At 49.0% G+C, this 70,211-nt stretch overlaps 2 protein-coding genes and 1 pseudogene across 7 annotated transcripts in view; 2 read left to right on the forward strand and 1 right to left on the reverse strand.

Moving 5' to 3' along the window:
- Positions 1-1,768, forward strand: part of HDAC4 (histone deacetylase 4) — a 194,080-nt gene extending 192,312 nt beyond the window's left edge. For all 5 annotated transcript variants that reach the window (XM_027667821.1, XM_027667822.1, XM_027667819.1 and 2 more), the window contains one exon: positions 1-1,768. This exon is cut by the window's left edge and continues 2,881 nt beyond it. The gene's annotated coding sequence lies outside the window, so the exon portion shown is untranslated.
- Positions 1-2,429, forward strand: part of LOC113959077 — a 2,868-nt pseudogene extending 439 nt beyond the window's left edge.
- A 19,824-nt stretch (positions 2,430-22,253) lies between these two features.
- Positions 22,254-53,193, reverse strand: TWIST2 (twist family bHLH transcription factor 2). 2 transcript variants are annotated; one of them, XM_027667838.1, is made up of 2 exons: positions 52,514-53,193; positions 22,254-22,967 (listed from the first exon to the last, which is right to left on the reverse strand). In XM_027667838.1, exon 1 carries the CDS (start codon positions 53,012-53,014, stop codon positions 52,532-52,534), a length of 483 nt encoding a protein of 160 aa, XP_027523639.1. In that variant the 5' UTR covers positions 53,015-53,193; the 3' UTR covers positions 22,254-22,967; positions 52,514-52,531. The 2 variants fall into 2 exon arrangements, with proteins under 2 accessions (XP_027523639.1, XP_027523640.1); XM_027667839.1 differs by lacking the exon at positions 22,254-22,967 and adding an exon at positions 36,887-36,972.
- Between the last annotated feature and the right edge of the window lie 17,018 nt (positions 53,194-70,211).

Here is a 70,211-nt window from a genome sequence, read left to right on the forward strand (position 1 = left end):
CCCTGGAAGGTTTTTTTCCCATTTCTCCTCTCGGTCGTGGAAAAGCTTTTTCCTTCCTTTTGGGCCTTCCCAGGAGCCGCCGGCTGACCGTGCTGAGCCGGTTCCTTTAGGAAAACTGGAGGAGCTCGTCGGGATCCCACCTTCTTTCCTTTCCACCATTTCACTCAGCTTTTTGCCAGGGATGGAAAGACTTTTTTCCCGAGACGTCAGAGCTCGTCTCCTCTGAACTCCGGGCGACGTGGATTTGTTTGAGCGTCACCCACTCCCCTGGGGATGCTCTTCCCCGAGGATGCTCTCTGGGGCCGGTGCAGGCACGGAGAGAGGGGAAGGAGCCCCCGTTTTGAGGCTCCACGGGGTTTTTTCACCTTTTTGAGCCATTTGCTTCTTCATTTCCGATGACTTTGCCATAGGGCAGGAGCCCGGGGTGCTCCCACATCCCATCGTGGTGCTGCCCAGGGCATCTTTGTACCTGCTTGGGAAGAAAAGGAGCATCTTTAAATCCTCTTGACAGTGAAGTGAGGCCCAGTTTGCAGTACACAACCACCAGGGTTTTTTTTTTTGGGGGGGGGGCGTTGTTGTTTTGGGTTTTTTTTCTTCTTACTTTCAATACAAAACATTCCTTTTTTTATTCGTCACGGTCACGTCTTCATTCCATTCTTCCTTTTGTAAACTTTTTTGGGCCCACGTTCTTTTGACGGGCATTGATATATATAAATATATATATAAATATATATGAATATATTTTTTTAAGTTTCCTACACCTTGAGGTTGCATGGTCTGTAAGGTTGGCATGTCTTTATATTGTATACAGATTTTGCACGCCACACTTGGCAGCTTTGAAAACAATAACAAAAAAAAAAACAACAAACAAAACAAAACAAAAAAAATGGTGGTTTGGGGTTGGGTTTTTGATTTTTTGGGGGTTTTTTTAAATTTTTTTGGGTTGGTTTTTTGTTTCGTTTCATTTTGGTTTGAGATTTTCTTTTTTCCTCTCGTGGCATTTGCGGAGACTAAAGGTTGGGATGTTGTTGTCACACACACACACACACACACACAAAAAAAAGGAAGGAGAGTGGAAATTTTTGTTTGTCTCACTGAACTGAATAAGAAATTGTGCTTTTTGTTGTTCAAAAGAGTAACTACAAAGAAAGCAGACAAAGGACTACTTACACATTTCTCACTTTAAGAAGAAAAGAAAAAAAAAAAAACTAAGACGTTTCTCTAGCACTTGTGACTTACCAATAATAGAGTTTATTGTATTTATGCGGAACCAGTGTTTTTAGGGGGGACTACGCCGAACACACCAAGTAAACTGCCTGTGTCCTGGTTACTCTCGTTATTCTTCTCATTTCCTTTCGTTTGGGTTGGTGTTTCGCTTTGGTTTCTCGCCGGGGTGGGGAGGTTGGATGCGACGGACGCGACCCTCGCGTCGGAGCCGCCGATCCCGAGGAGAGCTGCGTGGCTGAGGAGGACTTGAAAGAGTTAACTCTCCAGCACAGCCGAACTTTTGTAAGGAATTACTTTTCCAGGATGTATTAGTGCTCGGTTTCACTTTAAGCAGTCTTGTACTGTGCAACACTGTGGTTTAAAAAAACGAGACTTTGCAGCGAAAGGCAAAACGTGTTTCTTCATTGTCGTGAGGTCGGGCTCGTTCTCAGCTCGGCTTCGCTTTGTCTTTGATATTGATGAAAAAAATTTAAAAAAAAAAACCACACACACACACACACACACAAAAAAAAAAAAAAAAAGAGAAAAAAAAAGTATCCTATTGAAAGAAAATAAATTAACACTTTTCTGTGCTCCATAGTGGAGGCGCTATTTTCCAATTTATGAGGATGACAAACTTATATATATAATATATATATAAAAAGTGGGGGCGGGGAGGGGGGGAAGGGGTTGAAACATTATTCACCCGAGAGCTTATTACAGATATGTAGTATCAAAAAGTTGTAACTATATTATATTCTACTTTATACCTATACATGCTCAGTATGATGTCACCATTGGTAGCAGCTACCGGTTTACGCTGTAATTTAGACAAATTTCACTCTTTATTGTATGGACCCTCCTTTCAGTGATTCTTTGTGCTCATCTTTTAACTTGGTGGAGTTGGAATATTTTTATCGTTCTTTTCTTTTTCTTGTTTTGGTTTGTTTTGGTTTTGGGTTTTGGTTTGTTTTTTGTTTTTTTTTTTGGTTGGTTTTATTTTATTTTTCTCTTTTCTCTTTGTTTTTATTTTTCTGGTTTGGTTTTGTTTCGGTTTTGTTTTTGTTTTTGTTTTTTTTTTACTGGCCAATGGTGTCTTTCTCTGACAGTACCGACTTCGATTTCAACTTTATTAGGAGTCCAGTATTTTGTACCACATTATGACAACTTGTTATTCTTGTGGTGTAAATAAAAAGAAAAAAGTTAATTATAGTACCACCCTGGTTTCTCTTGCTGATCTTCTTTTCATCCGGTGCTTTTGGTGGGATGGGATGGGTCAGGTCTCAGACAGGTGTCCTTTATCTCATTTATAATGGGCCTTTTTCATCTGTTCTTTTAATGAATTCATTCCCCTGTCCCACAGGGGGAAGGTTTGGGATCATACAATGGTTTGGGTTGGAAGGGACCTTAAAGATGATCTTGTTCCAGCTCCTCTGCCATGGGCAGGGGCACTGAATTCTTCAAACTCAATGCAGTTAAATTTAGAAAAAAAAGGGGGTTTTGCTGTGTTTAGAAGGGTGAGGATGCAGACACGGTGCATTTGCGCTCTGTCAAGGCACAATTACCCACTGGTCACCAGCTTCAGATGCCTGCAGGGACAAGAAACCTGCTTCCCATTAAATCAGGAAGGGAATGGGGAGCAATTCCTGAGCTTTAAAGATGATTAAACCCCAGAGTCCTGGAGCAAAGCTTTCAGAATTTCACTCTTCGATTACATGAAGGGAAAAAAAATGATGAAAAAAATCCCTCCTTCCCCACTGCATGGAGCAATTCCTGAAATCTTCCCCAATCCCCGTGGATAATGGAGCCAGGGTGAGCTCAGCTACCGCCTTCCAGGCCGGGTTCACTCCATGGTGAGAGACAGGAATTCCTGGAGCCTGTTTATCCAGGAGGGGGGTCCTGGAGCTGCTGAGGGTCCTTGGCCCCCCCAGGCCAAGCCCAGCCTTTGGTGGGATGGGATCTTTCATCCACTGTGAACAAAGTGGTTCCTTGCTGTCGTGGAAGGGGAGTCTTGGGGCCAAAGTGGGGGGTTTGGAGAAAATATCCCCATGTGGACGTTGGGATGTCCGTGGAGAAGTTCCTGGATCTTCCCAATTCCCCTGTGACTCTGAGATGTGTGTTGGCAGTGGCTTCAAAAACGAAAAATCCCACTAAAATTGAGTTTCCAGCAAGAATGGCTGAATTTCCCCCAAAAGCCACCAACCAGTGAGGGAAAACAGGGAAAACCCACGGAGGGACAAGCTGGCATTGTGTGTCTGGCTCTGTCCCACCCCAAATCCCAGAGATCCTTGGTGCTGTTGCACATGGTGCTGTACCCCAGGGCCCTGGGGTGTCCCTTCTCCAGCAGACATCCCTCTCCTCCAGGATGAGTCCCCTTCCCATGCCCAACTCTCCGGCTGGGATGTGTTGGCTGCCTTGGGTCTGCTCCCAAATTTTCTGCTACGCTCCCAGAGGAGGAAGGTTGGGACCAAAAGGGGTAAAATATGTCTTTGGGAAAGATGGGGAGAACTTTGTCTGAGAAAGAGAGGGAAATTGAAGCAGAGATGGTGGAAAACTCCGCTGGGAGCATCCCAAGCCCTTCACCAACCCTGCCAAGGCTGGGGAATGCTGCTCCAGCCAAGAGAAGAGGGGCTGCAACCTCTCCTGGCTCTTTTGAGCCCATGGGAACGTCTGCAGGCTGGGCCAGCCAGGTCTCCAACCCCACCTCCAAGGGATGTGGAGTCTGGGAGGAGAGGGAGGAGGAGGAGAAGGAGAAGATGGAGGAGGAGGAATATCTGCAAATCCAAACCACAGAGTGGCTTCCCACAGCTCTGACTGGAACCTGGGGCTGCCTGGTTTCCTCAGGGCTGATTGATGGTGGCCCCAAACACGTTGATAGACTTCTCCCCTGTTTTAGGGGCATTTTAGGAGGATTCTTAGCATGTGGTCGGTGACACAACTCCCATGTGCAGCAGGATAACAAATTGCCTTGGCCAGGTTTGTCTGTTGGGCTCCATTAGGGAACCTCTCAGATTCTGGGGGTGCTGAAAATGAGCCTGGAATTGAGTTATTCCGGGAGAGTTCCAGGGTAATTCTTCTTTCATCTAAAGCCTTTTCATATTTGACCTCTCTCCCCCTTATCTGCCACGGGAAATTCGATTTGCACTGTTATTCCAAAACAATTCCTTTTGGTTCCCTTGGAGAAAGGCAGGACTTAGGATTTAAGTACCACAGGCTTCTCCCCAGCTCTGTTTTGCAGGGACTTGGAGGGGGAGGAAAGGAAGAGGAATCCAAGCAGAGCAGTGAAGTATCTGCAGATTTCATTAGGGCTCCTCGGATTCGCTCTGGGAGAGATGGATCGCTCCGTGGGCTGTGGGAGCCCTTGTTCCCAAGGATCCCGGCTCAACACGCCGGTGCTGCTGGGCCGTTCAGCAATTTATTCCTGGGGCAGCTCCAGACATCTCCCTGAGTTAAGCCCTGCTGGCATTTGCTTCTGGAGGGAGGGAATTAACACAAACATGGAACTTGGCAGCTCCTGACTTTCTAAGCCCTCTGAGATCATCGAGTCCAACCACCCCCCAGCCCTGCCAAGGCCACCACTGACCCACGGCCCCAGGTGCCACATCCACACTGCTTTTCAGTCCCTCCAGGAATGGGGACTCCACCCCTGCCCTGGGCAGCTGTGCCAGGGCTGGACAGCCCTTTCCATGAAGAAATTTTTCCTGATATCCAACCTAAACCTCCCCTGGGCAGCTGAAGGCAGGAGAGGTGGAGTTCGGTGTTATTCCTGCTCTATTGAGCCTCATCCTTCTTCCCTGTGATGGGGTGAGGCCCTGGCACAGGTTTCCCAGAGAAGCTGTGGCTGCCCCATCCCTGGAAGTGCCCAAGGCCAGGTTGAAGCAACCTGGGCTAGTGGAAGGTGTCCCTGCCAGTGGCAGGGGGTGGGATAGGATTGTCTTGACGCTCCCTTCCCACCAAACCATTCTGTGGTCCTCAGATCCTCCTGAGCAGAGATGGACCATGTGGGCAACCCGGTGTTGAAGGCAGTGAGGGACCTCTGGGCATGTCCAGGTGAGTTTTTGCTCTTCCCCCTTGTCCTACCGTAGGACCGATTTCTTCTTCTCCCTTGCCCTGTCTGAAGGAGGTTTTACCTGTCTCATCCTCAGCTTTGGGACTCTGGGGAGTCGGAGATTCCCAGCAGAGCAGCTCAAACAGAGGAAATTAAAAGTCACAGCAGAAATGCTGGGAAAGCTCTCCCTGGGCTGACAGTGCTCAGTGGCAGCTCCCAAAGCAACACCTTCCTTAAGAAATTTCAAAATCACCTCCCAGGTTTTTTTGGGGTTGTTTTTTTTTTTGGGTTTTTTTTTGTCCTTTTGGGAACAATTAAAGCTTTTTGGTCAAACAGACACTGGATTTTTGCTGGATGCTGGAAAAGTAAAGTGGAATGGGAAAAGACACCCAAATACCTCAGCTGGCTGAGCAGCCTCACACTTGCCCTGCTGGGTGGTTGGAGAGGACCCGAGTGTGGTTCATGTGCTTTCCCAGCTTTTAATTGGATTTTCTTCTTTTCCAGACAACTTGGATTTCCCTTGGAAGCTGTCTGGCAGCATTTGGCTTCCTGCCTGCTTGGAGCCAGAGCCTGTGGGGATTAATGACATGGAAAAGGAGGAACACTGAAAACTCTGAAACTGTGGGAAAAAGGCAGCATGGAGGCAGCTCCTGGTGGGAAGGTGTGTGGCTGGTTCAGGGGTGGGATTTGGGGAGGGAAAGGCTCCAGCAGCTCTTCTGGGGCCTTGTGCATAACAGGAACATCTTCCCCATCCCTGGAAGTGTCCAAGGCCAGGCTGAATGAGCTTGGAGCAACCACGGAAGGTGTCCTTGCCCATGGCAGGGTGAGGAATGGAATGGGCTTTAAGGTCCTTCCAACCCAAACCAGTCTGGAATTCTGTGGTCTTAGAAAAGAGTCATCTCCTGAAGGAGCTGGAGTGCCTTGAGTGGAGCAAGTTCTTTCCTTCCCCTCCTCATGGGAATGATCCAGGTTTCTGTGGTAGAGAACTTGTTTGGGATATCTCAAGGAACAGGATGGAGATGTGGCCTGAGGAACAGGGATGCTGGCAGTGGCTGTTCCTCCTGCGTGAGGGAATCCCTCCAGACTGGCTCCAGACTGGCTCCCAGCTGCCAGCAAGGAAAGGGATTCACCCCCCTGGCACAGGAACCAGCACAAAGGCCCAGCTCCAACTCACCTCACAGGGAAGAGTCAGCAGGAAGGGCTGGAAAACACCAGCAAGGGTTCCTCTAACACCAGTGGTGGGAAAACAGTGCCTTGGGAAGCCACTGACACGTGGCAGTGATGCCAGTATTGCTTTTCTGTGAGGAAAACTGCTGGAATTCACCTTCAAAAGCCCAGTTGTGTCCAGGCAAACCTGCTCTGCAGTGGGAAAATCCCCTGGGGAAAGGGTGCATCCCTCCTGCACAAATCTGTGTGGTTAATTCGGAGCAGGGGAGAGGAAATCCAGGAGTGTTGGAGCTGAGATTTTCCAGGAGCTACCTGGGGCCCACCAGGACCCCCCTGCACCCTGAGTGGGGTGGGAGCTCCCCTGGACACCTGCCCTCCTGGGCACATGGGCTCCACCTTCTCCTAGATTTTGGCTGTGTTCCATGCAGAACAGGAATTCTGGGTTATAAACCGGAGTGACCTATGGAAAGGATCCAGGAAACCCTTCATCAGTGGGGTTTCCTTGAGAGTCTGTGCCCAGAATGAGCATCCCAAAGCCTCCAGGCAGCAGGAACACCCCCAGACTCCTGCCAGACCTCTGGTTAAACAGGAGGAGGCAGCCCTTCACGAGCTTTTATTAGAAGAGTCACCTAAAAACACATCGGAGGGTTTGTTGTCCCAAAAGAAGGAGTTTGGCTCTTGGATTATTTCCTTTAACCCAACCCAGGTCAACAGGAAAAGCCTGGTGGGAAGGGAAGATGAGGATGAATGAGTCTTTAGATGGGAAAAGGTGGAAATCACCTGGAAAGAAGAAAAAAAAAATGTATTTTTATATATATATATATATTTTATAGATAAACACATATAAAAGTCTGACCCAGCCCTGAACTTTTCTGGCAGAGAAGTGAAATTCATGAGGAATTTCCTCAATTCCAGCCTGCAATTCCACATTATATCAGCGGGAGCCACGTTGCTGGGGCCAGTCAAAGTGCCAGATGGCAACAGGGGGGTGAGAAGGGAAGTTGGGACTCACAGGAGGGTGTGGTGTCTCCCCTGCCCCACCTTCTTCCCTAAGGAATGTTAATCATCCCGGCTCCCAGAGAGATCTGGGAGGTCTGTCTATAATAAAATCTTTATGGTGCTTGGAAGTTTGGGGGGTTTGTCCTTTCCCTGTGGCGTGGAAAGTTTGGGAGAGCTGGCAGCTCCAGAGAAGTTGTGGATGTCCCACCCCTGGAAGAGCTCAAGGTTGGGCAGGGCTTGGAACCTGGGCTGGTGGAAGGTGTCCCTGCCCTTGGCTTTAGGATGAGCTTTAAGGTGCCTTAGAGTCCAAACCATGGCATGAAAAATGGGGTGAGATGGGGGTCCCCAGAAGGCACAGGCTGTGGGGGAGGTGGTGGAGCATCCTCTCAGCCTGACACCTCTCCCATAAAAACCCCATTCCTGGAAGTGTCCAAGGCCAGGCTGGACAGGGCTTGGAGCCACCAGAGCCAGTGGAAGGTGTCCCTGCCCCTTTGCAAGAAACATTCCGGGATTTAATGTTTCCCAGACCACTGCCATCGCTGAGATTAGTCTGGGAACAAGGAATGGACTTGGAATTTCTCCAGAGTGCAGGGAAAAGGAAAGGAGCAGACAGATCCATCCCCTTAATCCCCAAAGCCTCATTTGCTTGAGCAACCAGCCCAAGCTGCCAGGTTTGGGTCGGGCCCAGCTGGGTGTTGCTCTACAAAACCTGTGATACATCAAGGAAAAGCCTTTTCAACGAGCAGAGCAAAAGAAAAGATTCCAAAAAAAAAAAAAAATATTAAAAATCAAGTGACTGGCAGAGACTCCAGCTGGCTCCTCCATCCACGGGTTTGTTTGTTTTCCATAGTTATCCGGGTCATCCTCGTTGCTCCAACGTGCCAGGAAAAACCCAACCTTCCTCCTGCTTTCCCTTCAGCCTCCGTTTCCTCCTCTCCTTCCCTGAACTGGGAAATATGAGCGATGGAGGATGGAGGATGAGGGATGAGGGATGAAGGAAGAGGGATTGAAGGATGGGCTGTTTCTCTGGAGGGGAGGAGGCAAAAAGAAGTGTTTTCCCCCAGGCTCTGCTGCAATTCCTTGGGAGGTTTACAGGATCCATCCTGGCAGGAAGCAAACAGGCAGGGGCTGTGCCAAGGGATGATATCACGGGAATGATGGACTCCAGAGCCACTTGGACAGATCAGGGAGAGATAAAAGGGGGAACTGTCTGATTAGAGCAGAGCCCCAGCCCATCACCTTGAGAAGATATGCAGGGGCATTTTTTGGGGAGGGGGAGGAGATAACAAATGAAATGTTGCAGTGACCCGAGGGCATCACAGAACCCAGGATGGCTGGGAATGGAAGGGAACTTAAAGCTCATCTCATTCCACCCCCTGCCATGGGCAGGGACACCTTCCACCAGCCCAGGTTGCTCCAAGCCCTGTCCAACCTGGCCTTGGACACTTCCAGGGATGGGGCAGTCACAGCTTCTCAGGGAATTCCCTCCCAGCCCCTCCCCACCCTCCCAGCCAAGAATTCCTTCCCAATAGCCCATCTAAACCTTCTTTCCTGACCTTGAGTCAAGTAGTTTCATCCCCTGCTCCCTTTGGAGCCTCCAGTGATGCCATTTTTGGGTACCAGAGATGCCCCCTCAGGCCCTGGGGCAGCTGCACCCCCCACTTCCAACCTGGGCTGACTCTTTCCAAAGTTTATCCCGCTTTTCTCACCCAGGTGAGCTCAGCCATAGAAATACTGCCCCTAAAGAGGTCACAAGATTTTTAGCCAGAACCAGAAGGGCTTATTTCTATCACTGAATAATTTCTATCCATGGATCAATCAACAGTGAGCAGCAAATGTGTCCATCCCTTGAGGCCACAGCCAGAAATATCCTATTTCCTTCATTCAGCTGGATTTTTATCATGATTTTTATAATTTTTTACTCAAAAAGTAAAAAAACTGGGCTGGGGATTCAGGGTAGTAAAATGTAGTTTTTCCCAACAGTAAACCCAGGAATATTCCTTGTGTCCCAGGCCTGGCACTAAATTCCCTGTCTATAATATCCATCTCCACCATCCCCAGCATTTCCTGCTGATTGTGCTCCAAGAGGAATGCTTGGACACATGGACACACACTAAATTATTTGGAGAGGGAAAATAAAAAGCACCTCAGGTACTTGAAGACTCAAAAATATAAAATGTTCAACCCTTTCTCCCTGTTTTCTCCACATGGAAATTTACTCCAATCATCAGCAGGTGAGGATTGTTCGAGCTCTCTTACTCCTTCATTTTTGTGATGCCCACAGGACAAGGAGAAGCCCTGATGCCCAACTCTGCCTGTGGGAATACTGCAGGGAAGATTCCACTCCAAGGGGTGCTTGGATGAGCTTTATGTCACCTCTGAGGAGGGACCACAGAGAGCTGGGAGCATGGTGAGGCCAAGGTGAACCCCAGTGAACTGATCCAAACATCCATTATTTCCCGTGCATCCCTTGGGGAATTTCAGGAATTACTGAACAAGGTTAAGTCCAGTCCGGATTTCTCATCCAGGTTGCCCAGAGAAGCTGTGGCTGCCCCATCCCTGGAAGTGTCCAGGGCAGGATGGACTTGGAGCAAAGGAAGGAAGGAAGGAAAGGAAAGGAAAGGGAAGGAAAAGGAAGGAAAATGAACCCCAAAAGGCTGCATTCCCCATCCAACATCTCTACGGTTCTCTCTGGACCTGGTCTTGCCATCCCACGTGTCTCCTCCATGCCAAAGGTTTCCTCAGCATCCTGCTGGTGCTGGGGGCGATGGGAAAACCTTCCCACGTGGCTGCTGTGACCCTGGAGTGTGAGGGACATCCATCCCCTGCCTGGAGCTGCAGAGCCCCCCAACCCCATGCTGGCTGTGCTGGCCAGGAGGACACAACCATCCCCTCAGCTCGTGACCTTCCACTCCCCTCTAGTGGCTGTGGAGGCCGAGAGGAGCACAGAAAGGACTTGGTAGCGCCTCTTTTCCCCAGGGATGCCATCTGAAGGGACAAAGATGGGGCTCTTCGGGTCCAGAGAGACCTCGTGTGCCCACGTGCCACATCCCTGCAGGCTGGGCCGGGGTGGTGGAGGTGTGGGTCACAACCTGCAGCTTCCTCACCTTCAAAAACATACAAAAATAAATTTTAAAAAAAAAAAAAGTAATTATTTTTTTCTCCCTATAGAGACAAGCTGAAAAAAATGTGACTACGACTGGCTGCAAGGCATGAAATCTGTCATCTCCTTCTCCCCCACCCTTATCTGGAGCCTGTAAGATTCCGGGCTTTCCGTTTTATTCGTGAGCTGAACTAATCCAAACGTGGCCCAAAGCCTGGAGAAGAAAGATGATGTTAATCTGATGCTCTGGCTGCAGTTCCCGGTGCTGTCAGCTCCTCACAGAGTTAAAAACGAGTGGATGAGAAGGGGGCTGGGTTGGGATAACAAACATCAGGACCCCCCTTGGTTTCTCCGCTGTCATCCCAAGAGGTCCTTTGGAGCTGGCGGGGATCCTTGCTGAGCAAACATCTCTGGGTGGACATCTTTCCCAAGCAGAGGGGTGGGAACAGGGCACCTGAGGCTTCCCAGGGGCTCTGGGGCCGGGTTATTCCCTATGTGATCCCTTGGGACTGGTGGGGTGCCTGGGTGAGGCCGTGCTCCCGGCCCTGGAGCTGCTCCAGGCGCTGGTGGAGGGACAAGGAGCGACCCCCAAGCTCCTGCCCTCCTGTGTTCCACCTCCTGGCAGCAGGGTCTTTGCCAGATGTCCTCCCTGATGGCCTCCCAAGGGCACCTCTGCTGGGATGGCAGCATTCCTGCCTCCAGGTGGGGGGGAGCAGCTGTCCTGCCTGCACAGGGAAATGTTGGGACAAACCCAGCCCTGGAGGGGCACCTCCAGCTCTCCCCATGCCCCCCATCCTCCTCTGCCTTGGAAACAGGCAGAGGATCCAAGATCCATTCTCCTTGGGAACATCCCATCCCAGGCTCCTTGCCCAGCACCCTGACCTCTCCCCCAGTGCAGATCCGGGGACCTTCGTGTGTTTGTCAGAGCACTGAGATTCCTCTTTTTTTTTTTTTTCCTTCTTTTCCCCCTCTGGAAGTTGGGAAGTTTCCAAGATGAGTCAGTGTCCGCCTCTTCTCTGTAATTAGCACTCTGGGATTTGGGAGTAGGACTTCGGTGTAGTCCACCAGAATTAATCAAAGTGTATCTTACATTAAATGAATATTAAATGCAGCAAAACCTTCATCCGGCCAAATCCCTCCTGACTGGCACATCCTTATCCCAAGTCTTTTCTCCCTCTGCTCTTTCCTCCTCCTTTTTTTCCCTTGTTTTTGGTCTCTTTTATCCTTCCCTTTTATCAGCATTTCCCACAGATCTCACAACCTCTTTTCCTCTTAAAGTTGGCCCTTCTGAGGAAGGCTCATTTTTCTTCCACATTTTTTTATTCCCAGCCCTTTTCCTTGTGTCCATGAATCCATGGATGTGTCCTGTGGTATTGGGAAGCTTTGGGCTTTGTTTGTTTGCTGCTTCACAGGCTTTTGACATCTGAAATCAGAGAATTATTTTCCCATTTGTCAACAGGAATAAAACCCCAGTGACCCACCCTAGTGCTGCTTTCCAGTTCCCAGGAAAACCTCCTCAGTTTTAAGGGATTTCAGGAGCAAACAAACCCTTGTAATGATGAAATGTTTCTTCCCTGGAAGCAGATTCCCTGTCTTTGGATACCTGTGGTGTCTTGGATCCCTCCTGGATGACTGGCAAGTTCTTAAAGACCGACTTTAGAGCTGGAATTTCACATTCCCTCTTCACTTCAGCTCTGTTTTCAGCTCCCAGGATATATGAGCACTGACTTTTCTAAAGCAGCAAAGCTTCAGAAACACTGATTTGGGATGAAAAATGAAATCATGGAAATGTCTGATGAGCCAAAACTAATTTTAAAAAAAATTACATTCTTTGTAAAGATATATTTGTCAGCCTGAAATTAAATATTTACTTGAACACTGAAATATTATAAAACTTAAAAAAAAAAAAAAGAATTTTAGAATCAGAATAATTCCAAAGTTTTCATTTAGAAACACTTGAAATGGGCCTTCCTGATTTTTTTTTTTGTCAGATTTTGTTGTTTTTAAAACCAACCTCCTCCTCCACGAAAATTCTTCGAATTATTGTATTGTTAAAAATGTAAAAATATTTAAAATTTTTATCTAATATTAAATAAAGAAAAAAAACCAACACCCACCCACCTCTACTTACTCAGGCTTTTTCCATCTTCCCAAGGCCACAGGAATGAGCTGCTCCCTGCAATCCGGGAGCTGTGCAAGACAAATGTCACCTGGAGGTGAAGAAATCGAGGACAGAATCTGAGAGCTGAGGAGTTAATGACGAGGAAGATGTTTTTTGGCATCAGTTTGGGAAACAACTCAGTCCAGCCCAGGCCTGTAACATGTGCTGGGATACAAGTGTGAGCCTGAGTCCCACTTGGCACGTGCTGGAAGTGCTTTCCTGAGTCGAGGCCTGGAGTTTTAACCTCCTAAAAAGTTCTGGCAAAGCATAAAATGTGTTTAAAGCCCAGAAATGAAAACACGTCGTCGTTGGCAATAACCTTCCAGTTTTGAGGGATGTTCCTTTTATAGGCCAGAGACATATGGGAAAAATTCCTGCGTTTCCCAAATAACAACACACAGGGTTGGGAACGGTTTAATCCGAACCAGCACCGTGGGGTTGGGTCCTTAATGAGGCTTGGATGGAGTCGTGCACATGCTGCTAACCCTGGTTGGGACAAGGAGAGCCCTGGATGTGCCCTGATGGACCATGGAATGACATCCCACCTGCACCTACAAATGTTCAGCCTGCAACAACCAGCCCAGGGCTGTCTAGGGGCTTGTGGTTGAGTGTTGACCTCGTGCCTCATCCAGGGAGGTCCTCAGTGTCCACCTCTTCCAGAGCCAAGACCCAGAGCCATCCTGGCAGAAAGAGTGGGATTCCGAAGGGGAAGTCTCTCTGCTCCAAGGCTACAGATGCTCTGCAAAGGCCTTGGCAGAGTGAGCTCGGGGGCAGCCAAAGGCACGATGGGGGGACAGGCAGTGTGGGAGCTGTGAGGACACAGCTGAGCAGGGCCTGGACAGGATCCTCAAGGAATGCCTCCCCTCCTTGTGGGAACCAAGCTCATCCTCCCCTCCACATCTCAGAATGCTGAGCGGGGCAGCTTGGGATGGGGCTTGGGAAGGAGCCCACTGGAGTCGGGAAGATAACGGGAACGCCCCGGCCAGCAGGACTTGGCTTGGGATTTTGAGTCTCCAGAGGAAAGCCCGGGCTCATGGTTCCTTATCCCCCTGCTCATCCCTTGACTGCATTCCCGCTCCAGGCTGTAACAGGCAGTGGAGCAGTGCCTTGGAGGAGCTCCATTGCACACCCTCTGCAAGGGCTGAGCCTGGAGTGACAGGGCCCCCCAGAGCCTGTGCTGCCATCCTGGGCTGGGACTGCTCTGTCACATGGGGGGGTGACTGGGAGGTTGGGCACTGTGTGACTTCCAGGACAGGATGCAAGCCCAGAGTGAAGAACTCGCCCTCTGCCAGCGGCCAAAATCCACAGCCTGCTCTTCCTTCAGGCTCCAGAGTGTTGGTAGACCAGCCAGTCTCGGAGATCAGGCAGGGTATGATCCATGCAAGGCTTGTGTTCCAGCCCCATTTCAGGTGTGAAAGCCACAGTAAAGGTCGAGTGGTTTCAACTGCTGAGCCTTTGGAGCAGGGCAGAGCTCTGAACCCCAACCAATCCTGCTTTCCTAAGGCATCACTTGGGAAAACTTCCCCTGAAGATCTGCTGTGGCACCAGGAGGTGTCCTGGGGCAGGAAAGGGGCAGTTGCTCTGTCCTTTTGTGTCCTTTTGCTGTTGTTATATTTATCCAACGTGCTGGATTGATAACCAAGTGCTGGGTGGATAAACCCCCTTAAGCTCTCACTAAGGAGGGAACTAGGCTTCAACCCTGACTTGGACAATGCCTTGTCCTTTTCCCAGAACTCTGCCTCCCACCTCTCCTCCTCCTCCTCCTCCTTGCAGTTGTATCCACACGATGGCACCAGTCCCCAGGCACTGTCCTTCGTGCTGAGCTGGGCTGGGGAGGTGAGGTTGATCTTGTGGGGAGGAAATTTTCCTTGACAGTAACCCAAGTGGGCTGCAGAAGCACTTTGGTTCCTGGCCGGGTGGATGCAGGAAGATCATGGAATGGTTTGGTTTGGAAAGGACCTTAAAACCTATCCCACCCCCTGCCATGGGCAGAGACACCTTCCACTAGACCAGACTGCTCCAAGCCCTGTCCAACCTGGCCTTAGATATGAATCCCAGAGCTCAGAAATCACCCACTTGCAGGACTGGAGCAGCCAAATCTCTTCACCTATTTTGGGCTGATCTAAATCACCTCTCCTTTGCTTGGCAGAAGCCAAATTCTTTCCCCACAGTAGCTGAGCTCTGAAACTTCCCTGGAAACAGGAGGGTGAGCAGTGAGCACTACCACTGGCTAAGTTCCTTAAGAGATTGCAGGGTTGGTAAAGGAATACTGGGGCTCAGAGGCAATTTCCCAAGGAGAAATGCAGATGATGCTGAGCACTTCGGTTTGCTCTCTGATCCCGAGCTTTAGCCCACCTGAAACCAGCTGTGTTTCCTGCTTTTTCCCTTGTTTTCTCTCCGAAGCCAAGTAAACACATGTGTTTTGGACAGCAGGGTTTGGTTTTGCACTTCCCAGCCCCTGGCATGTCAAACAGGGCCCTGCTGCTGTGGGAACACAGGTGGCAGAGCCATTAAAACCAGGTAGTGGCACTGAGGGACAACCCAGAGGTTTCCCATCTCTGTCACGTTTATTTTTCCAGCACTGGGAAATCGGAGCACGGGGAAGGATCCCGGTCAAAGCTTCCCAAACACCTTGGGGTAATCAGGAGTTGGTTCTGGGGAGATGAACTATCCCCCTTGTTAAAGGGAATGTAAAGGTGTGTGTGTGGGGGGGAAAGTCATCCTGTTGGTACTAAATGGGAATTTATGAGCCGAGTTCCTTGAGGAGGAAGGGAGAGGGAGGCGGTGGCATCGTTTGGAAGTGAAATCATGGGCTTCAAGCCTGACCTTTGGCTCCTCCTGACCCCAACAGTAATGAAGGGGAAAGGGTCTGGCCATATAAACACATCCCAGCATGAGGCTGGGTGGGGTAAGATCTGATTCCAGCCCAGCAGAGCTGGACCAGAGGTAGCTGCTCCCAGTCTAAGTGTTGCTGGGGCTGGACTTCCCCGTCCTGTCCCTCCCAGGGCTGGGAGGTGTGTCCTGCAGCCACCTCTCAGAATGGGGCTTTTGCCTTCCTGTGTCTTTCTCACCTCGTTCCCTCGTGTCATCCCTTGGGAGGGATGGGATGGACACAGAGGAGCACCCAGGGCATTGTGCAGGATGGGAGCAGGGACACATCCACCCGGGGCTTCGCTCCCATCATCCCGGTTGGTTGTGGGGTGTGTGGAGTGAGAGCTCTGCAGATCTGATGGACGTTTGGAGGAATGGAAAGGGGAGGCACTGGAAAATGTTTGTGTTCAAGGCCAGCTTGGACGGGGCTTGGAGCACCCTGGGATAGGGAAGGTGTCCCTGCCCATGGCAGGGGGTGGCACTGGATGAGCTTTAAGGTGCCTCCCAACCCAACCCATGCTGTGATTTTCTGAGAAGGGCTGTGGCCATGGAGCTCCCTGCCCAGGATTTTGGGTCCACACCCCCTTCTCCCCAACGAGCTGCCCTTCCTGTCCCTTGGATGGAGATTCCTGCTCCCACGGCTCTGCAGCAGCTGCCTCGTGTCTCACCCGGGCAGTGCCAGCTGCTCCCTCGCCCAGCTCCTGCGGGGCTTCCACCAGATCCCGGATTTGGGAAAACAAGCCGCTGTCTGGCAGGGCCCTTCCTGCAGGAGGCTTTCCGAAAGCAGGGATGTGAGGAAATTCCATACTGGATCTCCCGGCCATGTGCGAGGCAGGAATGTTTTCTTTCAAACGACCGCCCGGGGCAGCTCCAAAGCGGCGATGAGCCGCAAACGACCCGCCGAGCGCACTGTCTGCGGGAGCTGGGGACACAGCCACGGCCCCAGGCAGGGGTGTCACACCTCAGGCAGGGATGTCACCAGGCAGGGATGTCACCAAGCAGGGATTTCTCACCCTGGTTGGAAACAATGAGCCTTGGAATGGGGCGACAGTCCCCTCCCACAGCCTGGAGCGGGGAGAACAGTGTCCCCAGAGGGGTCCCTGACGGTGTCCCCATATCCCCAAGGATGTCCCTATGGCCACCTCTGTGTCCTCACCCCCCACCCCGTGTCCCCCAGGTTGTCCCCATGCCCCCCCTCCGTGTCCTCAATCAACCCAGACGGGTGAGGGACTTCATTGGGTTTATTGGTATCCACGATGTCCTTGGGGTTGTCCCCAAGGGTGTCCCCAGGGATGTCCCCCAGGTTGTCCCCCAGCTTGTCCCCAGTCAGCCCAGGCAGCTGAGAGACCATCTCATGTTTACTGAGGGGTTCCCACGATGTCCCCAAGATTGCCTCCAAGGGTGTCCCCATGTCCCTCCCAGTGTCCCCAGTCAGCCCAGGCAGCTGAGGGTCACTCTCAGGTTTATTGAGGGGATGCCAAGATGTCCCCAAGGTTGTCCCCAGGGGTGTCCCCCTGTCCCTCACAGTGTCCTCATGACCATATCCAGGTTGCCCCCATGTCCCCCAGGTTGTCCCCAGTGAGCCCTAACAGGTGAGGGACCGTCTCATGTTTACTGGGGGGTACCCACGGTGTCCCCAGGATTGTCCCCAGGGGTGTCCCCATGGGTCCCCATGTCTCCATGGGAGTGCTTTCTCCCTGTAGAATATAATGGGGACAGCAGTGACAATTAGGAAAAGCCAGAGTGATCCATGCAAGTCCCCACCCCAAACCCCCTTCACACGAGAGCAAATCCCTGCTGATTTTCCACTGGAAGCACGTGCTCCAAGTGTATCCATGATCCAGGCTGGAGCAGGGATGAGGGAGGGATCCCTTTTGTAAGTGTTGGCCAGAGGAAATGGGACTTATCTCCCAGAAATGAATCATATTTCAGCAAAAACTTCCTGCTGAAAGATTGTCCTCCCAGCCTTTGTTCGGGGCTTGGCAGCTCGGGAGTTGCTGGAGTTTGCAAAATCAGCCCTTCCCACCCTCTGATCCTGGGGCTGGAATGGGAAATAGGGAATAAAGGCAGAGGGAATGTGTAAGGTTAAATCCGTCAGCTCTTCTGCTGTGAGCTGCTGCAGGATGTGGAGCTTAAGGAGGAATTTCAAAGGGAAGCCACAGATAAAGTCCAGGAGAACTTGTGTGTGCTTGGTGAACATACCTGTGCCACCTTGGAATTCTGGCATTGCCAGCTTAAAATTCTGGCATTGCCAGCTTGGAATTCCAGCATTGCCAGCTTGGAATTCTGGCATTAGCAGCTCGGAATTCTGATATGGCCAGCTCAGAATTCTGACATTGCCAGTTTGAGATTCTGGCATTGCCAGCTTGGAATTCCAGCTTTGCCAGCTTGGAATTCTAGCATTATCAGCTTGGAATTCTGGCATTACCAGCTTGGAATTCTGACATTGCCAAGCTGGAATTCTGGCATTGCCTCAGACAAACCCCTGCCAGGTGCTCACGTTTCTTGGAAATCAGCCTCTAGTTCCTTTTTCTTTCCTGGAAAACCAGCCTTTTGGGATGGGGAAAGGACAATATCTCCTGTTCATGTTGCAGGAAATGTGGGGTGAATCCAGAAAACAAAAATAATTAAAGCAAAATCCACAGATTGACTGGAAAATCAATCCTTAGTTTCCTTCTTCAAAAGCTATGACAAGGCTCCTTTGACAAGGTCTTTGCACCATTCCCATCTTTCTGTTCCCACACTTCAGGAGGGGAGGGAAGAGAAAGGTCCCCTTGCTTCTGGAGAATTTAAAATTCTTTTCTTCCCAACGGCAGGGAATTTTTCCTGGGAAGGCAATTCCATTCCTGGCCTGGTGGACTCCTTGCTCATTCCCGAACAGAGCCCTGAGGGGACGAAGGCCTCGGGAAGCTCCACTGGCCCCCAGCAACCCAAGCTGAGGTGAAAGAGCTTTGTTGGAATACGAATTAAGCTCCAGCCTGACCCTTTCTGGGGATATTTTCATTTGCAAAAGCTTTAGGAGGCAACTAAAGTCTTTCAGTGAGGGGACAGGACATCAAAAAAGGGCTGAGTGTACCTTACCATGCCCCAAACAAATCCTGGGACTGCAGAGGAGGGGGGAATGGCATCAAACCCACAAAACTCATGGAGATACAGCTCAGAAACCTCCACGGCCCTGAATTGTTCTGTTAAAATTGGTTTAAATGCTGGTAACAATGGAATCATGGAATCACAGGATGGTTTGAGTTGGAAGGGACCTTAAAGACCATCTGGTTTCACATTTCCCACTAGCCCAGGTTGCTCCACCTGGCCTTGGACACTTCCAGGGAGGGGGCAGCCTGTGCCAGGGCCTCTATTCTAATTGGGGTTTAAGGGAGCAGCTTAAGCCCAGCTTTGGTCCTAGAAGTGGGAGAAAGGGTTAAAGATGAGACCAAAAACTTGGGATTTTTAAGTCCTTGAGAAGAGAGCTCGTTGGAGTGTGAAGGGATGGGCTGTGGAAGAGGGTCTTCTGCGGGGATTGACCTCTCCTCCTGCTTTCCTTTGCTTCCAGCCATCCCTCTGCTGCTGAAGCAGCTGCTGGAAGAGGTTTTATCTGCCTGAAGAATCACAGAGTCATTAAGGTTGGATAAGCCCTCTAAGATCATCCAGTCCAACCATCCCTCAGCACTGCCAAGGCCACCACTCACCCATTTTCCCAGATGCCACATCCACAGGGCTTGGAAATTCCTCCAGGAGTCGTGAGGTGATTTCACATCACTTGGGATTTCTGGGTGTGGTTTTTCTCTGGATGTCCAACCCTGATTCAGGTCCCTTTGTCACTGCACTCAGAATGGCAGTAAAGAGATTTATCCTTGTCCTGACTCCATAAGTTACTCCTGACAGCTCCCAGCTCCCTCCTGTCCCAGGTTTCTGTGGGTTTTAGGTTTCCCTCACCAAGATCTCAGTGCTGAGGTGACCCCGACCTCTCACCCTTCCAGGGGGGTTGAATTTGCCACCCCAGAACTGCTGCCCAGGTGGTCCCAGATAATCCAGCATTCCATATCTCCAAGTATCCCTGGGAAAAACTGTCAGCACTCCCCCTTTTCCTGATCCCTCCTTGCTGTCAGTGTGTGAAAATAGGGTGGCCTCAGAGGAAAAGAGATCCCAAGGGATGACACTTGGGATTTGGATTTGTTTGGGGTTTCTTTTAATTATTGTTATTATTATTTCATATGATCTGTATCAAGGACTGGCTGAAAATCCAAAAAGCTGAAGATTTCCCCCCCACCCTTTTGAAAATGAGGGAGTTGTCTGTGCTAAACTGAGATGGGGTTGAGTAAAAACTGACTCAAAACCCCCCAAATCAGTGCATTTTACACCCCCACCTCAGTGCCTGGCTACTTTCCAGTGAATATTTTGCATGTTATGGGTGTTTTCTGTCACCTTTCAAGGGCACAGAGACCAAGTGATCCAGGACTGATGTTTATCCAGGCTCCACATGTGTGTAGGTGCTTCCATGGAGGAGCGTTCCCAGTTTTGGGATCTATCTGAGCCTGCTGCATCAAGGGATTTCTTGATTTCATCCTCTTTTGCATAGAAGTTTGTCCCTACTCTTGGTCCCATCCCTTAATCTCTCCCAGGGTGGTGCAGGGGTGGGATTGGGAAGGACCAATTCAATCCCCTTGGAAATTAGGGGTGATAAATGCTGTTGAAAAAGACTCCTCTGTAAGAAAAGTAAAATAAATATATCCCTGCCCTGCCCAAGCCAGCACTTTGAGCCTGGGTTTCCTGACTGCCCCACAGGCCAGATGAGCTCCTGTAGGATGAAAATCCCTTTCAACAGCCGATGGAAATGTCTGTGTCCCAATCCATCAACTCCAACAGGTTTTCTCTTAAAAATCTGGAGACTTTACAGCTCTCAAATTGTCAGGGCTTCCTGGAGTGTTTTCTGGCCTGGGCTCTCCCTTCAGGAACTGGTTCCTCACTGACCTCACCACTTCTGCCTTCTCTGCCTGAAAAACCTGTTGGATCTCCTCTCCAGGCTCCAAATCGACCTCTCCAAGGCCACTCACCCCCAGGAGCCCCACAGTTCATGGAAGAACTTCCAATGAGCCTTGATTTTCACCAGTAGTTGCAGAGGGAGGTCAGATGATTTGCTCTATACTTAAATCCGTGATATTGGAGCACGGGGGGAGCAGCCCTGACTTTTGTAGGATCAGGGAAGGCACGTGGCAACTGTGATGGCACAGGATCCACCGTGCCTCGGGCAGGTCCAACCATCTCCTGCTGCTCCAGGCCTGGCAGAGCAGAGCAGCACCAGATTAAAGGTGAATGGATTTGGGTGCCTGTGCTGGGAGAAATCTCCCTTTTTGTGGTGAAATCACTTCAGAGCATTGTTAAAGGTGTGTGTGGGGGAAATCATTCCTTCCTTCTGAGGGCTGTTAAATTCCCCTTCTGCAGTGGTAGTTTGGCTCTGCTGGTCCTAAGCCCGGCCTAAGCTGTTGTTTACTGTTAAGGAGGAGAGTTGAAGGGACAGGATGGATTTGTGCTGGCGTTAAAATAACATTGGACATTGGGGCTCCAAAACCTGGCAGGGAATTAATGCATGGGAGCCACACGTGTCCAGTGGGGATTTGGCATCTTAAAATGTTTTTCTCTGGAGCTCATTGGGATGGAATGATAGGATTTGTGTTTTAATGGCTCAGGACACCACAGCATTTTTTGAATTGCCAGAGTTGATGGAAGAAAAGGGATAATTTCAGTGTTTCCAGATCCACCATGACTGGAACAACCTGGTCTAGTGGGAGGTGTCCATGGCAGGGCTTGGAAGGAGATGGGTTTTAAGGTCAATCCCAACCCAACCCATCGTTTGGTTCTATCTCCAGGTACACAAGTGGTGCTCATTCCCTCTGCATCCCATCACCCTGGGAAAGAGTTTTTAGCCAAACTGCTGCGTCACAACTTTGAGGGGTGCAAGGAAACCTCTCAAAATAAATATAAATTAAATAAAAATTAACATATATAAAATATATAAAATAAAAGTAAAATATTGATGTTATATATGATAGAATTATAGTTATAATTTAAATATAAATATAAACATAAATGTAAATAAATATAAATAATTTTAAATAATATATTATAGAATATAAATAAAATATAAAAATAAATATAAATAAATATAAATAAATTAAAAATAAAAAATAAAACTATTTAAAATAAATAAAATATATAAAATAAAAATAAAATATAGATATTATATATGATATAATTATGGTTAAAATTTAAATATAAATATAAACATAAACTTAAATAAATATAAATAATTATAATAATATATAATAGAATATAAATAAAATATAAAAATAAATATAAATAAATATAAATAAATTAAAAATAGAACAAAAATAAAACTATTTAAAATAAATAAAATATATAAAATAAAAAGTAGATATTATATATTATATAAATAAAATAAATATAAATATAAATATAAATATAAATATAAATATAAATATAAATATAAATATAAATGTAAATGTAAATGTAAATATAGAATCAAATGTAAATATACTACATATATTAAAAATAGAAATGTCAGACCCCTGGTAGCTGCATGACATCTTTATTTTTATTGGCAAGAGAAGCAGTATACACAGCAACATTGCAGTCTCTTAGCTCGTTAAAAATATCTCAATAAATAAAACAAATAAGCCACATATACACTGGAACAGAAAAAAAAAGAAAAATAATAAAAATAAAAACAAACAAAAAAAAAAGGGGAACAGGATGAGCTGTAGCAAATCATGGAGCAATAAGGGAGAGGTGGCAGAGTGTGGAGGGCAGTCTGTGATCCAGGCTTTATTGTCACAAATCATGCAGGGAGCTGGGCACACCGTGGGCTTTTGTCCTTCTTTTCCTATTTTTTTCTGAGAGCCTTGGTCCGGTTTTGCCACGACTGTACAAGAAATCAGGGTTTGACTTTCAAAAAATACCTCAAAAAAAAAAGAAAAAAAAAACAAAACAACCCAAACCCGCTACAGTTCAGGGGGAGTAAAACCAAACCCAAAGATGTCTCATCAATGCGTTCCTGAATTAAGATTTCTCTTGTGTTTTTTTTCAGAAAAAAAAAAATAGAAATTGGCACTAAAACCCCAAAGCCAGGGACAGAGAGACAAGAAACCCAACGGCAACGGGCAGCCAGGAATGTCACTTCTCCTCTTCTCGCTGGTCAGCGGCTTTGGGGGGAGAGGTTGCAAACTTCCAGCCCGTTTGGTGCTGTTTTCTGCTCAGTCCAAGTGCTCCACCGAGAGTTCAGAGCCAGGGAGGTCAAGAGGGGTCTTTTGGACCAGTTGACTTGAGGTTTTTAAGGTTTCAGAAGCTACAAACTTGGATAAATCCCAATTCCACTTCAGTTGCAGACGCTGGACACTCTGGAGAGAAGGGAAAAAAGAAGAGAAGAAAAATAAACACACTGAACATCTTTCTGAGATGTGTTGTCTGGGAAGTTCTTTTACCCTAGAAATCCAGCTGTGGTTCATATCCACCTGTTCAGCCCTGCCCCTCATCCTAGAACGTGGTGAATCCGTGCTGGGAGAGATCCAGTTCACCAGGAGCATCCCCTAAGCCTGGGGATGGGAAATGCCTTAAGGAATGGGGAGATGGGATGCTCAGCCTCCTGAGAAGGGCTTTAGAAAGCCCATCCACAGCTCTTCCCACACAATCAGGCAAATCCTGCTGTAAAGGAGTGTTTTCTTTCCATGCAATATCCAAACTCAAAAGCAACAGCGAAAGAACAGCATAAACTTCCCAATTCCTTTGACTTTGGGATGTGCAGCCCAAGTTTAGAGTCAAAAACCAGATATAATAATTTCCACCTGCTAAGGAAAGCTTCCATTTAGCTGATTTCCATTTCCCTTTGTATTTCCCTTCCTTTCTTCTTTCCAAACCTTCCCAAACCCCCCCTTCCATTTCCAAGTCATTAATTATCTAATTACAACACATTCTGCAGACGAGCTCAGGGACCTGACAGGCTGCCCAGGACCACTTAGAGCTGAGCTCAACTGCTGAGCTCAGCTGCTTGGGGTGGTGGGTTGGGGATGCCCAGTCTGTCAGATGACTGCTGTCCCTCTCCTAAGGCTGGCCAGGGAGGGATTCAGGGCAGGAAAATAAAATCCAGGGAGGAGGAAGATACCACAGAGCAATTTTCTGATGTTTTTTTTTGTTTTTGCGATGATTTTCTCCAGCAGGCAGAGGGAGGGTGGAAGGGTGGGCCCTGCCAGCTACAGGAGGCTTTGCTGTGGCCTGCTCTTCTCTGAGCTGTGAAAACGAGGTAAAATCTGGCAAAAAGCAATCCTGGGCTGCTCTATTCCCATGGATTTTTTCAATCCCACCCAGGACTGCAGAGGTGAGCACAAAGCTGCCCTCGGAGCAGAGCTGTGATGTGGGAGCTGATGATTTGAAACCCAGGACAAACACCTTGCTCTGCTGCTGCTGCCCTGAGGCATCTCGTTTCCAATGGTTCTTTCTGGTTCCCAGCAGCTCTCTTGGCTCTGGACAGCTGGAGAACTGGGAATTTCCCAGCAGTTCAGAGCTAGGAGGTGTTGTGGCTTCCCTGTTCTCCTGTGGTGATGCTCCACCCTGTGGGCAGTGGCCCCCGAGCTCTGGAATGGCTCTGCCATGTCCCCTCTCCTGCTCCCAGGGGGTTCTCTTGGAGGTCCTTTCCAACCCAAACCACTCTGTGGTTCTGTGACATTATCCTCTGACTCTGGCTTGAGATCCTCACATCAGGAATCTGCTCCTTGAGTCCCGTCAGGGGGAACCTCCTGGCTGAGGAAGAGGGAAAATGCCCCCAAACCATCTGTGGGCTGCTCCTTCCTCCTTTTGTCCCCACCACACTGCAGCCAAAGGCTTCGTGGAGCCAAAGGCTCCTGCCCCTTGGTCCTGGAGAGCCCAGCTGGAAGTGTCCCAGTAAACCCAGTGCCTTCTGCTGGCCCTGATCCCCCACTCCTCACACACCAGGAGGGGAAGCACGACCCCAGCTGCCTTCTGGAGCTGGAAAACGAGGCAACAGGACCTTCCTGGGCTCCTTCCCCTGTTTAATTACAGAGATCAATGGAAATGTGGCACCTGGGGACATGGGGTGGGACCTGGCAGTGCTGGGTTAACCGCTGGACTCGAAGATCTTTCCAACCCAAAATATTTCATGGGGCTTACTCTGGAAAGAAGCAGCTATGGATTTTCCAAGGAGGGGGTAGAGTTTTTTCCCAGCACTGAGCTGGTGTGGTAGCACAGCTTTCCAGAGCTTGGTTTTAATCCCAGCTCATGCACAGCTGGGATTGCCCTCCCTGCGTGTGCCTCAGTTTCTCTGGTTGGGAAACCCCAGTCCACCCCTTCCTGTCTCCCGGTGCCTGCGGGATCTGAGCCGGTGGTGCCTGTAAGGCACCTTGGGATCCTCCAAGGCATAGCTGGATGCCATAATTCCATATTATAATAATGTAGGATTGCAGTGTCTGGACTGAGAGGTGATGTACAGTGACAGTCTCTGCTGAAAACACATCTCACAGAATTCCAGGATGAATTGGAAGGGACATTAAAGCCCATCTCATTGCCATGGGCAGGGACACCTTCCACTAGCCCAGGTTGCTCTGAGCCCTGTCCAACTCGGCCTGGAACACTTCCAGGGATGGGAACTACTTTCTCCTGGGATTTCCAAGCATTTCCTTGGGTTTTCCAAGCATTTCTTCGGGTTTTCCAAGCATTTCTCCCACCCTGTAGCTCGCTCAGACCCAATGCAGCTCCCTCGAATGGAGGGCTTCCTGCTCTAGTTTTCCCTGCTTTAGGAGAACTTCCCAGCCACATAAGGAGCATTCCACAGCCTGGAAATCCCAAGGGCTTCTGGCTTGATGGAAGGTGGCAGCAAAACACAGCCCTAGTTGCAGGAAATTTCACAACAAGTCCCCAAGGCCTTTGCTTATATAGGATTGGGGTGGTTTGGGTTACAAAAGGAGTGAAATCATTTCCATGACGTGGCCAAGAGCGCAAATGAAATGGGAAATGCAGGGAAACTGTTGGAGTTTGTTTGTTAGTTGGTTTTGTTGGGATTTGGTGTGGTTTTGTTGTTGTTGTGTTTTGTTTTGTTTTGTTTTGTTTTTAAGGTTTGTCAGCTTCTTTGAAAGTCGAGAATGTAAAACAAAGGTTCTGCCCTCAGGGCTCAGCCTCTCTCCTTCCATGGGGGTTTCTTCCAGCCCAAATCCCTCCCAGGAAGCTGCTGGTCCACCTTCCTGCCCTGTTTTTGGGGGGTGGGGAGGGGCTCAGGGGGTGAGGGGGGGTGAGGGGTGTGAGCACAGCAGCGGGGAGGATTTCAGCAGTCACTGAGAAGTTTATAAACCGTTTCCTCCTCCCTTTCCCTTCACCTTGGGGAAGGAAAAACCAGTGTGGTTTAGCCCAGCCCTGCTCAGTGGGACAGCACAGGGCACTTCCCATGGGAGCTGCCTTTGGGAACCTCTGGAAGGAGCTGGAGTTGCCATAAGCATTGAGGTTGCTGGTCCTCATCCGTGCTCTTAATTCAGAAGGATTTAGTGCTCCAGGTGCTGCATAAAAACTGGTAAGATATTCCAAACCTGTTATAGGGTGAATGGGGACAGAGAAGTCCGTGTTGAGTTATTTCTGCTTGGAAATAATGCCTGGACAGGGCAGAGCAAGTGCCTCAGGCAGTGACCTCTCTGGGTGTCACCCAGGGCTGGAGAGAACCTACTTAGTCATCAAGATGAGGAAAATGGGATAGAGAGGAGCTCATGGAACTGCAGATTGGAAAGACCTTAAAGCTCATCCAGGGACACCTTCCACTAGCCCACATTGCTCCATGTGGCCTTGGACACTTCAGGGATGGGGCAGCCACAGCTTCTCTGGGAATTCCATCCCAGCCCTTCCCCACCCTCACAGCCAAGACTTTCTTCCTAATATCCCATCCAAATCTCTCCTCCTTTAGTTTAAAAATTTATTCTGGAATAGCCCGAGCAGTGCTGGGTTAGGACACAAAAGGGGACTCTCCTGCTGTAGAAAATCAGCCCAATCTTTCATTCTGTGCTAAGCAGCAGCTGCCTTTAATATTATTTTTCAAAATAAATGAATAAATAGGAGCAGTTCAGTTATTGCATGATGTCACCCCCCTGGTGCCTCCTTCCCTGTGGGCACAGGGACAGGCTAAAACCACAGGGAACAATGTGGAGCGTGACTTGGGGGACACATGTGGGCCTTCCCAGGGAAAAGGGCTGACATGGAACTCTGAAATGCCAAAGCAAGCGGCTCCAGGAAGAGGATTGTGCTTTTTAAAGCTTGGAAATGCCGAGCTGGAGAGGAGGATGGATTTCTGTGTCTTGTCTCCCAGGCTGGAAGTCTGAGTTTGGATCATTGTGGGCGGGAGAGCCCTGTGTCACCTGGGAGAGTGGGATGGATGGAACCACTGTAGGTTCCTGGCTCCTACAGCCATCCCATCCTCCTCTGTCCCCACAGCCATCCCATCCTTCTCTCTCTCTTCATAACCATCCCATCCTCCTCTGTCCCCACAACCATCCCATCCTCCTCTCTCCCCACAACCATCCCACCTTCCTCTCTCCCCACAACCATCCCATCCTCCTCTCTCCCCCCCTCAGTGATCCAACCCATCCCCAGGTTTGCCAGCCAAAGGATGGACATTCAGACCTTTGTGGCAGCTTGAAGTGCAGTGGTCTGGGATCCCCAGGAGGGTCTTGCTGGGGACACAGAAATCCCCTAATTCCCAGGTTTTCCTCACCTACAGGAGGTGCTCCCTGCCAAACCCCCCTAATTCAGCCCTTCATCCCATGCCCATGAAGCAGAGACCAGCATTCCCAGCTGTTTTGGGAACACACAGCATGGACCAGTGGGAATATCCCCGCTCAGGTTTGTCCACTTTCCCTTCCAGCATCCCGGGGTGTTCTGATACGCTCCAAAACCTCCTGAAACTCGTGCTGCTCCAGCTGAAAATCTTCCATGCCTGACAGTGATTCCTCTTTTTTTGCCATTGTTTTTGTTTTCTGGAGCTGGGTAAAAAAAAATGTTCCAGCTGTTTTGGTGTATGGGAAGAGTGGAAAAGAGCCGTGCTCCAAAAACGCCGATGGCATCCCCGGGACTGGGTGTTGGAGGCTGGAAAGCTGGAAGGCAGCATTCCCTGTTTGCAAAGCAGAATCCCACCTCGACCTGGAGGGAATTAAGGTCATTTTGACCTAATTGTGAGCCTCCCAAAATCTCCTTTCCAGCTCTGCACGGGGCTGAGTGCTCCTGGGAGCTGGACGATCCAAACTGAAGGAAGGAGTCACAGGGAGTTGCTTTGGCTTGGCTTTTATCTCTGGGAAGCAGCAGGGATGTGTTAGGATGGAGGAGAGGTGGTGGCTGGCAGGAGCCGGAATCACAGGATCATGGAATCATGGAGTGGTTTGGGTTGGAAGGGACCTTAGGGATCACCTAATTCCCACTCCCCCCCCCGCCAAAAAGGGCTCCAACCTGACCTAAACCACATGGAGTACTTCAGCTGAATCCCCCATGGATTCCATGGGGATGGAATTCCAGGGCTGTGTTGTGTTTAAGGCTGGGAAAACCCCATCTGCAGGTGTTGTATTCCTGTTTAATGTTTCGATGTACTCCCAGAGATTTTTATAGCCAAGTTGAAGGAAGAAGGGATGTGCTGGTCTATGGATTGCTGCGGGATCACCAAAGGGATATTCCCAATCTTATGGAACTGTCAAATGGAGCCAAAATGGATGGCAGCACATATTTCATAGAATACCAGAATTCCAGACTGGTTTAGTTGGAAAGGATCTTAAAGCCTATCTCATTCCATGGGCAGAGACACCTTCCTCTAGACCAGGTCCTGGTCTAGGACCAAGCCCTGTTTAAATTTAAATTGATCAAATTTGTTTAAATTGGAGCTTGTTTAATTGAAATATATATTTGTTTGAATTTAAGACTGGCCTTTTTTAAATTTAAAATATTTCTGTGAGTTGGATGGTGCAAAAAATGCCACTTTTTAGGAAAAATACCACCTTGCTCAGCAGCAGGACCTTGACTTTTGGGGGCTATCCCACCACAAAGGGCTATACCCAGCATAAATCCCTGAATTTTTGGGGTGTTTCCCCTCATAAAACACTAAACTCAGTAGAAATCCCAGGATTTTTGGGGGGTTTCCCCTCCCAAAAGGCTAAAGCCAGAAGAAATCCTTTCATTTTTTGGGGTGTTTCCCCCACAAAAGGCTAAACCCAGCAGAAATTCCTGGATTTTTGGGGTCTTGCCCCTTATAAAACACTAAACCCAGGAGAAATCCCTGGATTTTTGGGGGGTTTCCCCTTATAAAACACTAAACCCAGGAGAAATCTCTGGATTTTTGGGGGGTTTCCCCTCATGAAAGATTAAACCCAAAAGAAATCTCAGGATTTTTGGGGTATTTCTCCCACAAAAGGCTAAACCCAGCAGAAATCCCTGGATTTTTGGGGTTTTCCCCTTTATAAAACACTAAACCCAGGAGAAATCCCAGGATTTTTGGGGGGTTTCCCTTCATGAAAGGCTAAACCCAACAGAAATCCCTGGATTTTTGGGGGGCTTCCCTCCACACTGGATTTCTGGGGTGTTTCCCCCACAGAAGGCTAAACCCAGCAGAAATCCCTGGATTTTTGGGGTGTTTCCCACCATGAAAGGCTAAACCCAACAGAAATCCCTGGATTTTTGGGAGGCTTCCCCCCACACTGGATTTCTGGGGTGTTTCCCCCACAGAAGGCTAAATCCAGCAGACATCCCTGGATTTTTGGGGTGTTTCTCACCTAAATCCAGGCTTTTAAGAACTTGGTGGATGGCTGCAGGTAAAACATCCTCCCTGCATCCAGCAGCTCCTCAGTTTTCATTGGGATTCCACCTCTCTGGGGATGTGGAATAAGGAACTGGAGATTGAAGCCTTTTCCTCTTGCCCTGAGACTATTTCTCCCTCTCCAGAACATCTTGTGCATCCTTGAGGAAGGTCAGACCTCACAGTCTGGGGAAAATTGAGGCAGTGAAGGATCCTGGTGCCTCCTGGCCATGTGTGACCCCAGCCTTTGGAGCAGGACGGAGCCCAGGCTGGTGGAGCACAGCCACGAGGTTGGGACTGACCAAAAAGTGCCTCACCCACCCTGAGAGAAATCCAGGGCACGTGGGAGCGCTCTTCTCCTAAATAACACCCAGAGCAGGGAGAAGTATAGTGATTATAGGTTGGACTCCAACTCAGAGGTCTTTTCCAACCTAATTGATCCTGTGATTCTTTTTTTTTCCCCCCAAATAAGTCCAATATCAGGAAGCAACCAATGTTGACTGAAATGACTCAATAATATTGCTTTAAATCTTTTTTTTTTCTTTCCTTCTACTGCTGCAGAAAAAGTTACTGGTGCCCACAGCCAGCCAGAGAATTCCAGGATGGTTTGGGTTGGGAGAGACCTTACAGCTCATCATCTCATTCCACTCCCTGCCATGGGCAGGGACACCTTCCACTAGCCCAGGTTTCTCCAACCTGGCCTGGAATGAATGGATGGATGGATGGATGGATGGATGGATGGATGGAACGAACCCTTGAGAAGAAGACATCAAGAGGAGAAAGCCAAGGTGGCCTCCATCATGCCCAGGGACCTGCCAAACACTTCCCACGGAAAAAACTTACATTTTGGACCCAAAACACCTAGAAAAGGCCAGTTCTTCACCACTCCAGCTCAAATCAGTCACCTGGAGCTGGAGAGGAGAAGGGAATGCTGAGCAAGGAAGCATTTTACTGCTGGGATGCTCTGAGTTCCTGTGTTGTGTCCTTCCCCTCTGCACAACCTCTGGACAGTCAGGAATGTTTGCTCCAAGGTGTCCCTCCCTCGCCAGAGAATTCAAACAAATATAAAATCAGGTCTAAACTGGGAGGGGGGGCAGGGGGGAAGCTTTAGACAGGAAGGACCCTCCTCCAAAGGCAAACTTCCCTCATCCCAACACTCCTCCACAGCCTGAAGGGGGCTGGGGGCAGCTGGGAGGGGAGGAGGCAGGTTGGTGGGAGCCCCCTGTTAAAACCTTGGCAGCACATCACTGGAAAAGCAAGGAATTGCCAAGAGGAGGAAGCTGCTAACGAGAAGTTGCAAAAAGGCAGGAAAAAGCAGTTTGGAAGGACCGTGGAAGCTCTGGCTGCCTCACGGGAGCAACCACCAGCATCTCCTGAGCCACGGGAGGGTGAGGGGACAGGGAGAGCCACCACCAGCCCTCCTGGCTAAAAGAGCTCATAATGTCTCCCCTTGGCTCATCCCCACCCCCTGAGCCAAACAAACACCAGGCACAGAAGGTGTGGAATAAGCAGCAGGGAGTGGGAAAAAAGGCAGGGAACGGGATGTTCTTGGGAAGTACACGGGGTTGAGGTGGAGAACCTGCCCTGACACAGAGGTGGCCCTAAAGGGAGGCTCTGAGGCTGAGGAGGTTCAGACCAAGGATGAGGGCACTCAAATCAAGGTTCTGGGTGGGCCTGACACTTCCTAAGAAAAGCCTCCTTCAGATCTCATCCTGCACAAACACAGCTTGGAAGCTGAGGGGGGTTTAGTTTAGGATGTGAAATGTGCCCGAGGTCCCAGCCTGTCCTTTCAGGGATAAACACAACCAGGATAAGAAGTGGACTCTAAAAACACCCCTTTGGGAAGAGCAGGGAGTTTTCCAAAGGCAAACCTCCTCCCCCTCTGCCTTCCTGCCAAAATAACACAAATTTGGGGACAAACACCTTCCCTAAAAATAAATCTATCCATCTGGGGCTTTATTCTTTTTCCAAAGGAACTCTTTGTCTCTGGCCTGCTCAGCCAGAAGCTTCCCTGCTCTCCCAGTTTTCCTGGGTGCAGCAAACCTCAGGAGCATCAGAATCCCTGTGGGATGATCCAGGACTGGACCTGCACCATGGATGAGATTTGGATTTCCCCATTTTACCAATCCCTGGATAGATTAAATTCTTTAGGAGCAAGTCTTGCTCTGTCCAGACATAGAAGGAGCACAAGGAAGAACAATTTTCATCTCCAGCTAATTTTCAATTATCCAAAATTCCAAATCTGCCTAATTTTCATCTGGGCAGCACAAAGACTCTGTAGTAACATCTGCTCCTGGGAGTAAATCAGGGAGAGGATGATACCAGTGACTCAGTGGATTAACGCCAGTGGAATTAATAACAAGGAAAAATCCTGGTTTTAACAGAATTTATGGTTTAAACCCCTCAATTTAAATAAAATAATGATTTAAAGAAACTGAACAAAAAACCTTGGGGCCACCCACTAACAAGCAGAGCCATAAAATCCATGGAATGTTGAGGGCTTCTGGGAACAATCCCTGGGACAGGTAGGATTGCCTCCCGAACTTGGGGGGCTTTTTCATGTTCCACACAGTCCCTGACAAAGAGCAGCTGGAACACCTGGAGGCCAGATGTGCACAGCTGGACGTGGGCTGCTGCTGCCCATCAAGCCTCAGATTACATCACATTCCAGGTGCTGCACTTCAGGAACGCTTGGAAGGCCAGGCTGGAGCCAGGGAAGTGCAAGCCCAGGGGTTTCTTCCCCATGGAAATGTCGTGTCCCCTCTGCTTGCAACACCAGCCCTCACAGTCCCCTTGACCTGTTTGATGCCAAAATTTGGGAGAGACACCCCCAGAGCAAATCTGGGGAGAGATACTGGCATCCTGGAGCCAGGGAAGTGCAAATCCAGGGATTTCTTCCCCGTGTCTCCTCTGCATGCAATACCCAGCCATCATAGTCCCCTTGGCCCATGCGGTGCCAAATTTGGGGAGAGAGACCCCCCTGAGCAAATTTGGAGAGAGAGACTCCCAGAGCAAATCTAGGGAGAGAGAATCCCAGAATAAATCTGAGGAGTGAGACCTCCAGAGCAAATTTGGGAAGAGAGACCCCCAGAGCAAATCTGGGGAGAGACATTCCCATAGCCAGGAATAATTCCTCTGCATGATTGATGTGATGGGAAGATGAGGTAGGTCCCCTCCACTCTGTGTTTGTACCACCTGAGACCCCAAAAACCCACCAGCACCCGCCTTGGAATTGGTTTATTTTGGGATTTCTCCTCATGGTGCAGCTTCACTGTCTCTCTCCGTGTAAAGGAGCTCAAGGGATTTTAGTTTTCAGTGGATTCATTCCCTGCAAAACATGTGGTCCTTGAGGATAGGACTCTGGGAAGCAAAATGCTGAGTGAGCCTTGGAGATGACTGCTGAAAAAAAAGACCCTTTTTGTGGGCATTTGGAGTAGGAAGGAAAGTTTTCCCTTTGTTGCTGTGGCAAAGAGCCTCCGGGGCAGCTTCCCTGAGGCACAGATGGATTTAATCCTGCTTTTACAGGTATGGAGCTTCACAGAGCATCACAAAAAGCCCCCAGTGGGAAGAATTCCCTGGATTCCCCATCTCCTTGTCCAGTGTCACCATGCCCAGGTTTTGGACTCCCATCCCAGGTGACATTCCCAGGTGTTTGCAGAGGAAAGGATGTTACTCCATCATCATCCCAGCAGTCTTTGAAAAACATGCTCCTGAAGTTCCTTGAAGTCCTTAATCCCAATCCATCCTCCTTTCCTATGACAGCAGGTGATGGTTTTTTAGGATACCTCCCTGGCTCTGAGTAAGGGTGGTGTTTAATCTCCCAGGACTTTGGGAAGAGATTGGACCAGGCCATGTGTCCATCTGGGATTAATCACCACAGCGTCATTAAAGTCAAGGGGCCAAATTCCCACTTGGAATAACCCACCTTCACTCTGCTACAGTCAATAAAGCTGCTCTGATCCTGTTTTATGACAAGAGGAGCCCAACTCTTTAAAATATGTGGGATTGCCCTCGTGCACAGGGATTTATATTTTTATAGGACAAACAATCCTGCTGGGATAAGGAGCACTAGGCACGGAGTGAGGCTCTCTGGGATGTGTGGGGCTGGGGAGAGCATCTCAGGTCATCTCCACTGGCACTTTGGGCACCCTGGATGGGATTGATGCCAGACCTTGTCTCTGGGAATGCTGCTGGTGACTTGGAATTTGAATAGGTTTGCATTGGTTGTCTGCTAGTGCCCTGGGGCTCTTTCCCTCTGTTTTCCATGCTCTGGCAGCCACATCAGCAGGACACAAGCCGGGCAAAAGCCATCCTGGGTCCTGCATCCCTCCTGTGCCATTTCTTCCAGCCTTTACTCCAAGTACCACATACCCTTCTCAGGAAACTTAGAGAACTCCCCATCCACGCAGATGGAATGGCCGTGCTTAGAATCACAGGCTATCCTGAGCTGGAAGGGACTCCCAAGGATCATCCAGTCCAGCTCCTGGCCCTGCCCAGGACACCCCAACAATCCCACCCTGTCCATCAGAGCATTGTCCAAACACTCCCTGAGCTCTGGTACCGGTGCCCTGGAGAGCCTGGTCAGTGCCCGACCACCCTCTGGGGGGAAGAACCTTTCACTGAGATCCAGCCTGAGCCTTAAACCAGGTTTCAAAACCTTAAACCAAGCTCCTTAAAGCCAGGCCTTTAGATTTCATTCTCAGCCCTTTTAGTTGTCGTTCAGGGTAATGAGCCCCTTCCTGCCCCGCCTTGGTGTTTGTGAGCAGCTCTCCCTCCTCTTTCCTTCCTCTCCTCCTTTCCTCACCAGCCTTTTCCAGAGGCTGCCTCTGTTTCCTGGGGGTGTCCAAGCACCTCCTGTGCCAGGCCAGGGGTTGGACTGGATGATCCTTCCAGCTCTGGCTGTTCTCTGCAGCTTTGCCTCAGGAGCCCTCGGGAGCCCTCGGCAGGACGAGGCAAGGCTGGCAGAGGTTTTGGAGTATGCAGAGAAGGGAACTTAGGCTTGACCTTCCAGAAGGGTCACCCGGCTGGCTCTGGGTTTGGCATTTCCATGTGCAGGTGGGGCAGTTCATTCCCTGCTCCAATCTTTTGAGAGTTGGCTTTTTCTTGAGCAAAACTGATGGAGGGGAGCCAGCGTTGGGAAAAAATGTGCTTCTGGCCAAGCTCTGGTGTGTGTTATGACATCCAGGACAAGAGGACGTGGCCTCAAGCTGCACCAGGGGAGGTTTAGGCTGGACATCAGGAGGAATTTCATCATGGAAAGGGTTGTCAGGCTTTGGAATGGGCTGCCAAGGGGCCGTGGGGGTGGAGTCCCCATCCCTGGAGGTGTTCAGGAAACAACTGGAAGTGCCCTCAGTGCTCTGATCTAGTGACTAGCCAAAGGCTGGACTTGATGATCTCAGAGGTCTTTTCCATCCCAAAGGATCCTGTGATTGTGGGAAATTCCTCGGCAGGCTCTGACTGAACAAGTGCTGGATGTTTGTGTTGGTTTGCAGCTCTGCTTGGGCACCTTGGGCTGTGGTGGCTCCTGGGGGTGGGGGGAGAGGAAGGCAACAGAAGAGGGGCTGAGCTGGCCATGGCTGAGACATTTGGTCTGGATTTTTGTGGGTTTGGATGTTGCCATCAGGATCCTGGTCTCCTGAGGAGATGGGAATATCCCACAGGTCCCTGTGCAGGCTCTGAGCAACCCTGAATCACTCCTTTTTCCAAGACTCATCAGCCCATCAGCGTGAGCTTGGCCAGCTGCTTTATGGGCTTTCCTGAAAGTATTCCGGGGCTGATGCCGGGCAGGGGAGCGGGAGAGGGATCCAGCCCTTACTCACAACCTTTTCAGCAACACATTTCCAGCCGGGATGGTGCTCTGAGCTCCCCAGGATGAGTTTCCCAACCCACTGCTCTGCTCCAAGAGCCTCCACTTCCGTAAACCACCCCCCTGCAGCTTTTAATTCCCAATGCAGTGACTATCTAATCAGTTTGAAAATCTTATTTTATTCTGCTTTTATTCTCCCCCAGCTTTCTGTGATGCTTTCCCATAAATAAATGACCCCCTTCACACTTTCCCATCCCACTGCTGGATTTTATGGCTTCACAAGGGGTAAAATGAAGCTGACCACACCCTCGCTGCTGCTTTTCAAAGGGGACAAACAGTCTCACTCCAAGTCCAAACTCTTGGAGGAAGAAACAGGCAGAGATGGAATCCCTCTGCTCGAGGAGCAGATAAGTCATTGTGTCCTTTGCTCCTCTGTGTTTAGTGGGGTATTTAATCACATGCCTCATGTCCAAACGTGGCTTTGGTGGGATTTAGCACATGCTCTGCTGAATCCCTAAAGCCCAGCAAGTGGCTCCCAGGAAGATGATTTGTGTGCAGCACTCGCACAGCAGCCCAGAAATAAAGCTCTGGAAAATTGCCGCGCACTGGCCTTCGGAGCCTCGCCATCCTGCCACAGGCAGACGTGTGCCTTCAGGTTTTTGGGGCCTCAGGGATGAAAGGAGCGGGTTAAGTGGAGATTTTCAAGCCAGTGACTCAGCTCAGCACCAGCTGGCTGGTCTTGTTTAGGTTTGCCAGCTGCAGGCTGGACTCGTTTGAACCTCTGAGCCTGAACTCCGGGAGGTTCCCACTGAGATAATAACCTGAGTTACTGCGGGACTGATGCAATCCCTGCTCTGGGGGGAGGAAGAGGAGCTCTCTTTGCAGCATCTGCTCCAAACAAAGGCTTTGTGCTTTGCCTTTGGCAGTGCTGCTCCTCTGGGAATGTCACGAGCTGTCTGGGATGGGCAGATCTGAGCTGAGCTGGTGCTCCTGGGAATCAGGGGCTTGCTCGGAGGTTGTTGCTGGGTTTCTCTGCTTGGGTTTGCAATAAATCCCACAATGGTTTGGGTTGGAAGGGACCTTTAAACAGCATCTAATCCACACCCCCCTGCCATGGGCAGGGACACATCCCACTAAACCAGCTGAAAACCCAGTCCAACCTGGCCTGGAATGTTTCCAGGGGCAATGGAAACATCTGATTGATGCCAACCTCCTCCTCTGCTCTGTCCAACCGAGCGTTACACGTGGGCTTGTGTTTGCAGCACAGCAAAGTGTTTCTCTACCTGTGATGTTCCCCAGGTTAAATCTGGGTGTGATGTTTGGGGGCTGGGTGATTGAAAAGGAAGGTTTAAAGGCTAATTACGGAATCAGATGGAATGCAGGGAAGGAAAAGGGGAGTTTTGGTCTGTCCTGTCTAGAGAAGTGTGTGGATTAAAATCCCAGAATGGTTTGGGCTGGAAGAGACTTTTAAAGGGGATCTAATCCACGCCCCTGCCATGGGCAGGGACACCTCCCATAAGCCCAGGTTGCTCCAAGTCCTGTTCAGCCTGGCCTTGGACACTTCCAGGGATGAGGAAGTTCTCTATCCATGTACACCCGTCATGCAGCAGTAAATCACTAAATATAGGCGTGCGTGTATAGACATACATGGAACGTTGTAAAGCTGGTGCTCATCCATTAGGGATGATCCAGAGAGATTTGGAGAGAGGCTCCTCTTCCCCCTGACCCTCAGTTCTTAGGAAATGCTCCAGTAGATGTGTTTTTACCACATCCTCACCTGAAAGGTAAGTGGGTTCCTTGAATTAAAGGCTCCCTAAAACCAGCAGTTACTTAAATCAACATCAGTAAATGAGGGAATGAAATGCAGCTTTAGCAAAAGGACTCCAGGAGAGGGGCTGGTTCTTGTGGCTCAATTTTCAATCTTGTGGGACAATTTCCCTTAAGCTGGAAGGCGAAATGGGAATGCTGGGCCACCCTCCTCTCCTGGAAGTGCAGGGATGCGCCCAACAGGAAGCTTAACCTGACATCCCACACGCTTTGGCTGAACAAAGTGATCTCTGCCCTTTCTGTACTTATTTATATTTTCAGTTGCCTGCATAATCTGGCCCTCTAGAAAGTCCCTTCAGGAGGTCACACAGCTGAAATAATAGCTAATGGATTTTTCAGGAATGGTTTGGGACTCATTAAAGACTTTCTGCCTTCCCTTCCAAGTGTTTGCAAGCTGCTCCCCAGCTGGGTAGGGCTGGAATAAGGAAGCTGGCACAAGTGTGCCACGTCCCAGCAGCTCCAGAGACTAAGGAGAACTGCTGGCATTGCTTCTCCATCCAGGGATATCCTTATTCTGCTCCCATCACCTCACTTGGCTGTTTCATCTGTGTTTTGGGCCCTAAGTCCAGTGGAGGAGGCTCTCTGACTTCTCCAGTGTTGAACATCCAAACCATTTCCATCTATGCCCCATTAATCATGAAATGGTTTGGCTTGGAAGGGACCTGAAAGATCTTTGAGCTCCATAAAAAGAACTGAGTTTATTCCTTTCACAGGAGCTGTTCCAGGCTCTGACTTCAGGAATTGGTGGTTCCCCAACTGCTCTGGGGGAATCTGGTCCCCTTTTCCATGTCTGTATGGGCTAGGATGGGATACTTAGTTTTTGGGGACTCCCTGCCTGGCCAGGGCTTCACCTCTGATGAGACCCAGCCAAGTCATCTTGAGGTTGAGGATGGATGCCCCAGGCACAGGAGAGCCAAGGGAATGCCTGTGGTCTAGTCCAAGGATCAGACAAGCCTCTGGAGATGGCCCAGGCCATGCAGGGACAGCTCTGCCCCAACTCATGCCCTCACTTGGACTCCCAGTTGTGCATTTCAAACCTGAAAATGTTGCTTTATCCCTACTTATGTTGGTCTGGTATATTATGGATTTAAGTTTTTCCAAGAGATTCAAAGAGGAACTAAATGCTGAAGGCTCTTGGAGATGAGTGTAGGCTGGAATTCTCAAAAGGATGAAGAAAACTTGGTGACTTTCAGAAAAATCTCAGCTCTGGAGGGGCCCTAAATGTCTTGGGCTTCACCCCTCAGCTCCAGTCTGTCCCTTCCCTAAAAACAGGTCAGAGGAAGGTGGTCCTGGCTGTTGGATGCCGAGTCAAGTGTCACGCTGTGGTGGGAAGTGGGCACTGGACACAGTGAGGGTTCAATAGTTTTATGATGCTTTGGCTCAGTGGGGTCAGACTGTGTCAGTCAGGATCAGACAAAGCCCTGGAAGAGGAGCTGGGAAACCATCTGGGGCAATTCTGACCTCCCTGGAGTTTGGTGGCAGCTGAGAGCTAGGGACATCCCGTGGGAGACCTTGGGCTGCTTCAGCTCAGCTTTGGGTTAAGGTTGGGACCAGGGAAAGTGGGGAAACCTTCCCAGGGTCCCGAAGCCTTTCCTCCTTCCCTCTCTTTTGGGATGTGTTGTGTGAAAAGGGTGTTCCTGGCCCTTTGCTGGGAGGCTTTCTGCTTCCAGCCTGGCTCTGTCTTGACCCTGGTGCTCCCCTTCACCCCATCATCATTCCCACAGCCTCTGGAGGATGCAGTGCTCTGTGATCTGCCCAGCAAAAAATTCCCCCTGTGAACAGGCTCCTCATGTTATCCTGGGGCCTGGGCAGGCTTTGGGATAAATCCCAGCCCGAGCTGCTCATTTCCCAGTCTCCAAGGCCTTTTACTTCCTCTGCTGTTGGTCTCCTGGGCTCCTTCTCCTGCTTCCTCCCCCTCAGCTCCCTTTGTTCTCTCTGGTGCTGTCCTCCGTTGCTTGTCTCTGCTGGGATGATGATCCCAGCTCTTGGATCAGATTCCCTCAGCTTTGAGCTGTGCCTTCTCCCTGTTTTAGGCTCCTCAGCGTCCATCAGGCTGAACTCAACACCAGCAAGGACAGGGAGATGTGAGCAGCTCTCTAAAATATCACTTATGACTCTTATAAAAGCCCCTCCTCACACACAGTTTCAGTGTAATGCCTTATTTCATCAATTAATGTAGTATTTTTAATAGGTTTTATTTTTAACAGGTTGGGTTCTTTTTTTAAATAGGTTTCCACTATTTGGATTTTAGGTGGAAAACTTAAACACATGAACTTGGAGCACAATCCTGTCTCACTTCATGTCTGACATTGTGGGGCTGGAAACTGCCTGGGAATGGGGAGGAACTGAGGGAAAATCACTCCAAGAGGTGTTTGGGTCTGAATTATCCACCAGCTCCCTCTGCCCTGAGTTTTGCATTTGTATGCTGACCAGAAGAGTGACTTTGGGGGTGTTTTTAAAGCATCCCCATCTCTACAAAACCCTTGGTGCTTTGTGACTTAAAGCATGCCTAAATATTTAAGGCAAGCCCGATGTGGGCAGGAAGTGCTTGCTCAGCAGTTTTCCTTTTAATCATTGCAGCTTTTGGGACTCCGAAGCCCCCTTGGCCACTTTGCAGGATTGTGCTTTCATCAGAGACCTTGGGATGGCTCTGGCCCAAGTGAACTCCTCGAGATCCTGGTGCAGAATTCTCCTGGTGGTGCCCTGAGATCAGCAGATCCGGCCTTTCTCTCAACTCCCACTCAGTGCCTCAAATCCCAGGGAAAGCTCCCCTTCCGCTGCTACACCCTCGGCTTTGAAGGCAAAAAAAGGATTCAACAGGATTTTTAGAGAGGGTGGGTTGGTTCAGCCTCCTTCCAAAATTCGCAGGTCTTCCCAAAGCTGTTATTCCAGGCAGTGCCTGCAGTGCCAGCCCTCTCCAGAGCTTCCTTGCCGTTGATCCATAGGCAGACCTGCAGCCAAGCTCATCCTCCTGGGAATGCTCCTGTCTGCAATCCTGCTCCGAGCTCTGCCCCACAGCTGAGATGCCCTTTGCCTTCAACCTGGGGCTTCTAGCCCCGAAAGAACAGCACCCAAACTGCCCGGGGAGAAATAATTTGGGATATAATGCAACTCCAGGGAGTGTCTGGGTGCACCGAGTGGGGGCTGGTGCCTGTTGAACCGGAGTCTTGCTATTGGTTTGAGCTCCGCTTTGTTTTTTCACTGCACAGCCTCTCGCTGCTTGTTTGGGAAGTTGTTCCTCCCCTTCGCTGCCTGGAGCAGATCCCAGAGAGCAGCACATCCTGCTCTTTTCATTATCTGCCCCACTAATGCCTTCTTTTTATTTTTCTCCCTCTCCAGGTCACTTGTTTTGGGTCACTTTATTCTCAGTTCTAACCCCACCGTGGGGTTTTCCAGCTTTGTTGCTTCTGTGGCTCAGGAGGGATGTTTTGTTCTCATTTATTAGTTTTCCTGGCCAGGATACAAAAGGTTAAACACTTTGGAGAAGCTTATTTACAGCTGAGGTAGGTTTCTAAATCAACAGTAGATTGGAGTGACTCACAGAGCTGCTTTAACCTTTTTCCTTCCGTTTTTGTCTCTCTCCACATCTGAAGGGCAACATCTGCAATTTAGATCTCTGGAATGAGAAGCTGTGAAAGGAATATAAATGTGGGTGCTCAGCCTGGCCCTGGTGCAGAGCTGGCTCCCATCTGGCAGTGCCTGGACCCCTCTGGGATCAAAGATCCCCTGGGCACCCTGGGTTTTGAGGAGCTGTGGGGAGACGACCACCAAGGAGGAGGGTCTGGCTGGGCAGGCAAAATCCAGTCTGGTTGTGTGTGGATCCCTTCTTGGCGTGTAGGAGGGTCCTGTCTGGTGGGGAGGTGACAGGGTGGGCACTCTAAAGTATTACAATTTGCTTTTTGGAGGAGAAACTGAGGCACCGAGTTTGCACGGGAAGGTTTTGGGTGGGAGCTGGGAGAAGGTTCCACCTGGTCCCTTCGTTCGGGTGGAGATGAGTGTGCCCAGGGTGGGCTGGGGGTGCAAGGAGAGCAAAGCCCACTGGCCCCATCACGTCAGATGGTACAAAAGAGGTGGCAGCCTTAAAATTAGCCCAGAGGTTCTGGGATAAAGTGTCCCCACAAGGGACACGGGCTGGAAGGAGCTGGGAAGAGCAGGGCCAGCCCCCACATCCTGCGGCACTTTTGCTTCCCACCAAAAACCGGCAGTGGAAAACAGGCTGGAGATGGATGGAGGAGATGGGATACTTCATGAAGCATCACCTCTCATTTTGCTGTCCTTCAAACCCCCCTTTCTGTAGCGTATCACTACAGACCTCCCTTTTCCCTCAGAGCAAAGCAGGGCTGAGACATTTCCACTCCCAAACCGCACCCAAGCCCCTGCATTTCTCCTATTCAGCAGCATTTAGCGACTCCCTTCTAAGGAGCCTGTGGAATCAACCATGTTTTAGGGGTTGGCCCTTTTTGTCCCTAACCCCAATACCTTCATTATGCTCCTCACAGCTCTCCTGTGCAGTTTTTGGGCGTCTCAGCTCCAAGGCTGGGCCACAACTGGGTCTAATCCTAAACTGAGGTGCTGCAGCGCTGAAACCCTGTGGGGACAGCACCTCTGGGGGGCTCAGGTTATTCTCTTGGGCCTCAATCTTTAGATTTTAAAGGAATTTTAGAGGAATCCAGTCCCTCGGCGAAGGCACTTTCTGGCAGACTCAGCAACCCAGCACCTCCTGTGCCTGCAGGGTTAGACCTGACCTGGGAGGCCTGAGAGTCTTTCTGATGTTTAGACCACAAATTACCTTGCTCTCCGAGCCTGCCAGCTCCTGAGGTTTTCCCTAATGAAAGGACTGGGCTGCCTGACCCACTTGGAGTCATCATTTCAAATTTGGGTTGTTTATTGAAGTGGTTGTTGATAAAGGAACAGAGCAAACCTGTGCTTGTTGTGTTTGGAGCTCATCTAATGTCTCCTATTAAGATGAGGGCAGTGCAGCTTTAATCATATTCCTACATAAACACAGCAGAGAAAATCATGAGGTTTCTTTATTAAAAAAAAAAGAGAGTTTTTCTATATAAAAAAAGAGTTTTTCTCTATAGAAAGGCAGCTGTGACTGCAATGTGGTGGAAGCACCTCTGATGCCATGCTCTGGCCCTAAATTAAATACCCTGTTGTCCTGATGATCATTAATGTGGGATGTACTCAGAGCAAAATTCCTTGCACCAGGCAGTGAGGCAGCTCCTGGCTGCTCCCAGATATTCCCTGTGCTCCCTGTTAGACACACACCCCTTGGATGTGACCTCAAACCCACATTATTCTTTATTTGATATAGTTTATCCTGCCCTCTAGTGCCAGGAGATGCTGAGTCAGCAGGAGCTCCTGTGGTTTTCCACCTTTTCCATCAACCAGTTCTCCCTGAGCCTGGGAATCTGCTGCCAGGATGGGGAGAGCTGCTAAATATGGGATGTTTGGGGACTGGGTACCTCAGTGCAGCCTTGGAGCAAAAAACTGGTTCCTTGGAATGATCTTCGGGAGATGTTTGCAAGGAAAATGAGCTTCCTAAGGGAAATGGGAATCCACGTGGCAGGGATGTGAAGGAAGGATTTTGGGAGGTCAGGATGAGCTTAAATTTAAACCCTGAAGCCTGGGAAGTTCTTGGAGAGGGGGGGGATGGATAGGGCAGGGATAACACCTGGAAACAGGTTTCTTGCTTTTCTCCTGAAGAAAAGGAGGATAATTTTCTGTTTCAAAAGGTATCTGGGAGCCTTTTGCTTTGTTACCCTTTGCTGGGAGGGAGAGGAACATCCTCCAGCCATTCCCTGGGATCTGCAGCTCCTCAAATCTCCTCTGAGCTCATCACAACTCCCTCCCTCCTCCTGCTGTGCTTCTCCTGCTCTTTTTAAGACTCCCCCAGACGAGAGTTTTAGGATTTGCAGTGCCAGGCCACCCCTTGATCCCCTCTGTCCTCCGACCTGCTGGAGCTTTTGCCCAATTTCCTGGGTTATTCCAAGCTGTGGGGACTGCCCAGCCCTGGACGGGAGGGGCAAACCCAGCCTTTTTGGGCTGAAAGCAAGGCTGCAGAAAACGGAAAAACAGCCTTGTACAAGCCTCCTCCCTGCCCCCTCATCTCGGATCAGAAGTTGGGGAAGGGGGTGGGGGGAAAACACCACAACCCACAGAGCCCCAGAGGTCACCCCTGGTTCTGCTGGGAGCACTTTGGGGCAGGTTTTGGGGTGGCTTTGTCTCTTTAAGGTGTCTCCCAGAGGGAGGATCAGCCCAATGTGATGTGGCAGCTCTGGTAACTCCTCTTGGCTTCCAGCACAGCCCTTGCTGATCACACAACTTGCTAGTGAAGAAGGTCCAGCTGTCCAGGCCTTGGCAGGGATCCCCACCCTCTGCTCGCTGCCAAATCCTCTCTTTCTTTTTTTTTTTCATTTATTTTTTTTTAAAATATATAATAAATGCTTAGTTTCCTGACAGACTGGGAGTGGAGCAGTCTCCTCTGCCTCCCAGCCCCATGTGATGCCTCCTGGACCTGCAGGAGCCAGGGCTGGTGGTGCTAAATCCCTGTGTGGTGCCAGGATGTTGGCAGCCAGGGAGATGGAGAGCCCACATTCCAGGGCTTCTGTCCTGCTGGGAGGTGCTGGTGGGGGGGATCAGGGTTAAGGGTTGGGGTCCCAGCAGTGCTTGGTTGGGCTGGAGCCTGCCCAAGGGTGGTTTGGCATTCCCAACTGTGGGCATTCCCAGGACATGGCTGGTTCATGTGGACATTGCTCTTTGTTGTACCACCAGGCCAGCAATTTATTCTAGAGTCTCTTCCCTGGTTGTGCCAAACCTTTGGAGCTGGAGGTGCCTCACCAGCCATGTTTGCACCTCAGAGTGCTCAACAGAGCAACTCCAAGTCCCAAATTGTCCCAGCAACCAACCCCCCTGAAAAGCTTCCCGGATTCCTGGCCTGGGCTCTCCAGGAAACCTTCCTCTCCTCACCTCCCTCTTTCAGAAATGACTGAAACCCCCCTTGTTTTGAGATATTTTCACCACGTGGGCCACTTGAAGGATGTGTCTGAACTAAAGAAGAGCTGCAAGGTAGCCTGAGCGCTGCAGTGGGTGAGTAATTCCAGGGGGGTGACCCTATGGATCTCCCATCCAGAAAGAGGGTTTGAATCTTAAAAATAATGCAAATGTGGCTGTAGTTATGTGAAAGGTCGGGTAGCAGCATTTCAAGGAAAGATGAAGGAAAACCAGCACTGGTAAACAAGAATACACTGCCCAGCTGGTGAAATGATGGAATTAGGAAGTGGCTCTGAATGTGTTATAAAACAGGAGGTTTATTTTCTGTAGGAGCAGGGATGAGTGAGCTGATCTAATAAATGTACTTGGGACCTGCCCATGGACCTCAGGCATTGGGGTGTGTGGGGAAACCTTTCTAATTACAGCAGAAAATGAGCCATTAATGACAGAGATGAGAACAACAAACCAATATGAAAAAAGGGGGGTAGATCTGCAGAGTGTCGCATTTAAAGCTGGGCATTTTTATCCCTGATTCTGACATGATTATCCTGAAAATCGGATGATTCTGTGATTATTCCCAGCTAAGGAATAGCTACAGTTTTCCAAGCCACGTCTGTTCCCTCAACAACTTAAAAATATTTACCTTTTGCCACTGGTGGAGAGTGAAAGAAAAATATTTACCTTTTGCCACTCGTTGAGAGTGAAAGTATTGCCTGGTTTACAAAACAGCAGGGCTAGGGAGAAAAACTTTGGGATTAACTAGTGAAAATCAGCGTGTTTTGAGCTCCCCATTCAATGCTGAAAATGCTCCCCTGCATCCCCATCCCTCTGAGCACCCTGGGGGTGCCTGGAATTATATTTTTGGGTCCTTTTGTGGTGCTTTCCACTGCTAATTTCCCTGGCATGAACACGTAAAGCCGTGTACTCCTTACAGCTCGCTCACTGGGTTGGTTGTGTTTTAAATTTCCAAGGGGAAAAGCAAAGGGATGCTTTTATTTCCCTTGCTCTCGAGGTACAAATGGAGATTTGAAGAATTCCAAAAGCCTGAACCACTTCTCTGCCCCAAAATCCAAGTGAAAACTCAGCTCATCCCAGCGAGGAAGGCGAGGAGGACGCGGACGCTCCAGCTCCCTCCTTACAGCCAACCTTGCAAAGCCAGGCAGGATAAAACAGATTATTTAGTGCTGGTGGTCACAGGGATCTATGAAACAACTCTTCTCGTGGCAAAAGATGAAAAAACTCCTGTAAAATACCAGGTTGTTCAGTGCCTAAACAACCCCCTGGAGTGGGAAGGGAACGCGGAGATCGCAGGGACGATTCGTGGCGGCAAAAAGGAACTTGGTGAGCTCCGAAATTTCCTGAGCTCATCAGGCCAAATAATTCGGCAAAATGCAGAAAAATATGCACAAGAGCCATCTTATCTAATGTGTAAAAATACAGATTGATATGTTGTATGCACATTTTTTTTTTTTAAAGACTCTTTTTTTATCTCATCTGGCCTGTTTTTATCGTGTGGTTTTGTGCCCCGGTAACTGGGAAGTTTCCGTGGGGGTGATTCCCAGAGCTGAAAACGCTCTGCTTCCAGGTAGATATTCCTGCACAGGTTCCATTCCCACCCACCCCACGCTGTGGAACCCACTGGTGCCTGTTGGGCGAGCTTGCTTGTGTATTTAGGGGGAAAAAAGACTTAAAAGCACACAAACTGGCCCCAAAAGTGCCTGTGGGATGTAATTTGGGGGCTGTGTGGCTTGAAGGAAGCGTGGGACACTCCCACGAGGGACAGGGAGGCAGGTGCTCAGTTTAAACATATCACAAACCTCTTTTCCCCATCTCAAATCCTTTAATTCTTGGCTCACTGATGCGTTTTGTTGAATTTCCATCCTGAGCATGTCCAGGGTGGGATTTTTGTGCTGCAGGACGAGCATCCAGAGGGCGATGGCACAGGGGTATCAGGATGCTGCTGTTTAGAAGGATCAAACTCCTTTCCTGCCCTCAACAAGGTGGTATATCTTTAATTACCAGTGGCAAGTTCTTTGCTGGGAAGCATCTACCCATTCACTTTTCTTCTGAGCCTACAATCTTATTTTTTTTTCCCTACCATCCCTGTGATTTTCTGAGCTCCCCCTCCCAGCCAGGAATTCCTTCTATCCAGCCTTATCACACAGTGAGATTTCAGCACAGTGGGCATAAAACATGGCATAAGGATCAGTCTGAAATGTGCATTTTTGTGGCTCTGCAAGGTCCCTCTGGCAGATTAATTTTATTAAGAGCTTGCTGTTGGGGACACTGGATGTGGATGTATCAGGGAACCCCCCCAGCCAGCCAAAATGCTGCTTTCTGCATGAAAGCCACTCTCTCCCACCCTACCAAATTTTCCAAGCTGGATTCACTGATTTTTTTTAGCCTCAGTGCAGCCCTGATTCCCCCCCATCTCTCTCTCAGCAGAGCAATTAAGTTTATTTACATTTAAGCACAAACACATGATTTTTAAAGGAGGCCTCAACAGCTAAAACCAAAAGCATAATCAGATAAATTACTGCAGGAGGGGTTTTGGTGGCTAAATTCATCCCAAAGCTAATTCATACATTTTGAAGTGTGTGTCTGGCAGGTCTAATATCTCTAAAGGAAATGGTGAAGCTGCTTCTTGGGGGTGGCAGCAAAACTATCTTATTAGGAATTCAATTAAAGCTAGTTTAGGCTCACTGGACCTCTTCCAGTAAATATATATCAAGCTGAACCAGTGGACATCTGTCTCTTCTCTTCCCCCCACCCTCCTCCTTTTTCTCTTTTCCAAGCTGTGGTTAAAGGATGGAGAAGAAAAGCTGGGAGAAGAGGGAGCTTTGAGTTCCCCATGCAGAGCAGGAGGGTTGTTTTCTGTTTGGGTGCCTGACCACTCTTGGGATCTGTGGGACAATGGGTCTGCCCGCAAAACAAAGCCCAAATCACCCAAGGTTCACAAAGGAAGCTCATGGCAGAGGTCTGGGGGTGCCCGGTGCCCCTTTCCCAGGTGGATCCCGGTGAGGAATCCGTGCCACATTTCCCAGTTTCGTTTTGGAGGGTTAAATCCAAACAGCTTTTCCTCCCCCCCACCCGAAAGGCTCGGACCTCGGGGAGGATCATCGGGACAAGTCAGGGATCTAAAAGGCCACTCTGTCAGCAAAAGGGCTGAGCAGTTGTTGGTGCTTATTGAATATTTTTATGGAAGTGGAAACAAAAACCTCGCTGTCCCATTTACACCCTCCTCCAGCACAAACCCGTCTCCAGGTTCCTGCTGCTGCTTCCCTTGGTGTGATAAAGACTGAGTTATTTTTACCCCCTTTCCCAAGGGAAAACCCTCCTTATTGCTAAAACCCCAAAACCTCGCACTCTCGGGGTGACAGGTCACGGATAAAATTCACAGGGGGATCTTCTATTTTACCAGTCAAGCCCCCAAAATTCCCTGCTTTCAGGCAGGAGGAGAAGCACATCCCGAAGGGCTGCCAGAGCCCCGATTCCCACCTCTTTGCAGGAGGAGGACAAGGGAACTGCGCAGCTGCCACCGGGTTAAAAACCCCACCAGCAGGCACCTCATCCCGCTGTTTTTCATCCCACTGGTTCCCGGGTCCAGCATGGAAGTGGTTAAAGTGATGGGTAAGGGCTGCCCCGCTTTGATTTATTGGCTAGCTGAGTTAATTTGCTATTTGTGTGTGATTAGTTGTTGTTGCTGAGTGGTCATCTTCCCCAGCTACAAATCTAATTAAACTCCGGGCTGTCTGCTCTTGGGTCTGATTTTATTTTATCTTTTTTTTTTTTTTTTTAAATCGCTGGCAAATATTTCTGCTGTTTTAATTCTTGAGAACTAATCATTAATTAGCACGAGGCTGCTGGAGGGTTTCTTGGGTTTTCCTCACTTCCAAATTTGCCTGAAGAAGTAAATGAGGAGCAGTGGGGACTCCCCAGCCCGCTGAGGTGTCTGGTGGGATCAGCAGAGAGCAAGGAACAGCTTTTTTTTCCCCTTCCCAATTTTCTGCAAAGCCTGGGGAGGGGGTTAAAAAGCTCCCTGGAATATCTGCTTCCCCCAGTCCCCTGATGACATGTCGAGCTCGCCGTGTTTCGGGGTTGTGGTGCCGTCCCTTTCCACGTTCGTGGCTTCATCCCACCATTCCTACGGCTCCAAAGCAGGACATAAATTCTGGAGTTTTCGGGCTTGGAGGTTTCAAAGTCGTGCTGAACCACATGGAAATGATTCTCAGGGCTACAGCTATAAAATTAATTATGTTGCTGGGGGGGAAAAGTGACATGAAATGTCCCCACAAGAGATTTCGGCGGCGGTTCCAGGATCTGTCCCAGCTCTGTAAGAGCCCGCTGTGATCTCCAGGGCTCGTTTATCATCGCTACCTAGAACTCCATGAAATATGCCCCCCAAAAAGCACTAAAGGCAGGAATGTGAAGGGAGGTTGCAAAGGAGAAGCGTTTCGATCTTTCCCTTTGTTTTCACGAGGATGCTTTGAAAAGCAGAGCTCCTCTGCGGAGCCGAGCGGGTGCGAGGATGACTAATTTGGAGACAAATTAGGTCTACTTAGCCCAAATGTCTGCCTTGAATGTTCCCTTAATGACCCTTCAACGCACATCTCTCCCGATAGGACTTTCTACCGCAGCCCTGCCTCGGGCAAATTAAGCAACAACATGTTTTTACCGCTTTTTCTAAGCGGTCCTTTGGTTTTGATTCAACTTTTTCCCTTCCCCGTGCGTGTCTCCAGCTCTTTCTGATGGTAATTCATTTATTTGTGTCCGGGCCAAGGCCGATTTGTCTTTTTGCGTGTCTCCTTCTCCGGAGCATTTTCCTTGCACCCTGTTTTTCAAAGATCCCTGAGCCTGAGCGTTTTTTTGGCTGACTCGCAGCGTGGTTGGTGTCTGCTGGGTAACAGATTTATCCTTTCCCAGGGAACGACACGAACGTAAACAGAGGCTCCAAAATGCCTTTTGCTGGGCTTTTAAATGCGCTGAGATGAAAACCCCCCGCTACAAGCCCATTAATGTAAATACCAAACTTTACAATCCTTCCTGTCAAGGAAACTTATTTACATTTTTTGAAGGATGCGTCGAAAAAAAAATAGGGCTTTTGGGACAAAAAGGGCTTAGTTCCAGTGTCACTACACCCCCAGCTCACTGTGCTGCTCTCAGATACTCTAGAATTAGGTTTTGTTCCCAGGGCCAGCAGAGATAACATCTGTTTGCTTCTTTAAGGAGAAAATGAAATAGGATGCTGGTGTTTTATACTGGAAGCAGCCCTGGAAGCCTGAAGGGGCTGCGGATCGAGCACACACGTTGCATGTGGCTTCTCCAGCAGGGAAAAGATGGGAAAGGTGTTATTAATGCCGATGCCAGCCCAGGGGAGGCAGAGTGTTCATCCCCAGCGAGGGGGGTGGTGGCAAACTGGTCTTACTGGTGCGGGGGTTAGAGCTTCGTTGCCCTTTACCCTTTGCTCGTGGTCCTGACATCCCAGCTTTTCCCTGCTACCAGGAAACTTAATGTCTTTTTTTCCGAGTGGGTGTTTTTTTTTTTTTTTTCAGTTTAGAACATCTCGAACGTTTTGAAAGCGAAAGAGGGAAGTGGCTGCGAGGGGAAGGGGCGCAGGTGCCTCCAGGAGGATGGGCAGGTTTTGGGGGTGGGAGGGAGGAAGGCTCAGCTCAAACATCCCATTGCAGCCCTTGAAGTGCAAAGCTGCGCCTGTTTCTCCTGAAACTCCAGGAGTGAGCTGTCTGGAATTCCGTGGAGCAGAACAGGAAAAGCTCTCATGGCCAGAGGAGCGACCTGCTGGCGCTCGCAGGGGCCAGGTGGCATTTTCCCAGTTCCCAAGGCTCTGATTTTCCAATCAAAAAGCTCCTCTGCTTTTTATTTCACTCGCAGACCAAGAGGAATGACTGTTCCTCCGAGGGAAAAAACCTTTCCTTGCTTATGTCTCCCTAAAACCAAGGGAAAAGGGAGGGTGGCAACCCAGTCTGACCCGTGCTCATTCATGCTCCTTACTCCCTAGGAAAGGCAGGAGCCGATCCTGAATTCAGACAGCAGATCCTGAATTCAGACAGCTCATTCATGCTCCCTACTCCCCAGGAAAGGCAGGAGCTGACCCTAGATTCAGACAGGAATTTTGCCTGTCGAGGTTGCATTTGCTCCCGCGTTATCCGTGAAAACTCCTCTGACCAGGACAGCCCCGTGCCAAAGTCCCTGTCCCCCCCACCCAACTGAGTTTCCCTGTTTCAGGGCACTCCTGGAGGCTCTTGGAGTGCTTTTGGCCCTGCTGGCAGAGGGGGTTCATGTGGCCACAAGCGCTCGAATTTGACACCGCTCCGCACCAGGCCATTTGTCAACAGCGTTTTCAACAGTTCAACCGCACGCGTGTTCCCGCTCACACAGCCACGGGAGAGGGGGGAACTTCGGCAGCTGGGGAAAACGACCCCTGGAGCAAAAACCGCCTCGGAACACCAAGCTGGAAGTTGGGTTATGGCGGGTTCCCCTTCCCTCAAAATCAACCCCAAAACGTGCCAGGGTTTAGTTCTAATTCGTGGGGTTTTTTTCGCTCGGTTCGTAATTTCGCTCCCATCTAAAATCTGCCCCGTCAGAACGATCTCGACAGTCATTGAAGCCACGATTCTTTTCAAATCTAGTTTTCAAAAGCAGGTTTTGCTCTGTCCTGTGTGTCAGGAGTGGTTGGACGTTAGATAACAGATTTTTCAAGCCATCCTTGGCTTAATGGCAACACATCATTTGGGAAACAACAGAATAAATGCATTGTCCCAGCCCAGCACTTTGCTACTCAGCCAATCTAAACTGCTGAAGAAATATGTGTTTAGGACATTTTACATCTGTTTTTGACAAGAAGCCTGGGTTTTTGCGTGTGGTTTTTTTTTTTTTTTTTTTTAAGTCTGGTTGCTGCAGTTTTTTAGCCAGATTAGCACGGGAAAAGGCACTCTGGTTTATAAACCAGGCTTAGCTTGATAAAAACCCACTCGACTTGGGTTTTTTGCAGATGAAACGAGGGCACGGCGGGCAAAAAATAAGAACCTGGCAATAGCCATAAACCCCACGACAGCAGAGTCACCTATTTAGATAAATGTTATCCACAGGCAGCTTGTGCAGTGGGTAGAATAACTAATTTTGAGACAGACTAACATTTTGGGGGCCCCAAAGGTCCACCATAAGGTGGACACCTTAACTGTGGCAAATCCCAAGCCATCTCGGGATGTGAGTGAAACATTTACTTGCAGTGGTTTCTCGAATGGTTTGAAGGCTGTTTTACACCCCTAAGTCCTGGCTGAACGTTTTTCTTCAGCCTTTTTAAAGCAGGTACTGCAGTTGCATCAAGTTTTTTTGCCCGGGGTTTATTTTGTGTTTGTTTAAACCGGCCGATTGTTGCTGCTCAAACAGCGATGGATTTGTCCCTTTAAAAAAGCCCCACCAATGGGCTGGGTTAAACTTTTCAGTTCTCCACATGATGAAATTATTTCATTTTTGCATTGCCAGGGTGGCGGGGGAAATTTCCCTTTGGAGTGTTTGCTTGGTGAAATGGGCTCGTGGGCTCTGGTTTATGTTCTGAGCCCAGACAGCAAAGCCCGGCTGACACAAGGCAGAGCTGCTCTGCTTAATTAGCTGGAGATGAGGGTGTTATTAAAAGCCTTTCCCCCCCCCTCCTTTCTTACTGTTTATTCCTCCCTCCCTGAATATTACAAAGGCAGCTGAAGAGGAAGTACTTTTCTGCTAATGGAAAACCACGAGGAAGAATTTAGCGAGGAGAGTAAATAAGAAACTCCGTCCGACACCAGCCGTCGCTTCACTGGGGCACTTTGGGGAAGGGAAACCGGACAAATCCAAAAATTTAACGAAGTTTCTTCTATCTTTGGTTGCTTTTTGTTGTGTGAGGGGGAAGGGGCACAGCCCAGGGTTGCAGCTGACATCTGCTACTCGTTTCTTTTAAGAGAAACGCAACCTAGGGCGAACTCATCGCCGAGCCCCGCGTGGCTCCCGGTCCCCCCAGCCGGGAGAGGATGTGGCCACTGCAGGACTCAACACTGGGTTTTTTGGGGTGCAGGCACCCCTGGAATATGGCAGCAACTGTTTCAGATCCGTCCCCTCGTCAGACTCTCGTGCTGATCACCTTTCCCTCTCCAAACCCTTCCCCGAGGCAGTGCTTTCTGGCAAATCTCACGCGGCGACATTTTCCCCCTCTGTCCCTCATCATCCAACTCTCCACACCGGTCCCCTCTCGCTTCCCCATCCCCACAGAGCAAAACCACGCTGATTTTAATTTACTTTTCTCGCCCCAAACGGGGCAGGTCTCATTTTTGCCCGCCTGGAAGTTTCGCGGGCGCAGAGGGGAGCGGGAGGGACCGACACAAACCAACCCCTTCGCCCCCCGGCACCCCCGTGCCACACCATCCACGCCAGCCATCCCCAGGGCTGGGGAAGGGCCAAAACCACACAGAGCATCATCCAGGAGAAGAGAAACAGGTACCTACCCCGGGGGCAGCCGGTGGCTAGTGGGAGGCCGACATGGACCACGCTCCCTCCATCCTCCACACGGAGAAGGCATAACTGAGCCTCTCGTGAGCCACGTAACTGCAGCTCGTCATCTTACTGTCCATCTCGTCGCTCTGTAGCACCTGGTAGAGGAAGTCTATGTACCTTGCTGCCAGCTTGAGGGTCTGGATTTTACTCAGTTTGTCCGAGGGCAGCGTGGGGATGATTTTCCTCAAGGCGGCAAACGCTTCGTTGAGCGACTGAGTCCTCTGCCTCTCTCTGACGTTGGCCAGGATCCTCTGGCTCTGCAGTTCTTCGTAGGATTGGGAGCTGGGACTGGACTTCTTCCCCCTCTTGCCTGGGTTGGGGCTGCCATCTTCGCTGGACTTCTTACTGTATCTTCTCTTCCTGCCAAATCTCTTTGGCTGCCTTTCCAGCTCCTCTTCACTGGTCCCCAAGCTATCCACTGGGGAAACAGGAGAACTGGAGCTTTCTTCCATGCTTTCTGCAAGAAGAGGAGGGGAAGAGCTTTTCCCCCCCTCCTTATGTTATGTGAGTGTGTGTGTGTCTTAAATGTGCTTTAAATTCCTGAGACAGATCCTTTGGAAAAAACAGGAGGACTCTTTTTCTCTCTCTTTTTTTTCCCCTTTTTTTTTTTTTTTTTTTTTTTTTTGGTTGACCAAACGTTTTCCAGGTTGCTCGAAGGGCTCTTATTTCAAGGACCGGGGTTGTGCAAAAAAATTGAGGTCTCGGAGAGAGGAAGTTATTCTAACTTTTTGGAAACTTTAGCTGAGCTCAGTTGCTAAATAGTTGTCAGAAGTGAGGGAGGTGCGGGGCTCCCTCCTGATTGGCCACTCAGGTCGGTGGGAGGAAGGCTTTTCCCCTGCTAAACTTTCACAGTTTTATGTTACACTTAACTAAAATCTTGGGAATGCACCTCGAATAAAAGATAGCTGGCCTGTGCCACCCCCTGCCCCCGGAGATGCTGAATCTGCAGGACCCTTCCAGCACAGCCTCCCCCTCCCCCCCAAGGGTTTTTGGGGTGCTGATCTGCCTCCTTGTTCTCCCAATGGTCCCATTCCCAGATCTGTGGCCAGGCTGCAGCGGTTCCTTGCCCAAATCAGGGTGCAGAGTGTGCCCCGTTTTTGCAGGACGGGGCCCCAGTTTTACAGAATAGGGCCCTATTTTGCACCCTTAGGGGCCCTATTTTGCACCCCTGGGTGCTGGGGGTCTTGCAAACCCCCTGTCCTGTGGGGATGGGGTGAGGATCTGCCTCCAGGTCCCACAGGGTGACCTCGGAGTGGCAAAAGCTCCCTGGACACGTGCTCTGGGCTGTGAAAAGGGTGGAAGTTTGGGGCCAGGTGGGCAAAACCCCTTCAAGGCTCTACTTGTGGGGGGCAAGAAAAGATCCTCCTGGACTAATCCAACCCAAAATATGGATCAGCTGGAAATGGCTTGTGGAAAACCCCACGGAGATTCCCTTGGAGAGGCGATGCTGGCCCTGCACCCCATCTCCCTTTTCTCCCCAGTTCCCCCCCCCCTTCCATTAAATACTAAACAGGGAATTTTAGGGAATCAGGAGCCGAGGTAGGTAGGAGGACATTTTTTCCTCCAGAATATCCTGCTGTTGAATTTGTGATATCCCAGAGCATAAAAATCATGGGAGCGGGATTTTTGATCCATCAAAAAAGAAGAGGACGTGTCTGTTTTCCCTCTCCATCACACCGTGGGGGGAAAATGTGGGAAAACTCTGCTTCCTTCTGTGGAGTTAAGGCAGAGCAAAATCAGATTTGGACCCCTGATTTCAGTCACAGCCCAAATTGCAGGAACAGGCGCATTCCTGAGCAGCAAAGATCATGTTTTCAACCCGGAGCAGGGAAATAAAATAACCCAATAATAATAAAAAGGAACAAGACAAAAGAAACTCGTAAAACGGAGCTGTTGTATCAGAAGAGTTAGTTTGGAGTGGCTTTCTTTTGCAAAGTTTTCCAGTAGGTATCAACACTCATTAATGGAAAAAATAATGTGTGGTTTGATTGGAAAGTGTTCCTCGGTAGGAGAAGGAATTTTTGGCTTGCCTGGGGCTGACTCCACTACTGTAGGTAATGTTTATAGTGGAAAGACTTCCCCAGGCAGCCCCCGGGGACAGGCTGTGTTTGCTTTCCAGAGGAAAGGTTTTCAGGTGCAGCACAGAAGTCAGAAAGCGAGGCAGTTCTGCAAATAGATCCTAATCCAATTTAAGACCCCAGCGAGTCGGGCAGGACGGGTGTCACTCCCCAGATCCCGCTTTCCAGAGGGTTTGGGGCTGCTGGACAGGTCCGAGGGGTGACCCTGCGTCCAAGACCTGGAATTCCATGAGTACCAGTGGGCTGGGATGGTGTCCACCAGCCCCCCGGGCCCCAGGGCAGATATGACCCGTTGTGAGGGGTACTTGCTTTGTGCCAGAGGTATTTAGGAGTCTCCTCAGTGCGTGGAATCATTTCCAAGTCTTAAGGGAAGCCGGAGGGGCACCTTTCTGGCTGCAAGGAGCCCGGTTTTCCAAGCAAACAAGCTTCCAGGACCGTGTTTCCGGTGGGTTTCAAGGGATATGTGAGCATGGGAAGACAGGTGGGATGTGGGGCTGAGCACCTGGAGTGCCCTGCCCCAATGAGGTGCCTGGAAAAGGCTGCTCGGGAAGGAAGCAGGGATTTGTTGAGCTGTTTGAGAGCACCAGGAGCAAGGGAAGCAGATCCCAGTCTGGGAGAGCTGCTGTTGCTGCCTCTCCTCTCCCTCCGCTCTGCCAACATTCTGCATCTTTTTATGGCCCTGCCACGACCACCAAAAGCAGGGCTTGATTTCCCAGGGAGCGAGGTGCTTCCATGGGGTGGGATTGACCCTTCCAGGGGTTGGAGATGGAGGTGGACTGTGGGCATGGACTTCAAAGCGCCCCGTTCTCAGCTGGAACACGGGTTGTGCCTTTGGGATAAGCACTGGGCCCATCCCATGTAAGCAGGACACACAGAGCTCCGGGACATCACCCTGGAGCCGTGATGGGAAAAGGATGTGGCCACGTGGCGTGATCCGGGTCCAGCCGAGCGAGCGCCTGCCGCTCCTGGAGCTCTGGGGACGCGCCTCTCTGGGCTGAGTGTCCTCTACACTAAATAAATACTATTAAATTAATCAATGAAATAAAGGAATGAGACGAATGAATGAAAGAAATAAACGAAATAAATGAACACATCAAAGAAACCCTGCCCAGCTCCTGAGAACGACACCGTTTGCACGATGGAGCGAGGCAGGATTTCCCCCTCGGGGGCTTGTTGCTGTGTAACCTCTGCAAGTGCAAAGCTTTTTAGTTTTTAGTATCAGGCAGGATTCATTAAGGGGAAATTTATGGTGGGACTTGGCTGGGGTGTGATTCTGGAGCCTCGGAGCCCGGGGCCGTGTGTGTGTGTGTGTGTGTGTCCGAGTCCCCCAGCAGAGCTCGGTGCCAGAGCCGAGCGCCGTGTTGACAAAAGTGCAAATATCTTCCCCGGAGCAGAGCAGAGGCACGGGCCACGTGTGCGCAGCCCCTGCTGAAACGTGAGCCGGCCCTCCTGGAGGAACAGGGAATTCGGGGAGGTTTGTGGGGGAGGCAGGAGCGCGGAGGTACCGCCGGCGAAGGAGGGTGGGGTGGGCGCATCCTTCCCGCCACCTTCCCCTGCTGGGGAGGAGGCTGGGAAAGGAAAACTGGGACGTAAAGTATGGTTTTGGTGCAAGTTTAGTGCCTTGTTTGAGTGCCACGATCAGGCTCCTACAATTTTTTGTTAGAGGGAAGTAATGAATCCGGGCTGGGATTTAGGGGCAGCACTTGTTCTCCATAGGAAGCCTGTGGTCCTGCTGTCCCCGTGGCAGGGCTCGGCCAGTAAATCACCCTTGGATCCCTCTGTGCTGCAGAGGAGAAGGTTTGGATTTCTGCCTCCTGCCACCCTTCCTTGTGCTTGCTGTGGGAAGCAGGCAAAGGTGCCCTGATAGCAAAGGGAATTCAGAGTTCTTCCAGTTCCCCTCTGCCGGGGAAGCTGCCCGGAATGCCAGTTTTTGGAGCAAACTGGAAGAAAAAAAAGATGCTCTTTTGTTCACTGCTTTCCCCCTCCTCTACCTGCTACAGGGAAAAAATATCCTTTCTCCTTTCAGAAACATCCCAGTTCCAAATTATGTCAAGCACTGAACCTGCAGCCAGATCTAATTCCCCCCCCCCCCCCACTTTTTAGGGGTTGATTCCTTAGTGCTTGAGCAGCAACCACTAAAAATGATCCCGTGTGTGCATTTTCCATGTGCTGCCTGCTCCCTGTGGGCTTTGTTCCCTCATCCCTTGTGTCTCTCAGCCAGATATTCCCAAAGCACTCGCCCTGCAGTGACAAGTTTATAATCAAAAGCAAAGGAGCAGCAGAGATAAGAGGCAGGAGAGAGGGAGGGAGAGGCTTTAGGGATGAGAGGGTTGGAGCGACGCACTTTTCCAAAGTAATCGGATATGGGAACGTCGGAGTTTTGTGCAGGAATGTACATCTGGTTCTGAACTGTTACCAGCTGATGTGCCCGCTCTTCCCTTCTGCTTCCTCTCTTCCCAACCTTTGGAGCAGCAGACACCAGACAGGGAGAGGCTGCAATTCCCACTGCGGGATAATCCTGGCAATAAATGCAGCCAAGGGCAAGGTGTGCTTTGGATTTCCGAGGTGAGGAGCAAGATGGCTTCTCTCTCCTTGGTTTGGTGGATCCGCCAGGCTCCCTCAGCTTGGTGCTTGAGGAGGCTGGGAATTTTAGGCAAGACTTTACAGGGTAATGACAATAAAAAAGAGAAGGGAAGGAAGGTCAGAGGTTCGATCCCTGCAGGGGCCATTCACTGCAGAGCTGGACTCGATGATCCCTGTGGGTCCCTTCCAGCCCAGAAAATTCTGATTTTCCCAGTGGACATCTCTTCCTCCTGAGAAAGCCCCACAGGCCCTTTGTCTGTGGCAACTCCATCCAGGTTTTGACCAAGCAAAGCGTGAGTTTCAAGGGCTATCTTCTGAAAAAGAGAACTCTGGGGAGACTTTGGAGCCCCTTCCAGGGCCTAAAGGGGCTTCAAGAGAGCTGGAGAGGGACTGGGGACAAGGGATGGAGGGACAGGACAAGGGGGAATGGCTTCCCAGTGCCAGAGGGTAGTTAGATGGGATATTGGGAAGGAATTGTTGGCTGTGAGGGTGGGGAGGCCCTGGCACAGGTTGCCCAGAGCAGCTGTGGATATCCCACTGGAGCATGTCTTGGAGAGGAGAGGTGCTTCTGAGTCCTGTCCACTTCTGTGGGAAACACAGGGAGACATTTAAAGTTATAGATACACTAAAATCAGGCCTGAATTTCTGACCTAAACCCCCTCTGAATTAGAAAAGATCTTTGGTGGCTCCAGCAGCTGTTGGGTTGGGATCTCAGGCATTCAGCTGTTGGAGGACCTGTTCCCATCTGCACATCCCAGCTCTTGCCAGCAGGACAAGGGTAATTGAGACCAGTCACAGCTCTGCCTGGGTGCAGTATTTCAGATCTGATCATTGATTGCTGGCAAGGTTAGAAATCCAGGAAATTTCCCTTTGGGAGCCTTGGAACGGCAGTGTGTGTCCTGCTGCAGGAAGAAACCACGAGGCAGCACCGTGGTAGCTGTGGATTCTATTGGTTCTATTTTTAATGACAGTGCAAGGCAAAAAGAACTGGCTTTGGGGAGAGTAAAAAGTAGCAGCTATCACAATTCCAAAAATAACATTTCTATTTTAGATCATTTGCCTGAGGCCACCACTAATTGCAGATCGGAGTGGAATGTCTCCCTGGGAATCCACGGGGAAGGCAGAGTTATTTTTTTTTCCTCTCTTTGGAAGGTGGAATATTAATTGTGACTGAAGCAGTAGCTTAAAACCTGGGCTGGGAAAAGTGCAAATATTGTTTCATGACCTGGGAAATCAAAGCACGGGAAACATTTTGTTCTCCTTCCTTTTACACCTCTTGAAACCCACAGTCAGTGTGAATTTGTGTGGCTGGAAAACCCACCAAGAAAAAAACCCCAAAGTTCTGTGTCTTCTATTCCTGCTTTTCATTAATTTTGAGGATTAACCAGGACCCTGGAGGTAAATCGGCCTTGATTTTCAGAACTTTATTAAGTTTTGAGGTGAAAAGAGAGCAACAAGGCACTGCAAAATTAAAGCCCTGGTGTAATTTTACTGCCGTTGAAATAAATGGTTTTCCCCATAAATCCACAGAAGAATCTTTCTCAAAGCAAAGTTTCAGCTGTTGAGGATGGAATTGAACTGTTGACTCCAGAATTTAATCACCAAGGTGCAGCATTTGGCAGCTCAGGTGTCGGGTGGAGGGAAGCCAAAATGAACCAGGACAAGGATAACTCTGCCTGGAGAAGGAAAATCCCTCCCAGGAGTTGGATGCATCTGCTGATGGCACCAGAGCGGCTGTACTGGAGCCCACTGGGCTTTTGGGAATTGTCAGGATTTGAAGAAATCACAATTTTGAACGCCAGGGCAAAACAAGGGGAGGTTTGTTAAGGTTTCTGAAGTGAGAAAAACTGAATTTCCCAGGAGAAGAATATGGGGTCAGTTAAAATCAGTGATTTATAGGGTCTTTGGCCAGCTCTGAACCAATGGGATCCTAGAGATGGGACCTGAGTTCCCTGTAGCAGAAAGGAAGAGTTCAACTGCTTTGGTCTTTGTCATCACTGGATAAACTCAAGCAATTGGGCTCAACATCCCCCCCAAATATTCCTCTGCTTAAAACAGGGAGCTCCACCCTCTGCCTCCAGGTTTGGGTCCTTTGTGCCTTCCTTTCATGTGTTTAAGTGGCCTGAAGAGGGAAGGGGTGTTGGCCTTGGAGAACCCCCTGGGTGGCTGCTGAGCTTCTCTGCAGGGAGATGAGGAAACACCCGACAGGATTAGTTATGGAGGGCAAAAATGTTTGTTTTCTAAATAGGACAACATTCCTTGGAAAATAGGAGCCCTTTTGGCAAACCAGGCACTCCAGGTGTGAGTCCTTTACCTCCTGTTTAGGTGTCTGCTGCAGCAATGGGCTGGTACCTTCCGATCATATTTCTTGTGATTCGGTTTCACTTTGGTATTTAATTTGACGCTGAAAGGGTGAAATCTTTCATTTAAGGAAGAAAAATATGAATTGCTTAGCAGCTCCACACGCAACATCAGAAGGGAGAGCCAAACCTGCTCAGCTGAGAGAGGAAATGATTTTTCTTAGACTGATTAAAACTTCTGCTTTTCTCTTTTGTCTTTACCAACACCTGTTTAACTCAAGCACCTGAATAAACTTTGAGGGGAGAAAAGATAGTTTTGTTAAAGGCTCAACTGGACCCCCAAAAGATCAAATTCCACTTCTGGGACCCTCGGCAAATTCAGGGGAAAGGAGGCTTTGACATTCCTGGTGAGATCTGGTGAGAAAAAGCAGGAAAGGCCCATCATTGCTTTCAAAAACTATCAGGTGAAAAAGCCCCAAGCCAAACAAACAAGTCCTCAAAACTTAAGGCTGGTTGAATTTGAAAGAAACAACCCTAAAAATCATAAATGAGTACAACTGGGTTTGGATAGGTGTTCCAGAAATAATGTTGTTTCCTCAAGAGCAACAACCTTTGCCTGTGTTGGACTGTCTGTTGGGCATCCTGAACCACAGCACAAGCCTTCGGGATGTCGTTCTGGATGTCCAGACCCCAAACTGCCGTAAAGGAACGTGTGTGTGGTAGCTGGAGCATGGAGATGAAATTATCAGGGAAGCAGCTGCAACCCTCAAAGGCACAGGAAGAGCATTCCTGCAAAACAGCCGTGGATTTGCACATGCAGCATCAGGGAGGATGTGTGTTGGGATGAGGGAGAAGGGATGAACTTCCCAAGCCTGCTGCCTCTATGAGCCAGGGTATCCTTCCTCCTTCCATTGATACCTTGCTCCAGAACATTCCTGGTGTTCTTGTTTGGACAAGAACATATTGATTGCTCAGTATTATCATAGAACCACGGACTGGTTTGGATTGGAAAGGACCTTCAAGGTCCCATGCAGTGCCACCCTCTGCCATGGGCAGGGACACCTTCCACTAGCCCAGGTTGTTCCAAGCCCCGTCCAAGCCTTGGACACTTCCAGGGATGGGGTATCCTCAGGGCTCCCGAGCCTTGCCACGTCAGTGGGATTGGATGGTGGGAAGCAGAGCTCCAGCAGAGCTGTGAGAACCTGGGCTCTAATTTCTGTGCCAGCTGCCCCCATCCTGCAGCACCACCGAGGAGAGGTGGGCTGGAGAAAGACTCCTGGGGGTGAAGCTAAAACGTGGGTGCATTTTGATCTCTGCAGTAGAGAAGAACACCCTTTTGGTCTTCAAACATAAATTATTGCACTGAAATGAAGGGGGGATGCACATGCTCGAACCTTCTCCAGGAGGACCCCAATTTGGGAGGTGAGCTGGGCAGCAGCTGCAGCCTAAGGAGATGGTCTAGCTTCCATCCCTGAATTAAACCAAACCCACTGCCTGGTAGCTCTCTTTGCCAGGAGGACGAGCACCACAACCTGTAGTGGACTGCAAAGTGTTGCATTTTTGTGTATTTTAGCTCGAAAGTTCTTTTAACCTGCATTTAGATTTTGAAGGAGGAGCCAGACTCGATGATCCTTGGAAGTCCCTTCCGACTCCAAATGTTCTGTGAGCTCTAAACCATAGCTGTCCTCGGCCTGAACCTCCCCCAGCTTTTTCATTATCAGCTGAGCTTTGCCATTTATTTTTCCTTCTGGCCTCAATCCTCCTGTGATGTTTCATTTCCTTCTCTTCAGCGCTCTTGGATCAAGTTTACTGTGGGTCCCGCTGTCAGGTGACTCCGAGTCTGAGCCACAACTTGCAGAGTCAGCAGAAAAGCTTTCTGTTGCTCTCTGCGGGCCTTTAACAATTCTGCCCTCCCAAGGGGGCTGGAGCGTGGATCCAGTAGGCATTTGTGGGGTCTCGCTCTCCTGAAGGGCCAGTAATTCCTTGCAATATTCCTGTAGCCCTTTGATCCATCGCAGGTGCCCCGGTTGTGCTTTGAAGCCTTCAGAGAGCCCCATATCCCGCACTTATTAAATTCAAATTCTCCAGTCGCATTTCCCTGGAAGATACATAAAAATAACACATGGAGGAAATGGAGCTGGAAGATCCTTTGTGTGAGCTGGCTTAGATTTTGGGTGCGGGGAAGACACCGAAATGTCTTTGCGCTCGTGACAGGACCATCTGTGTGATTTTGGTGGAGTCTGACAAAGCAAAAGCAGGCCAGGGAGGTGGGAGGTGGCTTCAAAGCCTCGATTTTTGGGATGCTGCTGGGCAGCCTTTCATTTAGGGGGAATTTTGGAAGCACCAAGGTGGAGGAGTCACCGTGAGTTCTGAAAACAGATGTGTGTGGTGGGTTTTAAGGCAACTCTTCTGTAGTTCTGCCCTCGTTGGGAGGTAGATGGGTTGGGGTTGGGATAAGGGTGATGTTGGACTGGCTGATCTCAGAGGTCTTCTCCAACCTGAATGATTCTCATTGCTCAGCTGGTGGAGAGGGAAGGGTAAAGCAGTGGGATAAACCATGTGTTTGAGGATGGTAGAGAATAAAGTGGGAGAAGCAACTCATTCTGGGTGGAAACTCACATCCCAGGAGGAGGACAGAGGATCCATCAACTGCTGGAAGGACTGGGGAGGTGAAAAACAGTTTAGAGGGTCCCTTTACCTCCTGCTCACCTCAAAGAGCTGCTCTAGAGTGACATCCTGGCAACAGCACAAATCCACAGTGAGACTGGGGGAGTACTTCTAGTCACTATTTTTGGGGCCTTTTTGTGAGGCGGGCGGGACATTTCTGAGAAATTCCAATAAAACCATCTGATTTCCATGCAAAGTCCTCTGCAAGCACCAAGCTACCCAGAGCTCACCCCCATAGAACTGTGTTCTCCACTGGGAAGGTCTCCTCGGCTCCGGGCTGACCTCACCTTGGGAACTGTGAGATCTGGGGGGCTGAGAAAGAGCCAAGGCCTCCAGTTCCTTGGAAAGAGCTCTTTCCAAACCTTGGTGGGACAAATACCTTCTTGCTTACGAGGCACAGCCCAAATTACAACCTAGAAACGTCAGCGTCTCACCAGAGCTCTGATGTTTTGTCATTAGAGCTGCTCCCTGGTTGGTTTTTGTGTTTTGGGTTGTTTGGGGGTTTTTTTTGTTTGGTTTTGGTTTTGGTTTTGTTTGTTTGTTTGGTTTGGTTTGGTTTGGTTTGATTTTGATTTTTTTTCACTTGGGTCTGATTTTTTCAAAGCTGCAAAACTGATTCAGAAAGCAAATAGAAAAAAAAAATAATAATGGTTTGAAAATACACAGCTTGTTTCCAAGGAAGTCGAGAACTTCCTAAAGGAAGCATGAAGAGTTTGATTTGGGGGAAAGCAGAAGCTCAGTGCTGCAGTTCTTGCTGCAGGTCTTGCAAAAGATCAGTCTCCAGCCGGACCTCGCTGACACAACAATTTGGAAAGTGTGGCTGCTCTTTTGTTACAGTCTCCTTGCTCTGTGCAAAAACACTTCTGGAGACGAGGATTGAGGGAGGTTTTGACCAGAAATCCTTGCAAGGTTGGTGTTGCCTTGGGAATGTAACATGCAGTTGAGGGACACATGAGGAGATGGTTCTCAGGTGCTTTCTTGTGCTGACATGAGCCTGCCAGCAGGAGAATGGCCTTTTTCTGGGACAATTCTGGGCCAACCAACCAACTCAAATGTGCTCAGATGCTGAAGGGCCACTGTTGAACCCCATCACCCCCAGACCTTGGGCACATCTCTGTGTTGACACCTTTGCTCTGCTGCGTGGCACAACATAGAGGAGTGAGATGGGATGGGTTTTTAACTCCCAGTGTGTGTTCCCAGCCTTGTTCCCAGCTCCATTCCCAGGAGCACTGCTCCCCGTAGGCAGTGGGGTAGGACCAGCTCCCGGTGAATGCAGCAGGAGCAAAGCGAGGCCAGCACGGAGCAAAGCAGAAATTTCCAAGCCAACATCTGTCAGGCACTCGGCAGAGATAAATAACTAAATCAGAGCCCAGCAGACACATGATGAAATCCTTCCCGGCCTGGGAAGGGGGAGGGGGATGGCAATCCAACGTGTCCTAATATTTTCATTCCAAAGCCCGGCGTCTCAGTGACACGCACGCGTGGAGCTCTGCAAACGCGGAGGCCGTTGCTGTGCCAGATGTTTTAAATATCACTGAACAGGCCAGGTTGGGCGTATATTTGATATCCTGGACTGGACCAACCACTTCATATGGAATATGAATTGGCCTTGAGCTCGGTCTAAGTGCTGACCCAAGGAGAGTTTTGCAAAAAGCATTTCTAACCTGAGGAACGATAGGCAGGGCCTTGCTCTGGGGGGAGGAGGGCGGGCGGGTGGACTCTTGACCCAGATACAAATCTCTGGGGTTGGAAATCAAGAGGCTGTTGGATAGCAGGGACCAAAACATCTCGCTGATAAGATTTGTTCTTTTTTTTTCTTTTTTTTTTTTTTTTTTTTTTTAATTTTGTGGTTGTTTTTGCTGGAAAATGCGTCTTGCACAAAAATCAGGATCATTGTTTTTTGCAAGTTGCAGTTTTTCCATATTTCCACCCTCGCTAAGGGGGAGTAATGAAATGCTGACATGTCTATGCTTTAATTTGGGAATTAATGTAAAATTCTTTCAGATCCCCCACATTTTTTTCAGGGAACAACTAAATACGGAAGAAATCTTAATTCTTGTATTTCAATTTCTTACTACTTAAAAAGAAGGGAAACCAATCCAAAGCTTCCTTTTGAAATGTTCACATAAAGATTTTGGAGAAAACCAGAGAAATATTTCTGGGGACAAGTTCACTCACTCCTTTACTTTGCTCCTTATTGCTTTTCCTTTGGGAGGGTCTCCCTGTCAGCAGAAAGCAGAAAAAAGCAGGGAGTGGAGAATATATATATTTTAATTATATTATCAAGCAATTCCTGATTCTTTCCCTTTTTTCTCTTTCAGGGAAAGGAGGATGAATGATCTTGTGAGAGGAGCAGGGCCTGACAGGTCCTTTCCCCTCTTACCCCACCCTTGGCAAGGAAATGGAGTTCATGGCGAGCTGGAAATGAAAGCACCGTGATGGGGAATTTTTTGGGGTGGGAAAAATCAGCTCCCTTGCCTGGGCAGCCCTGGTGTTTCTTTACAAGACGTGGGCTGGGACCTGAAGATCTCGCAGGGCTCCTTCCTGTTCCCACGTCCGTGCCAGGAATCGGCCTCGGCGGGAGGATTTCGGATAACGTGTCCTGGGAAGACGGGAGCTGGGTGGGGGGGGGGGGATGGAGCTCCCTCTCTCAGAGCAGGCCTGGCTCTGCAGCTCCAAGAGCTGGGAATGCTGCTGGAGTTGGCAGAGCCGCGCGTGAGGATCACAGCCGATGACTCACAAGGTGCTGTTTTCATGGACACTTTGTTGGCTACAAAGTCACTCTGAGGGTTCGGATTTTCCCTGTAAAATCCTGGATGTAAACTGCGTTGTTTTGCCTCGAGAAACCCGTTTGTTTTCAAGTTTGCTTGGCTTTGGTGCCATTGGGACCTGCAGGACTCACTCGTGCTTGAAGTCTGAGTTCAGAGATGCGAAGATTTGCTGTTTCTCTGCGTCTTTTCTTCTTTTCTCCTCAACTTCTGCTCAGGGAAAGCAGTGCAGGGTAGTGGCCGGAGTGGCTTTGCCTGCAAAGCCTGCATTTTCAGCAACACAGAATCAAAATGGAGACAAAAATCATCCTCGCCCTGATTTTTAGTCTGATTTTTAGTTGGGCAGCTCAGCTTGATTATTTGGTGTCCTCTTTGCTGTGACAACTTGCATTTCACACCACAGGTGCAGAAAGCACCACGAGGCAGAATTTGTGGGCACTTCTTCAGGACCTGGGTTTTTTTGAGCCAAGCTGAGGAAATACAGGATCAGCCAAACCGTGCCAATCCAGTGAAAATTCAGGCTGACCTCTGGGAGCCATTAGTGCTCTTCAGTGGTTTAATGCAGAATTTAATGCCAGAAGGGGCTGTTTGATGGCTTTGACCTGTTTATGGCAGGCTTGGCCAGACACCTGTGTCGAGCCTGCTAAAATTTGCCTGAAATTTCCCACTCTTTCATCTTTTCTTTTCGACTTCACCCATTTTTATTCCCCTCCCCCCCCCCCCCCCAGTTATTTTTCCTTTTAATTTTTAAACACTACCCCTCTGCAAGGTCCCTGGGAAATGATAGCATGCCTGTGGTGGTGGTGATGTCTCACCCGGCCCCCTCTTGAACCACGACTACGTTTCAGGCCACTCACTCAACATGACAAGAGCAATCCTGTGTCCTCCACTGCAGTGACTCAGAAGGACAAGTTCTTAAGATGTTATGTCCCAGGACTGGGGCCAAGAGGGTTCAGACACTGCCTGCACCACTGTTGTTGTCTCCGTCCTCCTCCGTGGCGTGTTTATGGATCAGCTGGAAATCTCCTAAATAAGTTGATTCCAACCACCAACAAATCCCGTTCAGATAATGCACATTTCATGGTAGTTTCCAGTGTTTCAGCCTACAGGAGGATATAAAAAACTCCTTTTGTTATAATATAGCCTCCTTGGCAGCCTGTAACTCAGTGGGAAAGGCTCTGGATTCCTGGAGGAGCGCACTGTGTCAGCGATTTTTGGGGATTTCAGGGAGCAGGAGGCCTCACTGGGGAAAAAAAAAGGAAAGATCGAGGCAAACTCTGCTCTCTTTTTCAGATGAATCAGTGGAAATGAGGTTGGAGATAAAAGGCTGAGAGTCAGGGGTGTGAGAAATGTTCTTGTCTTGGCAAATCCGGTGGGAAGTGGGAGCACTGGGTGTTTCATTTCCAAATGGAAATCCCAGGGAGTGAAGGCTCTCTTGTCATATTTAATTTCAAAATATTGCCATAGCGAATATTGAAGGGAGCTGAGGCTTGCATGCTCACTTCTCCCAGGATTTTTGGCACCTTAGCAAGGTGGTGGCAGAGGGACTTTCCATCTCTGAGTGGGGACACCCCGACAGGAGATTCCTGGTTGCTCTCAGCACTTAGGACACTTTGGAGGCTTCTATGGTCTCCTCCTCTCTGCTAAACACACACAGAGTTGTCCCCAGCCAGGATTTCTTCTATCCAGGGGTTTTCCATTCTCTGTTTTCCTGAAGAACATTTAGGTTTTCGATCGGGATTTTTTCTAAATGCAGCTGATCCAACCCAACAACGTTTAGGTTTTCCAGGGAATTTAATTCCCTTCACCCAACTGGCTCTTTTTGCACCTTTTTTTTTTCCTGAAAGCGATCTGCTTTCCTTAGAAATTTGAGATCATCTTGAAAAATACCTCCAAAGGTGGTGGGAGGAGGTAAAAATTTTTCAAATTTAAAACCTTCCCTTGTAAGTTTAGAATTTTCACTGAAAATCTAATCCTCACAAATGATGGATTTGGGACAGAAAATTTTGACTTTTTTTTTTTTCTTTTTTTTTTTTTTTCCTTTCTCTTTCTCTCTTTCTGTTTCCTTTTCTTATTTGTTTTCTCTTTTTTCTTAGTTGGTTTTTTTTTCAATTTTAAATTGTAAACCCACAATTTAAAGCTATGCCTTATTTCGTCTGACCACTTTCATAAAAAAAAAATAGAGAATTCATGTAGCCAGGCATGAAAACAGCACTGCATCCTTTTTTCTAAGGATTTTAAATTGAATGGCTTAAATTTTAATACCTCAAAGTAGAAAATTAAAAATACAACGGTAGAATGTTTCTTCCTCTTCCTTCTTTTGCCCTGTGCTGATCTGCACAGAAAAGGGGTCTTCTCAGACCAAGGCTGGTTGACAGGTGTTGTGAGGGTACACTAGGGAAAATGTTGCAAAATAGGAAAACTTTAACGAAAGTTGAATCTGGTAATGGTTTATTTTTCACTTCCTTTGTGCTTTTCCTTGTACCTGTGGCTTGTAGGGTGGTGAACCTTGGCTGATGTTCTGAGATGTGTCTGTGTGATGCTTGTAAGTGGGAAAGGGGCAGGTGATGCCTGCTCTGAATATCAAATTGAAAAGGAACTTGAAATGACATTAAAAGGTGGAAGAAGATGATTTTAGGATGGGCCTTCCAAGCTCTTCTCAGGGAAGTTCTTCAAACCCCTAAACTCCTCGGGCAAGTGCCCTTCCAAATTGTTTTTGCTGCGATATTAAAAACGAAAGAGAAAGATCTTCCAAAATATTTCTTTGCAATAAAGGGCCTTCTGTCAACAACAACAACAACAAAACCAAGACAATTCAAAGGAATATTTGAGGCAGCTGCTTTTAATTAACTCACGTGATTGGCTAGGGGAAGAATTAAATTAGAGCTAGTTGGTTTTATTCTGGGTCCAGTTTACCTACGGGCCAACGATGGCAAGAGGCAAAGCCTCCATGGAGGGTCCCAGGCCATCCTGGAGGCTTGGCAAGTCTCCCCCAGCTCCCAGCATCTTCCAGCTGCTCTCACTGGTGATTTGAAATCTCGGTTTATCACCTCCATATCTTGAGCCCAGTATTTTCTCCATGAATTCACTTTTAATCTTCAGCTGGGGCTTTGGGCTGCCTGGCACAGAGGCTTTACAGCCCCACCGTGAGCGCTTTTTTGGGGGAGATAATTACCCGAGTTCAAAGTGGCCTCAGCCAATAGTATTTTGGGATTCATGCAAGCTGTTTCATAATGCTGTTTTGAACCCTGTTGGTGGCATAATTAGGATTTAATTAAATACAGGAATAGAAACATGTTGTTCATTTGACCATCTGGGAGTCAATGACTACAGTGGGTTCCGAAGTTTCTCCGCTCCATGCTGGTAGTGAGTGTTTCATATTATTTTCCATCTCCCCAACCATCCTTGCACATTTTTTTCAGAGCCAAAGCAGATATTGTGATCCTGAGGGGATGATCATCCGTTTCTGCTGCTTTTAGGGATCGACCATAGTGCACAAAGTCAAACCTCAAGTGCAACAAGAGCTGCCGAGACGCCAGGGAACGAGGAGGCCAAAGGGAAGATCTCTTAACCCAAAGATAAAAAGAATCAAGGGGTGAAGCTTTTGTCCTCTGTATTTTTTTTGGTGGTGAAATGTCCAAACCAGCAGTGCCCAGGCTCCCATAACAATATTACTATTAATATTAAGAATAATAGTAATAACATTGCTCACTGTATTTTTCTCAGCGTCTTCCTACCGAGACCCCGGGGAACGAGGAGGCCAAAGGAAAGATCTCTTAACCCAAAGATAAAAGGAAACAAGGGGTGAATGTTTTGTCCCCTGCATTTTTTTTTTTTTTTGGTGGTTAAATGTCCAAACCAGCAGCACCCAGGTTCCCATAATAATATAAATAATATTAATAATAATGGTATTATTAACAATAACACAGACCATTGTATTTTTCCCAGTGCCTTCCTCCAGCACCTGGCACGAGGCAGCCCAAGCCAAGCCCCCAAAACGCCCCTCAGGGCCCCAGCGTGGCTTCTCCTCAAAGCAGAGCTCCGAAGACGTTGAGCTGACGTGCCCAAACTGGGCATTTTTCAGTTTGACACAAACAACTTGTGAGTTGGTGTTGAGAATAAGTTAAATCGAAGGGGAAAGGGTGGGGCCTTCCCTAATTAAAACTGGGTTTATTTCGGAAGCTTTAGAAGGGAAATATTTGGATTTCAACAGGATATTGTGAGGCGAAATTTGGTTAAATGTTGTGTTTATAAATAGTGTAAAATTCACCCCAAGCCAAAACTGAAAGGTTTTGTTTCAGATACAATGAAATGTCGTGTTTGATCTGAAGTGTTCTTTTCCTACTGTTTTCTGGGTGAAGGAATAAAGGGGAAAAAAAGAAATTTGAGTTAACTCAAGCAATATTTTCCATTTCTTGGATTTTTTCTTGGGAAGAAAGAGGTGGGGTCAACACCAAACCCCACAGCAAACGCTTTACAAAGCTCTTGTTGAAGCACCTACGAGAGCACAGGAGAATTTTGTTGATTTTCTGTTTTACACTCTGCCGAACTAAACAACATTTTCTTTGGTTACAACACAGCTTTTAAAAATCAGAATTTTAATCCATTCAACTAATTCCTTTTTCTATATTTTATTTAATTCTTATTTTCTCTCACTTTTGGGTTTTCTGCTTTGGGGCCCCTGTGAGGGTGACCTATTAGATTAGGGACTGTAGAAGGATGCTTTCAAAAATTTTAAAAAAAGTCTTAAAAAAGGAACATTTTCTGGAATGGGGGAGGGAAATAAATGGGAAAAATATTAGTGGGTTATTTGAGCCTCAACAGGGGCGGATTCGAGTCCTTTCACTGAGATAGTCTTAATAGAGAAGTTTGTTTTGATGCTTTATGGGGGTGAAAAGGACATGACTCTTCTCTGACTCTTAATTTATCTTAATTTATCTCAGTTCCACGAATTTTCAGAGCTCCAGAAATTACTGTTCCTTGCCACATTCTTCCACTGATTCCAGCTCCTTGCTGAATTGGAGCTGGGGAGTGATCCCGGTGTTTCAAAGGACATTTTGGTCCCCACCATCATCAAGTGGCAACAACAGCCCTGTGATCCCAACTTCCAAATCAATCCGACTCTTCTCTTGATGGAATATTCTCCAACCATCTCTTTGGCTCTCCCTGCCCTTATCACCATCCACGACGCATTGGGGATGGCTCGTGGCTTCCAGGGCCTCAGCAGTTTTTGGGAAAGCGTTGTAGGGTGTT

Source organism: Corapipo altera, unplaced genomic scaffold (assembly GCF_003945725.1).
Source record: "Corapipo altera isolate COAL_440 unplaced genomic scaffold, ASM394572v1 354, whole genome shotgun sequence".
In the NCBI taxonomy this organism is placed as follows: domain Eukaryota; kingdom Metazoa; phylum Chordata; class Aves; order Passeriformes; family Pipridae; genus Corapipo; species Corapipo altera.

Coding starts and splice junctions, on each gene's coding strand:
- TWIST2 (XM_027667838.1), bottom strand. CDS start 53,014: ATGGAAGAAAGCTCCAGTTCTCCTGTTTCCCCAGTGGATAGCTTGGGG.